This window comes from Toxorhynchites rutilus, chromosome 3 (assembly GCF_029784135.1).
Source record: "Toxorhynchites rutilus septentrionalis strain SRP chromosome 3, ASM2978413v1, whole genome shotgun sequence".
NCBI classification, from domain to species: Eukaryota; Metazoa; Arthropoda; class Insecta; order Diptera; family Culicidae; genus Toxorhynchites; species Toxorhynchites rutilus.
In genome coordinates this window covers 275873275-275945363 of record NC_073746.1, presented here as the reverse complement: position 1 = coordinate 275945363, position 72089 = coordinate 275873275, and the positions used below count along the sequence as shown (strand labels likewise).

At 37.8% G+C, this 72089-nt stretch overlaps 2 protein-coding genes across 2 annotated transcripts; both read left to right on the top strand.

Annotated features, from left to right (window-relative positions):
- Positions 1 to 13399: 13399 nt before the first annotated feature.
- LOC129777938 (neuropeptide CCHamide-2 receptor) lies at positions 13400 to 40670 on the top strand. The gene is made up of 5 exons (XM_055784547.1): positions 13400 to 13631; positions 27469 to 27688; positions 27757 to 27926; positions 28025 to 28339; positions 39689 to 40670. Exons 1-5 carry the CDS (start codon positions 13432 to 13434, stop codon positions 39921 to 39923), a joined length of 1140 nt encoding a protein of 379 aa, XP_055640522.1. The 5' UTR covers positions 13400 to 13431; the 3' UTR covers positions 39924 to 40670.
- A 21525-nt stretch (positions 40671 to 62195) lies between these two features.
- On the top strand, positions 62196 to 63086 carry LOC129777940 (uncharacterized). The gene has a single exon (XM_055784549.1). The coding sequence runs from the start codon at positions 62363 to 62365 to the stop codon at positions 62912 to 62914; it is 552 nt and encodes a 183-aa protein (XP_055640524.1). The 5' UTR covers positions 62196 to 62362; the 3' UTR covers positions 62915 to 63086.
- The last annotated feature ends 9003 nt before the right edge of the window (positions 63087 to 72089 follow it).

Below are 72089 nucleotides of genomic sequence, written 5' to 3'. Positions count from 1 at the left end.
TTGTATAAGACGAAGGAGGTTTCCTGTTATCTCCCTTTTGCAGCATTCCAGATTCAAGCTTCACACAAGGGAAGAATTCTGGCAACAACGAAAAAAACGTTTGCGTATTTTCCTATGTATATTTAAGTATATATTGGGAGTGGGAATAAGTGCTGTTTGTCGGGTTCACTGTGACATTTTGAGGATTACAGGACCGGTTCGAAAGCTTCCATATCGAAGAGCTCCAAATATGTTGTATTCGTGCAGTTATTGTTTTTCTTGAATGGTATATGTACACGTGTAATATGCTTATGATCATCGCGAGTCTCAAATATTTTCGAATAAGCTCTCTAACAGTCTTTTCAGATGATGTGTGTTAATTCCATGCTACTGATATAACCAAGAAATACGAGCCCTTATTTGTAACACCAGTATTCGTTATCTGATCCCAAAGCATTGAACAGAGTTTAAACAGAGATATAGTTCAAGTGCGGACGTAGAGCTAACTATTTCGAAATTCTATCCATTTCGATCTGAAGAAAAACTTAATTTTCTATGCTATGCATTGAATTATAGTAATTTCCTGTTCGAAGATGAAACCCTTTCCTACTCCAAATTTTGTCACGGACTCTCGTACACCTTCTTGAACACTCAGGAATCATATAAAATGATTTCAAACAAGCAGAAGTTTTTGGTGTTGGAAAGAACGTTTAAAAATATCTTGAAGAGATTGAATCAGCAAGGTATTACTTCTCTTAAAATCGCAGGCTTGCGCTTATCTGTTGCGAATCCCACCATTTCTTCGGTAACTTGGTAATAGAGCGTTGTAATCGAGTCATCAAAGTCATAAGTTTCTTCATAAAGGACATTTCATAGAATAAATCAAGGCAAGATAATAGCCCCATGTCTAAAGTTTGTGGTAGCCAGACGTGATTGTTGCGACTCCGGATATTCGATTGGTCTCGTTAGGGTGGGTTTAGACTAGTGATATATTCATGTGAAGAAATATGATCAGATTTATAGAAATCGCATCAACTGTTTACACTAGCGTGAACTTCTATAATGAATATATTCATATTTTCGGTGAATTTATTTACCTGAAGTAGAACTGCATCCAACTTTAGTGATTTCTCACCAGTGAGAAATTGACAAGCGTTTACATATGCTGAATTTATTCAAGTTATATATACCTCGAATAAGTATATCATATTTATTCTCACCCGTTTACACCTATATTCACGTGAATAAATCCATCTATAGCTATAGATCTCCCTAATGTAAACCCGCCATTAGCTACAAAACCGGACAAGTGTTTTTTTTTCTCCTTCTTTCGTTTGGGATTTTTTTTTCTCACGTCGCGCGTGGTTGTCACCGCGGAACATTGGACAGTGTACAAACCGGGAAATCATTTCAGCAGAGCTGGAAAAGTGATTGGTTTCTGCTGTATCATCGCCATTGCTGGCATTATATCGCGCGTGTACACACCAATACCAGTGTGATTGCGCATACCGTGGATAGTGTGGTGAAGTGCCGTTGGCCGACTCATAATCGCAGCTATTCTTTGCGCGTGATCATCCGATTGAGGAGGAGCCGCCATCCTCGTCGCACTTATAACTCATTCGCATACAGTGCGATTCAACGACCACCGGCGATTGTGTTCAATTGTGCCGAGCGCGATCAACCGATTGGGAAGCAAGCATCGGTTGCCAGTTTATCTGCACTGGTGTACAATTGGGTGAATTAAAATTAATATATTTAATTCTTTTTTGTTTTAATTTTTTTTATTATTATTTTTAAATACATTAGATTATACGTACAAATTGTAGAATGTCAGAAGGGGGGTCTCCAAATATGGAGATCTCTGACGATGACTCCCCAATGTTAGTAAAAAACAACAAAAAAGGAACAGCGAAAACACTTAAACGCGTTACTTTAACAAGAGATGCTTCGTCCGGGGACGAGTCAGTTAACTCCACCAAGCCCCCCTCTAAAAAGTCTGCCACTCACTCCTCTCCATCCCCTAGCACTTCCGCCCTTCCTTCGATCCCACCTTCCCTCCCTGTTGTCACCGATCCCACCCAATCCACGTCATCTCCTTCTCATGTTATCACCGATCCCACTCAATCCACGTCATCTCCTTCTCATGTTATCACCTCTCCACGTGTCAAGGTCTATCCGGAAGATGCACTTGGAACTGGTCCATGGGTTGTTTTCCTCAGGCCTAAGCCAAACAGAAAAGCGCTTAATGTTATTCAGATCATGAAAGATCTGACAAGATACTCCTCCGTGAAAGAAATTTCAAAAGTTAGACCGACCAAACTGCGTGTTGTCGTGGATAATCGGAAAGAAGCAAACGATATTGTCGTCGACCAGAGATTTACCCTAGAGTATCGTGTCTACGTGCCATCCCATGACGTAGAAATCTCGGGAGTGATAACCGAAACGGGTCTGACGAGTGAATCAATTATAGAAGGAGATGGTAGATTTAAAAAACTACCTTTGATGAAAATCAAAATCTTAGAATGCCGACAACTCGGCAAAGTCTCCCAGGAAGGGGAAAACTCTAAATTTACGCCGTCCGACTCGTTTCGAGTAACTTTTGCTGGTTCCGCTCTCCCTGACTACGTTATGGTGGACTAATTGAGGCTGCCAGTGCGACTCTTCGTGCCAAAGCCCATGACTTGTTAAAAATGCAAGTCAGTTGGTCACACTTCAGCTTATTGTGCCAACAAGGAGCGCTGTGCCACTTGCGAAGAGCAACATGTGGGTAAATCTTGCAGTGCGACTGAGCAAAAGTGTCCATATTGCAGAGGAATTCCACATGTGCTCTCGGCTTGTGAAACTTATAAGAGTCACTGGGAGAAACAGAAACGCTCTTTAAAGGAACGCGGACATTTTAAAGGGCGCTTCTCCACCGGCCGAACAACAACAAGAACAACCAATCCCCACACACAATGTCTTCTCCACGTTGCCAGTTGACGAAGTAGAAGCGGACACAGCTGAAGAGGGCACACCGTTCATTTTCCAAGGGAATCCCCGGCGCAAAAATGTGTCCACTCCCAAACTTCAACGAAAAGTTCCATCGGTGATACCCCCTGTTAGCATGCCTAAAATATCGAGTGCAGCGGACAAGCAAAATCAGGTTCCTCCTGGCTTCCGTGGGAATAGTTCACCTTCGAACGACCCAGCACTCGAGGGGACATCAAAAACCCCAACTGTCCCTGTTTCGCCGTCAAGCTCAACTTCCCAATCGGGATTTATAAAGTTGTCTGTCCTTTTGGATCAAATCTTCACGTGTTTTAATGTTTCCGACTCCATCAGAACCCTTGTCATCTCAATGCTTCCAGTATTAAAGACAATTTTACAGCAATTGATGCAAACATGGCCCCTCCTTGCAATGATTATCTCTCTTGATGTCTAATTCAAATAGAGAGGTCGGAGATATCACTGTTTTACAGTGGAATTGTCGTAGTCTTATCCCTAAATTGGATGCATTCAAATTTTTAATTCATAAGTTCAATTGTGATGTTTTTGCTCTGTCCGAAACTTGGCTTTCTTCGCGAGATGATCTCTCTTTCCACGATTTTAATATTATACGCTTGGACCGTGATGACAGATACGGAGGGGTGCTATTGGGGATCAATAAGTGCCACTCATTTTTTCGAATTGACCTTCCACCTATTGGAGGGATCGAAGCTGTTGCTTGTCATGCAAACATTAATAGCAAAGACCTCTGTATTGTCAGCTTGTATTGGCCTCCGAGAGCTGCGGTTAGCCGCAAACAACTTGATGACATGTGCTCACTCCTTCCTGAGTCACGATTGATCTTGGGAGACTTCAACTCTCACGGAACTGCCTGGGGGGAACAGTACGACGACAATCGTTCATTGTTGATATATGACCTTTGTAACAGCTTCAATATGACCGTTTTGAACACTGGGGAAACAACACGTGTACCTAAACCTCCTGCTAACCCAAGTGCTCTTGACCTCTCGCTTTGCTCGAATTCACTATCGTTAGATTGCAAGTGGAATGTAATTCAGGATCCCAACGGTAGTGATCATTTGCCAATCAAAATTTCTATCACCACTGGGTCGAGTTCTTCTGAATCTATAAACATGGCATATGACCTCACAAGACACATTGACTGGAAAAAATATGCGGACGCGATTACTCTAGCCATCAATTCCAGAGATGGTTTGCCTCCATTGGAGGAGTATAACTTCCTTTCTCGTTTGATATATGACAGCGCGGTTCGCGCTCAAACGAAACCCATCCCAGGTTCCACTATTCGTCGAAGGTCTCCCAATCCATGGTGGGATAGCCAATGTTCCAAGCTTTATCACGATAAATCAAATGCATTTAAAGCTTTTCGAAAACGTGGAACCCCTGAAAATTTTCAAACGTATTTAGTCCTTGAGAATCAGTTCAAAAATTTGATCAAAGGGAAAAAACGTGCTTATTGGCGAAATTTCGTGGGAGGTTTGTCACGAGAAACGTCAATGAAAAAATTATGGAAAGTGGCTCGAAACATGAGAAATCGCTCTTCAACGAATGAAAGCGAGGAATATTCACATCGATGGATTTTGAATTTTGCACGGAAGGTTTGTCCCGATTCCGTTCCCGTACAAAAAAATGTTCGAGATATTTCACAAGATAGGTGCGATCTTGATTCCGAGTTTTCGATGGTAGAATTCTCTCTTGCTCTCCTTTCATGTAACAATTCTGCTCCGGGATCGGATAGAATTAAGTTCAACTTGCTGAAAAACCTCCCTGATGTGGCGAAACATCGCTTGTTGAATTTATTCAATCGGTTCCTGGAGCATAATATAGTTCCAGATGATTGGAGACAAGTACGAGTTATAGCTATTCAAAAACCCGGAAAACCCGCGTCCGACTTCAATTCGTACCGCCCAATAGCAATGCTGTCTTGTATACGGAAATTGTTGGAGAAAATGATCTTGTTTCGCCTTGATCGATGGGTTGAAACGAAAAGCCTACTCTCAGATACACAATATGGGTTCCGCAGGGGCAAGGGGACGAATGATTGTCTTGGTTTACGCCGAAAAAAAAACAAATGGCTTCAGTATTCTTGGACATAAAGGGGGCCTTTGATTCTGTTTCAATAGAGGTTTTGTCAGACAAATTACACTCTCGGGGTCTGCCGCCTCTATTGAATAATATGTTATGTAACTTGCTTTGTAAGAAACATTTGAACTTTTCTCACGGAGATTCGGCAGTAAGTCGGTTCTCTTACATGGGCCTCCCCCAGGGCTCATGTTTAAGCCCCCTTTTGTACAACTTCTATGTAAGCGACATTGACAATTGCCTTACACAAAATTGCAGCCTAAGACAACTTGCAGATGATGGAGTGGTGTCTGTCGTAGGATCTAACGAATCTGACCTGCAAGGACCCTTACAAGATACTTTGAACAATTTTTCAACCTGGGCCATTGGGCTAGGGATCGAATTCTCCACGGAGAAAACAGAGATGGTGGTTTTTTCTAGGAAGCATAGACCAGCAAAACCAAAGCTTTAACTTTTGGGTAAACCGATCACTCATGCTATGTCATTCAAGTATCTTGGGGTCTGGTTCGACTCCAAATGTACTTGGGGGGCCCATATTAGGTATCTGAGTAAAAAATGCCAACAAAGAATAAACTTTCTCCGTACAATTACCGGCACCTGGTGGGGAGCCCATCCCGAAGATCTTATAATGTTGTATCGAACAACTATTCTCTCAGTGATGGAGTATGGCAGTTTCTGTTTTCAATCAGCTGCCAAAACACACCTCATTAAACTCGAGCGAATTCAGTATCTTTGTCTCCGTATCGCGTTGGGATGTATGCCCTCAACGCATACCATGAGTCTCGAGGTTTTGGCAGGCGTACTCCCACTAAAAGATCGCTTCAATTTATTATCTCTTCGGTTCCTCATCCGGTGTAAGGTTATGAACTCATTGGTGATCGGAAATTTTGAGCAGCTGATCGAGCTAAATTTTCACTCCGGATTCATGAGTTCATATCATGAATTCATCTCCATGCAGGTTGATCCTTCTTCGTATATTCCCAACCGTGTTTGTTTCCCTGACTACATCAATTCCTCTGTGCATTTTGATCTGTCCATGAAGCAAGATATCCATGGATATTCAGATTACCAACGATCGAGGATCGCTCCAACGATCTTCGATGAAAAGTATGGGGGTATCAATTGTGATAATATGTACTTTACTGATGGGTCCACTATAAACGAATCACAGGATTTGGAGTGTTCAACGAATTTTTTAGCACCTCACACAGTCTTCAGAATCCTTGCTCAGTGTATATTGCTGAATTGGCAGCAATTCATTGGGCGCTGGACAGCGTCGCCTCACGACCTGTTGAACACTATTACATTGTAACGGATAGTCTTAGCTCTGTCGAAGCTATCCGTTCAGTGAGGCCGGAAAAGCACTCGCCGTACTTCCTTGAGAGAATACGAGAAATTTTGAGTGCTTTATCCAGACGCTGTTATGTCATTACCTTTGTCTGGGTCCCTTCACATTGCTCCATTCCGGGTAATGAGAGGGCTGACTCATTAGCAAAGGTAGGTGCGATTGAGGGCGACATTTATCAGCGTCAAATCGCCTTCAATGAATTTTATTCTTTAGTCCGTAAAAATACCATCGCTAATTGGCAACGCAAATGGAATGAAGATGAATTGGGCCGGTGGTTTCACTCAATTTCCCCTAAGGTTAGCCTCAAACCGTAGTTCAAAAGTCTGGACTTGAGTCGGGACTTTATTCGCACCTTTTCCCGACTCATGTCCAATCACTGTTCGTTAGATGCGCTACTCTTTCGTTTCAATCTTGCCAGTAGCAATCTCTGTGTTTGTGGCCAAGGTTACCACGACATCGAACACGTTGTTTGGTCGTGCGAGGTGTATCTTGTTGCCAGATCGAATTTAGAAAACTTCCTTCGGACCCGAGGTAGACAGCCCAATGTGCCGGTGAGAGATGTGTTGGCTCGGTTAGACCTCGATTGTCCGTACACCCTTATCCTCTCCTTTTTTTTCCTTCGCGAGCGACTGTTTCCCTTCTGACTAACTATAGAATAAGCTGAAATGTATATACATAATAGATATAATAATAGATTTAAGAATTGAGTATGATGAGCGTGAGTGTGAATGCGAGTGTGAACATTGTACAATATCCTTATATCCCCTCCTTTTCCAAAAGAAACTATGTCACCCTTCTAATCTCGAGTCGACCGCGAGTAATCGGTTTCCTACTTTATTAACCCTAGATTTAAGGAAACATGTTGATATATACTAATAAAAGTATAGCTAAGAGTTCGGCTCCTTTAAACCTATGTAACTGAGCCTGTAAAAATAAATGACTTAAATAAAAAAAAAAAAAGATAATAGCGATCAATGAAAATTGATCAATTGCGTTCAATTGTTTATTGCGTTCACATGCGTGCCATTTTAGAAAATGAGGTTAAGCTACGGTTTGAGAAATTGTAAATCAAGTGTTGTCCCCGTACAAGATATGATATATTGTCGAGGAGAATCTGGCTAGTCACATTAATATATGACGGCAGTGCATCAACAGAAGCATAACCATTGTTCGTTTGTATCAAAGCTAGGTGTGGTTGATTAAAATCATCAATCAGAACTACAGTGCTATATCATTTTCTACTTAAAATACCTCGAATACAGAACGTTCGAACGTTCTGATAATAGATCCGTAGCGCAGGGGATATGTGGGCAGTCACTGAAAGACTCTTTCATCGACCACAATCGCAGGGCCAGGACGACATTCAGGACAGAGTAAAACGACTGGGTCGAGTGGTTCTAGGGCTTCAAATGTGCCAAACACTGTGTTCAGGCATATCCGATGCGAAACGGCGGAGATGTGCAGAATTACGTTGCGAGCAATGATTCGCGGTGTTAACAGATTAGCATCATCGATCTGAGGGCGGATTATATCAGAAAATGTTCCCAACCCCATTTCCACGACCTTCAACATCTTCTCGATATTATCCGGAAAGCTTGTTGCAGATGGTGCTTCTTGGTATTTTGAACTTTTCAACAGCGTCTCGATGAGTCATACCTTTCTCGATCGCTTTGAAACATGCTGCTAATCTGCCGTCGGTATAATTGCGTTAGGATCGCGATCCGCTTTTACGTTTATGCTTAGGAGACATCACCTTTATTAATGCAAGAAATTTATGAAGAAATCGAAATAAAAACCATTTGATAAAGCCGACTTACGATGCTGTTCAGTTCGCGAACCAAGAATTATGAAATCAGATCTGTCAACAAACCTGCGGAGTTTGATAGTAAACAAGGCGAATGTATTGGTGCTTACAGGTAGTTATTCGTGTGTTGGTGGAATCTGCACACTGAACCGATGGTTTTGATTTGGCACAAAGTCCCAATCAAGCTCAAAAATAACAACATTCGGAAAAACATTCTTGTCTGAGGGAAAAACAGCACAACTTCAAATAAGTGATCAGATTCTTTTTAATGGAGCCTCAATGCACCTTCCATTTGTCAGATTTAACCAATCTCGCCTTGATAAACCCCCAAAATTTCGTCAAGCTACCAAACCTTAATGATTTGATGCGCCAATTTTCTCAATTCGTTGAAGCAAGTAATAAACAAAGCTTGGATAACGAATGCAGGCTACTCAAGACGAATCTTATGGAGCAAAACTTGAGTGACTCGGATATAACTTGGTCGTAGATTCCAGGATGTTAAAAGGCGTGATGGGAATTTTTTTTTATCCATTGCTAAGGTGGTTTGTAAGACATATTTTGATGACATTCATCAGCATGTGTTGACCGAATATTTTTGCTTTACATTGCCAACAAAACAAAGTCCGGAAATCGGTTGGCTCCCACAGTTATGGACTCTATTTTGAAAGCGAAGAACCATGTATCGGCTGAATGAGGAGCCTCAAGGGCGAAGTGGAAGGAAAATTTGAAGGCAAAGTTTAACAAAACCATGTAAAATATCATACAATTCAGAGGCGATAAACTTTTCTATGATTTATTTTGTTGTTTGACACGACTTTAACAACCCATAAATAATAAAAATAAGTTCAAAGTAAAAATAAACGTTTATTTTAATTTTTTTCTCTCAACTTTTCTATACATATTTTTTATACAGATTTTTTGGCAAAAATAGAGGTATACAGATTTTTTTCAGAAAACATGATTAAATTTGTGCAACCCTGGATGTTATGAATTATTAAAAATATATTAAGCTTGTGCCTTAATTTTAAACAGAATTTCGGCATTCGTATGCTTCAAATATTGTTTGTGGCGTTTGTGGCAACCGATCATCGGGTAATGGATAGTTTCAACCAGGTATATAATTGTGAAGAATCTAGTTTACTATCAAAATATTAAACATTGTATTAACTCGTTCGGAGAAAAAACCTGTTGCAGTAATCATTACTGAGAAAACCAAATACGTTCATATCGTGTTCCTATTTTACTGATACTCTTAAACTGCCATTGATAATAATTGGAAGATCGAATAATCTTAGGTGTTTAAAGGATTTGTCACTTCTAGGTACTACCGAATTTCTGATGTTGCTTGGGCGAACTGGCAACTATTTTGTGAATGGATTCCAAACTCAGTTTGTTCCGAACGTTTATTAGTTTTAAACAAACAAACTACAACCTAAAACCGTTTCATTAATATGATATATAACTACACTACAATACAGTACACACCATTGAGGGGATTAATTTTTCATTCATAATAGATTAACATAAGCATTTTCTACAAATGCCGAATGCAGTATCTATTGCTCAACCAATGGAATAATAATACAGGGAAACTTCGATATAACGTCACACGATATAACGTACATTTTACCTCGATATAACGTACACATTTCCAAAGTGTAAAGGAAATTTTTTTTCAATATTTTTTTTCTGATAGAACAATGAATTATCTTTATTGTGATGCCAAAACAAGTTTTGTACCTTCAATCAATTCCGAAATACAGCTGGTTTTGTGATTCCGGATTCTAAATGAATCAAGCTTTAATCAACAGTACGAAGGGAAACATCATGAGAAAGGCCGGCTTCGTCTTCTGATTGAAGTTATTTATTATCTTTACTAAAACAGCAACACAATAATATATATATATATATATATATATATATATATATATATATATATATATATATATATATATATATATATATATATATATATATATATATATATATATATATATATATATATATATATATATATATATATATATATATATATATATATATGTATATATGCTTCGATATAACGTACAATTCAATACAACGTACAATTTTGAAAGTGAAATGTACGTTATATCGAAGTTTACCTGTACGGAATATAAAACTAATCTGCGGAGCAAAATTAGAAACGACAATCATGTTAAATTCATACACTGAATAAGGCACTAAAACATTGATTGATATTTTGATATTTTGTTTTTTTTTTCATTGATTTTCGAGTCTTGGCACCATATTTTATTAGCCCCAATCACCAAATCTTGAAAACAAATAGGTGCGGAGCAGTTAATGAAAACTCTATCAAACTTGTTTATGGTTCTGCTTCTGAGACTCGTATAGTTGTACCGGATCTCGAAGAAGAAAAAATGTGTCGCAGTGTCACATATTATCAGTACAGAGAATGGGCAATTAGAAAGGATTTTTTTAAATAATTCGTTTACTTCTTCAGGCATAAGTTTAAAGTTAACTTCAGTTACATAAGTTTCAAGAAACCGAGCTCTCAACTATATGTGTATTACTAAACTAGAAAGGATTGAAGATATTGATTTTAAGGAAGATGAAGAAGTAAGTGAACGCGAATAATTCGAGTTATGAGATTGAATGCGCAGAGCAAATCACTTGTTTAGTTCGTATACCGTTCTGAATCATATTTCGGACGCTTAAGGCATATGATGCAGAAAACAGATCTAAACTTTATGCAAGGTATTATTTGGTTGATATTCTTAATAAATTAGTTCAGTATGCTTTTAAGCTTTCTACTTTGGTACATATTTGATTAAAACATAAAAAGTCATCGAATAAAATGAAAATGCATTTCAAATGAAGCGAAAAAAAACAAACTTCGGACACTAAATCAAATATCGGACATTTTATTTTGTAATTTTTTGGACGAAAATTACATTACACTTGATTATATTTTATAGTCAACTGCGAAACACTTACCAAGCAATCACAGTAAACGATGATGAGAAATGATGAAACACGGGAGAAATTTGAATATTTATGAACGGGTAAATTCTACGTGCTCACGCTAAGGAAACGTCAAACACAAACGATAATGTAGTGTAGTGTTGTAAGATTTCTGCCGATTATGTTATAATTCGAATGTAGTTCTCATATGAAATGATAGTGAAACCACGGGATTACTCTAAAGAAGCAATTGTGATATTAATGTTATAGTTATATCATCGGTGCATTAAGCATTTCAAGATATTAGAACAATGTGTCCGAAATATGATGTGCGAAATATGATTCAGAACGATACTGTTATAAATATACGATAAATTGCTATGAGAAAAGCTTTGCAACAATAATCTCGATATGTTATGTTGCATTGTGTAATAACATGTTGTATTACAGATCATGTGATAAAAAATGTAATCAACGTTTTTTCTATATATTTTGCATGTCACAGGGAAAACAATGTTTCAGTTATACATATTGGAGATAAAACAAATATTTTTTGTTACAAAAAATAACCTGTTTCGAATATATCACGTTTCCGTTATATCGCGCGAGAATTATTTTCGAGCATGATATTATTGATACGTTACATTTTACCATAGGATCAGCCATTCTTGAGATATAACCAATAACCAATAATATAGCTTTTCCGGCTAAGTAGCTCAATATATTTTGATTCAGGCAGATTTAATGAAGAGTGGCGCATAAGTCACGCAACAAATAACGATCGCGCTGCAACTATCGAGCGTGTTGGTTATATATATATATATATATATATATATATATATATATATATATATACATATATATATATATATATATATATATATATATATATATATATATATATATATATATATATATATATATATATATATATATATATATATATATATATATATATATATATATATATATATATATATATATATATATATATATATATATATATATATATGTCAGAGGTATATTTGTGCAAATCGGTTGCGTGACTTATGAGCTACGCTGTATATGCGAAATCAATCTTTTAGTAATACTATAAAGAAATACTGAGGTGATAATAAACATATAACATAATCCAAATATGACAATTGTTATTACTCGTAAAAAAAAGAGTTGCATATTTCTGAGTAGTATGACACTTGATCCGAGTTATAAATGAGACAAACATAAAAATGACTTGAAATATATTGATCATAATCAAGCCTTGTTCATAAAGTTCATAATCAGAAGCAAATATACCAGAACATTATCCGATTTCTCATTTCTAACTGTTAAAATTTCAAACGGACAATTAGACAAGGAAAACGTTTCTCACAATTCTTTTCTCCATTTTACGTTGCTATCCGACTGTCATTCCGAACCCTCTTTGAATTGTAACATCCGAATTCTTATCTGGTTCACGGGGAAAATCGCGCGCATCATTTGAGCGAATTATTCCGTTCTAAAAGTTGCTCAGAAAAGAAATATAAGCAAAAACAAGCTCGGAAAGATCAACCTCGGCATTCGTTTGATGCCCCCATCCAAATTGAGACTGACTGTGCTTTCCGGTTGGCTCGGACCCTTTTTTCCCAGAAACATTCTACCAAAACAGCAGAGGAACATGTGCGTCACCGGAAGGCCACAGAGTGCGACTCTTCCGTTTCTTCTCCTCCACTCATGGATGGCAAGAGCAAGAGTTCGGAATAAGATTGGTATGTGCATTATGCAGAGGGTACGTACATAAAGGATGCATTTATGGAAGACCTGGACCCATAGGACAAAGGACTTCATACAATGGAAGCTCTATGTTGCGTGGAATGTTTTCCAGTAAATTGGTAAATGATGAAAAGTGATTTGTCTTCTCATTGGAACTGTAACGAAGTAACGAATAGCAAGATTGTGTGCTTCCTGAATTGCACTTTAGTTTTTTTTTAAGTACAAAAAAATGTTGATTACGGAAAGCGTATGTTGTTCCACTTTGCCGTTTCACAACTGATTCGTTTCCCGTTGGAGAAAGCAAGCAATTTGTAAATTTACAATGCCAATGTCGAGCGTAATGCTGCTAACTTGTATTTACTAACCGTTTGCAATCTTTTTCTCGTGTTTCCCTCCGCGTTCTCATCCAGGTCGTGGCCCCATCTTGCAGGAATGAAACTTCACTATCTGCTTAACGCGACCGAGAAGATTACGGTGGATGAGCACGGGCCCGAGCCGCATCCAAAAATCGGTACGGATGCTAGAGGCAACGGAAGCAACGCTGGCATTCGATGTCGCTATCGATCAGATCGACGAGTACGAACCGTACGAGGAGCGGCTGGAGACGTACGTGGTACCGGTGGTGTTCGCTATCATATTTATCGTTGGCATCCTTGGAAATGGAACCCTGGTGATTATTTTTCTGCGGCATCGGGCCATGCGAAACATTCCGAACACGTAAGTGCCACTTATGATTATTAAACATTGTTTCTTGAAACATTGGCAGGTTGAAAAAAAGTTATGCTATCTCCGATTAGCAACCCAATTATTATTATTACCGTATCTCATAAAACATTCCTGTTTTTGAAAACTTCATCACGCATTTCAAAATAAAATTAACTCAATTAACTAAATAATATAATTACATTGCTATGCGAAAAACGCTCTAGCATCTGAACAATACGAACACAAAGGTTTCAGTACGAGATTTCAATTAAGCCGTTGTGCGGTCTTACATAACAGAAACGGGTTGCCCTGGTATGTTTCATGTTGTGGAAAGGAGAAGCTCCCCGTGGATAAACATTTTATTGGCTCTCAAGAAATGATTACAACTTCTGGTGCCTGGAGGTATAATTCTGTAATTGTAATAATATAGTGCAACCCAAAGAATCGTTAAAATATTATAATATATGATAATCACTAGAAACAATAATTTTCCTGCAAATTGTTTATAGATTGCTGTTTTGTTTAACTTGAAATATGTTTGATAGTTAAAGTAACAAAATTAATTGTTTCTATTATAGTAAAGTGAATAATGATTTATATTGTAGTAAAGTTTGCAAGTCTATTCTCCAAGGACAATTACGCTCCCGAGGAATTTCCTCGGTATAACATTTCTTGCTTTTGAACTTTGATTAGAACTCAGTTGTGATTCCGTGAAATTATAACGCTGCTAGTTGCTAGCTACGGGATCTCAGTAGAACTACGTTGAGACCCCAGCTACGCAAACCCCTAAAAGCTTATTCGGATCCGCAATTCGCTTTTTCTTCTCGTCACCACGTTACAAGAATTCCGTCCATAAATTTATCGTCAACATCAAATCTACCGCCTAGTCAGTTGGATAATAGCTTCACGTTAAGCAAGAGGTTGAACGATGGAGCAGCTTGATGATTGATAACGCGCTCGAATATTGGGCCTCTCCACCAATGTGAGTAACGGTTGGCTGGCGTTTATGATTCTTTTTTGACGTAGGACTACGCCTTTTATTTCTGTGCTGGGGTGTAAATGCAAAGTTTCGAAAACGAGAGCGTTACGTTGGATGTGCTAGGTTTTGAGCGTTACTACCTGTTTTGCCGGCAGAACGAAGTGGTATGATAATCATTTCATTCGAACGATAAAATGTCTATGATTTACATTTATTGTTATTGTCCCGATAACTTGTTTTAATATTTCATAATACTACTCTTGCTCACCGCTTTCATGCTTTACAATGCAACAAGCAGTATTCTCCCATGAAATTCGAATATTCTCTGTGCTATGGTTTCTTTCTGTGATGTCAAGTAGATCGAGAGAAAAAAGAGATATGAATTGGCCGTCAAGTTTAAATACAGAATAGTTTGTATTCGGGTTTTTTCGGGTTTCATACAGAATATACAGATTTTGAAAAATAACGTTCCAATAATAGTTACGGCTTTATGTAAATAATATTATTTCCCATCTCACCTATTTAATTCATATAGCCTTCGAATCGGTTTTAAATGAGAATCATCTGTTTTCGACGTTATTGATCAGCGTCACTTATATTAATAAAACTGGAACGCCAAATGTGTTGGTAAGCGCAAAACCCGAGTATGGAATGGTTCGATTTGAGCCGGCTTTATTTTGTTGTATTCGTCTCAGCCGGTAGATCAGTGTAGATCAATGTTACAGAGTGAGTAATCGGAAAATTTTCGAAAAACTTTGAAGGATACGCTCTACAATTACTCGTGTGAAGCGTTGTTAGTCCATTCAAGGTTTTTTTTTGTACTAAATTTATTTTCAAATGGCTCAGCAACGTTAAGTAACAATGAGCCGTGTTTATGAATAGGGAAAAGCCTCTGTGAGTAGAACAATGCCAATGTTCTTTCTCAAAAAGGCTTCTTGTTGCAGAGATGATCATCTCCTTGGAACTAGCTAACTCCTTGGGACTAGTGAAGGAATGAAAATCTGCTCACTTTTCGAATTCTGAGTCTAATGAGATGTTTGCGCTAACGAAATTGATCTTTGTTCGAAAGTGGAAATGGATTTCAGGTGAAATAAAGCACTCCCATAACTTTTTACCTCTTATTTTAAACCTGAGAGAAGGAATGGTCCTATCAGCCTATTGCAATGCAATTATAAAATTTCAACCATTCCATCCCAAACCGATATAGTGGTTCTGAGATTTCCGTGAAAATTTGTTTTGTTCCTTACTGCAGAATATTAGATCTGTATTTTTTTATTTTATTATAAGAGTGCCCATTCCCATTTTAGGGTGATTTGAAAAATGTTTTTCCCCTTTTTTTCCAAAAAATGACTATTTTCAAAAAATTCATAACTTTTGAACTACTAGACCGATTTAGATAATCGTCATATGAAATTGAAGCCAATGATTCTTCTTTTAATATAATATTAAAAATATTACGCACTCGGAAAATTGGATTCTTGTCACATATACCTAGTCTAGTCGAACAGACATAGTGAACGAAAAGCTGAGGTTTTTTGCATACATATTCGAAAATCAGAGAGGTGTTTTTTTTCGTTTTTAAGTTAGTTAGTTTAAGTTAATTTTTCAAAGTTGACATGTTTTCAGTCAACTTTGAAAAATTATAACTTATAAACGAAAAAAAACCACCTCTCTGATTTTCGAATATGTTGTGCAAAAAACCTCAGCTTTCGAGAAAATATATTAGAAAATATTGCGCCCTCTGGTCTAAAGCCATGAAAACAAAAAAAAACAAATACAATCAATAATTACGATAACTAAATCCATTTTTTTGCGATTGTAATATTTTTCCTAAAAAATAGCTAATTGCCTTAATTCAATAAAGTAAAACAAGTGAGCAATTTAACGAATAAAAGAGGTATGTTTTGCGAGCGAATATAAAAATAATTCATTTGTTACGCATTCTTTTTTTAAGCTTGTTTCCCGTGAATGTTGTATGCAACACAAATTGTGTGCAATAATTTGTTCTATCAAACAAATTAGACATCTAGTCAATGTGTAAGAATAAGGGTGATGTAGATGGTGAAGTGGGTTAGTAAGATGGCTGTAATTCTATAAAAAGTCATTATTTTGGCATTACCAAGGTGATATTGTCATGACCCACAGCGTCAGTGTGTGTGACGTGAAATATAGTCTGCAAACGAACATTATTTCACCGGAGAAACTACTCCTCATGACTTAGAATTAGATTAAGAATAAAACAATGGAAAGAAATCACAATACCATAGCTATCCATTGAACATGAAGCAGATTTATGATTTCATGCGTATTTTGTCTCAAAATATAACAAAATACTCTGTTATGTGTCATTCATTAATCTTTTTCGGTTAGACAGCTAAACCTCTTACCAGAAGCTTTGGTTTCTGTTCGTTACAACCCGTTTGACGGTTATGAGTACATATAACAAACGGCTCTTTTCAGCGCCACCATTTGGAGCTTCAAAAGAGTTAAAACAATTGATTTCTGAACAATGAAAATAATTACATTAGAAAAAAAAATTGCTCCGAATAATCACAGTCCTTCGTCAAACTTACGTCCGGGTCCCTAGGCTCAGACTCTTCTACTTTTTTTAATTTCGTTTTGCTGATTGTTGAATTGAACAAAACAAACTGAAACTCCCGAAATCACTCAGATTAATTCGGAAACCATAACACTTTATTTTACTCTCAAGAGTAATACAGCAAATCTTATGTAGCAGGACCAGACTTTGAAGATTTCGGAAAACATTCGACGATATCTACGTGGGTGTTGGAGTTGCAAAAGCAGAAGCTATTAAACAATAGATTTTAGGACCATCTGCAGAGTTATCAAATGGTTGAACGACGGAAGTTTGAAGAAAAAAATTTAAATTTAAATAGAAAATTATTCGATTAATTTATTCAGAATGAAACATTCCGGTCCTATTCGTATCCCAAGCACTAACTACATAATAACTTTTTGTACCCTTTTCAAGTGTTGACAGGTCTCCAGTTATTATACAGCCCCATTATGCTACTTTTGAGTTCATTATTACCATTACATATTTGTGTGTACCTGAAATGGGTTATTTAATTAAGGTATTGCGCATTGTAAACAAGATCTGGCAACTGAACTTCCATTGCACCTCAATGAAGCATTTTATTTTCACTACAGTGTATATGCTTTCTGCTTTACGTGTATAAAGGGTGTGTCACATCATATTGCATCACGAAAAAAACGCTGTAGAAATTTAATTTTTAGGAATTATATCTTCAGCTTTCGCTTATAATCAGATAAGAGTGTATAGATCACGTTGGCCATGCTTCACTGTCAATTTTTCGTAAATTTGGAAAAATGTCGTCGAACGAAAAAGAGCGTCGTGAATTAATCTTGTGCACTCATTTCGAGAATCCGGAGTTGTCACATCGGGACATCGGTAAGATGCTGGGAATCGTCCAATCCACGGTCAGCAGAGTACTAAAACGATACATCGAGAACCTAACCATCGACCGGAAGGTGAAGAACGGCAAAAATGGATGCTCCGTCAGTGAAAAAGATCACAAGCGCGTAGTTAAGCAGTTTAGACGTGATCCGAGAAGTTCGGTCCGGGATGTCGCCAATAAGCTGAATTTGTCAAGTTCATTCGTCCAGCGGACCAAGCAGCGGGAGGGCCTGCGTACATACAAGGTTCAGAAGACTCCTAACCGCGACGAAAGGCAAAACATGGTGGGGAAGACGCGAGCCCGGAAGCTCTACCCCGAAATGCTGACGAAGCCGCATTGCCTGGTAATGGACGACGTCAAAGCGGACTTTTGTCAGCTGCCGGGCCTGTTGTTCTTCTCCGCAGAAGACAAATTCAGCGTTCCGGAGGAGATTCGCAAGCGGAAACTATCCAAGTTTGCCAAAAAGTACATGGTGTGGCAAGCGATCTGCTCTTGCGGAAAGCGGAGCGCCCCCTTCGTGATGACCGGCACGGTAAACGGGCAGGTTTACCTTGAAGAGTGCCTACAGAAGCGCTTACTACCACTATTGAAGCAGCACGAGGGACCGACCATCTTCTGGCCGGATCTCGCTTCGGGCCACTATTCAAAGGACGTGTTGGAGTGGTACGAAGCCAACGGGGTCACCTTCGTGCCAAAGGACATGAACCCGCCCAACGCGCCGGAGCTTCGCCCAATAGAGAAATATTGGGCGATTATGAAGCAGGCCCTCCGGAAGAACCCAAAAGTGGTCAAATCGGAGGCGGACTTCAAGAGAAAATGGATTTCTGTTAAAAAAAAACTACAACCTGACGTTGTACAGAACCTTATGGACGGGGTAAAGAGGAAGGTGCGAGCATACGGGCTTGGGCTCGAAGTATGAATAAAAAGAAAATGCCAAAAGTTGTTTAATAGTACTATTTTACTGTCTAAAATTTTCAAAAGGATCGGTCTACTGGGCGAATTTCTACAGCGTTTTTTCCGTAATGCAATTTGATGTGACACACCCTTTAGTAAAGTGAATAATGATTTATATTGTAGTAAAGTTCGCAAGTCTATTCTCCAAGGACAATAACGCTCCCGAGGAATTTCCTCGGTATAACATTTCTTGCTTTTGAACTTTGATTAGAACTCAGTTGTGATTCCGTGAAATTATAACGCTGCTAGTTGCTAGCTACGGGATCTCAGTAGAACTACGTTGAGACCCCAGCTACGCAAACCCCTAAAAGCTTATTCGGATCCGCAATTCGCTTTTTCTTCTCGTCACCACGTTACAAGAATTCCGTCCATAAATTTATCGTCAACATCAAATCTACCGCCTAGTCAGTTGGATAATAGCTTCACGTTAAGCAACAGGTTGAACGATGGAGCAGCTTGATGATTGATAACCCGCTCGAATATTGGGCCTCTCCACCAATGTGAGTAACGGTTGGCTGGCGTTTATGATTCTTTTTGACGTAGGACTACGCCTTTTATTTCTGTGCTGGGGTGTAAATGCAAAGTTTCGAAAACGAGAGCGTTACGTTGGATGTGCTAGGTTTTGAGCGTTACTACCTGTTTGCCGGCAGAACGAAGTGGTATGATAATCATTTCATTCGAACGATAAAATGTCTACGATTTACATTTATTGTTATTGTCCCGATAACTTGTTTTAATATTTCATAATACTACTCTTGCTCACCGCTTTCATGCTTTACAATGCAACAAGCAGCATTCTCCATGAAATTCGAATATTCTCTGTGCTATGGTTTCTTTCTGTGATGTCAAGTAGATCGAGAGAAAAAGAGATATGAATTGGCCGTCAAGTTTAAATACAGAATAGTTTGTATTCGGGTTTTTCGGGTTTCATACAGAATATACAGATTTTGAAAAATAACGTTCCAATAATAGTTACGGCTTTATGTAAATAATATTATTTCCCATCTCACCTATTTAATTCATATAGCCATCGAATCGGTTTAAATGAGAATCATCTGTTTTCGACGTTATTGATCAGCGTCACTTATATTAATAAAACTGGAACGCCAAATGTGTTGGTAAGCGCAAAACCCGAGTATGGAATGGTTCGATTTGAGCCGGCTTTATTTTGTTGTATTCGTCTCAGCCGGTAGATCAGTGTAGATCAATGTTACAGAGTGAGTAATCGGAAAATTTTCGAAAAACTTTGAAGGATACGCTCTACAATTACTCGTGTGAAGCGTTGTTAGTCCATTCAAGGTTTTTTTTGTACTAAATTTATTTTCAAATGGCTCAGCAACGTTAAGTAACAATGAGCCGTGTTTATGAATAGGGAAAAGCCTCTGTGAGTAGAACAATGCCAATGTTCTTTCTCAAAAAGGCTTCTTGTTGCAGAGATGACCATCTCCTTGGAACTAGCTAACTCCTTGGGACTAGTGAAGGAATGAAAATCTGCTCACTTTTCGAATTCTGAGTCTAATGAGATGTTTGCGCTAACGAAATTGATCTTTGTTCGAAAGTGGAAATGGATTTCAGGTGAAATAAAGCACTCCCATAACTTTTACTCTTATTTTAAACCTGAGGAAGGAATGGTCCTATCAGCCTATTGCAATGCAATTATAAGATTTCAACCATTCCATCCCAAACCGATATAGTGGTTCTGAGATTTCCGTGAAAATTTGTTTTGTTCCTTACTGCAGAATATTAGATCTGTATTTTTTTATTCTATTATAAGAGTGCCCATTTCCATTTTAGGGTGATTTGAAAAATGTTTTTTCCCCTTTTTTTTTTTTTTTTCCAAAAATGACTATTTTCAAAAATTCATAACTTTTGAACTACTAGACCGTTTTAGATAATCGTCATATGAAATTGAAGCCAATGATTCTTCTTTTAATATAATATTAAAAATATTACGCACTCGGAAAATTGGATTCTTGTCACATATACCTAGTCTAGTCGAAAAGACATAGTGAACGAAAAGCTGAGGTTTTTTGCATACATATTCGAAAATCAGAGAGGTGTTTTTTTTCGTTTTTAAGTTAGTTAGTTTAATTTAATTTTTCAAAGTTGACATGTTTTCAGTCAACTTTGAAAAATTATAACTTATAAACGAAAAAAAACCACCTCTCTGATTTTCGAATATGTTGTGCAAAAAACCTCAGCTTTCGAGAAAATATATTGGAAAATATTGCGCCCTCTGGTCTAAAGCCATGAAAACAAAAAAAAAAACAAATACAATCAATAATTACGATGACTAAATCCATTTTTTTGCGATTGTAATATTTTTCCTAAAAAATAGCTAATTGCCTTAATTCAATAAAGTAAAACAAGTGAGCAATTTAACGAATAAAAGAGGTATGTTTTGCGAGCGAATATAAAAATAATTCATTTGTTACGCATTCTTTTTTTTAAGCTTGTTTCCCGTGAATGTTGTATGCAACACAAATTGTGTGCAATAATTTGTTCTATCAAACAAATTAGACATCTAGTCAATGTGTAAGAATAAGGGTGATGTAGATGGTGAAGTGGGTTAGTAAGATGGCTGTAATTCTATAAAAAGTCATTATTTTGGCATTACCAAGGTGATATTGTCATGACCCACAGCGTCAGTGTGTGTGACGTGAAATATAGTCTGCAAACGAACATTATTTCACCGGAGAAACTACTCCTCATGACTTAGAATTAGATTAAGAATAAAACAATGGAAAGAAATCACAATACCATAGCTATCCATTGAACATGAAGCAGATTTATGATTTCATGCGTATTTTGTCTCAAAATATAACAAAATACTCTGTTATGTGTCATTCATTAATCTTTTTCGGTTAGACAGCTAAACCTCTTACCAGAAGCTTTGGTTTCTGTTCGTTACAACCCGTTTGACGGTTATGAGTACATATAACAAACGGCTCTTTTCAGCGCCACCATTTGGAGCTTCAAAAGAGTTAAAACAATAGATTTCTGAACAATGAAAATAATTACATTAGAAAAAAAAATTGCTCCGAATAATCACAGTCCTACGTCAAACTTACGTCCGGGTCCCTAGGCTCAGACTCTTCTACTTTTTTTAATTTCGTTTTGCTGATTGTTGAATTGAACAAAACAAACTGAAACTCCCGAAATCACTCAGATTAATTCGGAAACCATAACACTTTATTTTACTCTCAAGAGTAATACAGCAAATCTTATGTAGCAGGACCAGACTTTGAAGATTTCGGAAAACATTCGACGATATCTACGTGGGTGTTGGAGTTGCAAAAGCAGAAGCTATTAAACAAGAGATTTTAGGACCATCTGCAGAGTTATCAAATGGTTGAACGACGGAAGTTTGAAGAAAAAAATTGAAATTTAAATAGAAAATTATTCGATTAATTTATTCAGAATGAAACATTCCGGTCCTATTCGTATCCCAAGCACTAACTACATAATAACTTTTTGTACCCTTTTCAAGTGTTGACAGGTCTCCAGTTATTATACAGCCCCATTATGCTACTTTTGAGTTCATTATTACCATTACATATTTGTGTGTACCTGAAATGGGTTATTTAATTAGGGTATTGCGCATTGTAAACAAGATCTGGTAACTGAACTTCCATTGCACCTCAATGAAGCATTTTATTTTCACTACAGTGTATATGCTTTCTGCTTTACGTGTATAAAGGGTGTGTCACATCATATTACATCACGGAAAAAACGCTGTAGAAATTTAATTTTTAGGAATTATATCTTCAGCTTTCGCTTATAATCAGATAAGAGTGTATAGATCACGTTGGCCATGCTTCACTGTCAATTTTTCGTAAATTTGGAAAAATGTCGTCGAACGAAAAAGAGCGTCGTGAATTAATCCTGCGCACTCATTTCGAGAATCCGGAGTTGTCACATCGGGACATCGGTAAGATGCTGGGAATCGTCCAATCCACGGTCAGCAGAGTACTAAAACGATACTTCGAGAACCTAACCATCGACCGGAAGGTGAAGAACGGCAAAAATGGATGCTCCGTCAGTGAAAAAGATCACAAGCGCGTAGTTAAGCAGTTTAAACGTGATCCGAGAAGTTCGGTCCGGGATGTCGCCAATAAGCTGAATTTGTCAAGTTCATTCGTCCAGCGGACCAAGCAGCGGGAGGGCCTGCGTACATACAAGGTTCAGAAGGCTCCTAACCGCTACGAAAGGCAAAACATGGTGGGGAAGACGCGAGCCCGGAAGCTGTACACCGAAATGCTGACGAAGCCGCATTGCCTGGTAATGGACGACGAATCCTACGTCAAAGTGGACTTTTGTCAGCTGCCGGGCCTGTTGTTCTTCTCCGCAGAGGACAAATTCAGCGTTCCGGAGGAGATTCGCAAGCAGAAACTATACAAGTTTGCCAAAAAGTACATGGTGTGGCAAGCGATCTGCTCTTGCGGAAAGCGGAGCGCCCCCTTCGTGATGACCGGCACGGTAAACGGGCAGGTTTACCTTAAGGAGTGCCTACAGAAGCGCTTACTACCACTATTGAAGCAGCAGGAGGGCCCCACCATCTTCTGGCCGGATCTCGCTTCGTGCCACTATTCAAAGGACGTGTTGGAGTGGTACGAAGCCAACGGGGTCACCTTCGTGCCAAAGGAAATGAACCCGCCCAACGCGCCGGAGCTTCGCCCAATAGAGAAATATTGGGCGATTATGAAGCAGGCCCTCCGGAAGAACCCAAAAGTTGTCAAATCGGAGGCGGACTTCAAGAGAAAATGGATTTCTGTTCGAAAAAAACTACAACCTGACGTTGTACAGAACCTTATGGACGGGGTAAAGAGGAAGGTGCGAGCATACGGGCTTGGGCTCGAAGTATGAATAAAAAGAAAATGCCAAAAGTTGTTTGATAGTTTTTATTTTACTGTCTAAAATTTTCAAAAGGATCGGTCTACTGAGCGAATTTCTACAGAGTTTTTTCCGTGATGCAATTTGATGTGACACACCCTTTACCATCAAAAACTTCTAACCAATAATAACTATGCCAATAAATGATACAAATGCTGAAATTATGCTTCAAAATAGGACTTACAAATTTGATACTGATTGAAATTAAGTTTTTTTTTAAACTAAGATAAAAAGATTTTTCCAAACCAAAAACACAGATTTTATTATGGCAACCCTGATATTGGTACATAATTCAGTTCCACTCTAAACAGCGGTCAGCTAACACTATGCGTTAGCTGATTGTTAATTCGGGTTTACTGCTGTTGGGCCCATTGGTCGTGCCACTCAGTGGAAGCATTCTGTGCAATGAAATATGCGTTATGATGTACATTTGCTGCTTCTGATTTGAGACTTGAATTTGCACATGTTAAATGCATCGAGAGAAGGAGGGATTGTCCCTTTTGTGGTTTAAATTTTTACAACAAATACGATTCGGCAGTCCTCCAGCTAGTAACAGGTCGGCGGCAGTGGCAAAGACGTCCAGATGGCCTTTCTCTAGGCCGGGAGATGATAGCCGTATAGGCAGTGGCATCCAACTTAAGCACCTGTGGGAATTGGTCGGATGATAATTCCTCGAAGACTAGTGGATTCTCGGAGATGACCTATTGATCAGAAAAATATCCAGGATGGAGTGTCCTGATCTGGAAATTCTCGTTGGACTGTTCGGCATCAAGATGTTGTAATAACCAGTGTCCAAGTCTTCTGCGAGAATGATCCGGTTCCGATTTCGCCTTCGGATACCCCAAATCTCATGTCGAACATTCAGATCTCCTGCAATGATATACATTCCCCGTCGCCGAGTAATGTCCGAAAAACACCTGTAGGGCTGCTGAGGTATTTTTCCGAGCTGATCGACTCTCTATCTAAGCAACCTGTTGACGATTATCTGCTAACCGTAACCTCGAATTATCTTTGTTAGCGACTTAATGACCCGATTCTGGGCAAACTATCATTCTCATCACATTGAACATTTTTAAAATAGAAGAATAACATTGAATATTAAAGTAGTAAGGTAAACGGGTAATTGTGTAGTTTCGAGACTATTTTGACGGTGTTTCGAAGACATACGTTTAACACATTAAGGACCACTCGTTTTGGGGCAAACTTGAACGCTCCATTTGTTCGGATTGCAGGAATGAGATCATTTCCTTTGATGTGAATGAGACGAAGGCGAGCCATCGGTAGGCCTTGTTAGATTCTTGGCTAACCAAGGATTTAACTTTCAAGTGTAGAAAACACGGGTTATTTCGTGATACATCCGTAATAGACGGAACGCGAACAAAAGAAATCTCGTGAGCGATCCGCAATGCGTTAATAAAGTAATTATAACTCTGGTTGTTATTTTGAGTATGATTCCTTCATAATTTTGTACTCCCTCCGTGTCAAGTATTCGAATATTGATTTTACTTTCTTGGCAGGCCGAGCTCAAACAACAATCCATGTAGGAGAAGAATGGTAAATACGGACACCTTCAGTAAAATTTGATTTTTTTCTTGAATTTCACAAAATATATATAGCTTTCTCACGAATCGATAGTGTGGGTCTGTGAATAATGAAAGTTAATAATATAAAATGTTTCTGAGCGTGACCATAGTGCATGTCGGAGAAAATTTTTTTGACGATAAATTCCCCCGACCAGAACGGGAATCGAACACGAACCCCCGGCATGTTAGGTGTGACGCTAACCGCTCGGCCACGGGTCGCCACAGTTCGTCTGAGTTTAAAAAACCCGAGTTCGACTATAATTGAAACAGTTTAAGCAGTGTAGGATAGTTTTCTTTGAATTTCCACAGCCGATTCAATATTAATAAATTCGATTGTAACTTTGTTCCATTTATGTACACGCCCGTGTTCCACAAGCTACCTTTTATTCATAATTTTCATTGTTATTTTTTTTAATATATCTTACATTACATCCCGCTAGATTTTCCTTCGTCTGCATACGGCAGCACAATGGCGTCGAAATGAATTGATTACCTGTCGGAACATTGGCAGTAAAATATCATTTATCAATATTTACATTCCACTGGCAGCCCCCCGCTATCGCAACTGTGCCACAGATGAGCACTTCTCATCGCTGTTTATCTTGACGATTTGCTAATAATACGACGATATAAATCGTTGTTGTTTGGATAAATCCAAGCTTAAGGATGTTTGCTGGTGCTTTTGTTATCCACCGGACGGACGAATCGGGGGTGGCACAACGTAAATACATCTCCACTCAGTTGCACGGAGAATGGGGAATTGAACGCGACAGGAATCATTTTTCATGAGATCTTTTTTGTTGTCGAACACAGGAAGCGGAAAAAGGATGAATGCTGAGTATGAATAGACAGCTACCATTACACCCACGCCGCATGTATGGCTTTTGATGCGCGTTGAAGAATAAAATAATTTTGGGAATGGCTGAATAGACAATAAATTTAATCCAGACGCCAAAGCCATTTTATCAATAAGTTACTCAATTTCCGGACAATAAAATAAAATTGTTGCGCTCAATCCACTAATCGGGTATAGAAAAGACGCTACGCGCCATGAAACGCAGACGCCAGAACGGGGTGATTGTGGGTGAAAAAATCGCGGTTCACCGAAGTAATAACCATCTCATCAATCTCGAGCTAATTGGATTCCCACTGGGCTGTTGATGCTATCAGCACTCAGTTTATTGTGTGTTTTATTGCGCTGAGCATACCTTTTCAGCATCACCGTTTGCATATCGTATTTCCGGTGATCCTTTGCAGCGGCGTAGGCGAGAAGGGAAATTTACTCGCCACATTACCATGGTATTATCCTGAGCAGCGCGAGGGGAGGACTTAACTTGTGATAATTTGTTGATATACAAGTGAAACGAGACACGTTCTATTGCTGGCATAGCGGGAGTTTGCGGTATTGTGAGTTAGTGTCGGAGTGGACGTCTGTTTGGAAATGCAGGATGAGCAGATGGGGATGTTCATCTCCCCGAGGAGTCAATTACATAGTTCTGTACAGATTCCATCAGCACATGGGATTCTGGATACATCAATCTATTCACAGGACCAACTTTCACCGAAAGGATCCATACAGCGCTTTTCAAAAAGCATGTGCATACGTACTCGAGAAGATTTATAACGTATCGAAACGACCATATTTTGAAAAATTATTCAAATTTGTTGAACTTTTATTCGAAATATGTCGAATATGTTTATCATTAACAAAATCATAATTTAAAATTAACAAAAAGTTGACCCTAAGAACTTTTTCTGAGATTTCTCATACTGGAAATGGGACTAAATGTCGGTTGTGACATTATGTTTTGGACACCAAATATAAATTAAAAGCTGTTCAAAAACGTCTGCAACTTTCTCGATAACCATTGTACTAACAGTTGAGAAGGCGATATTTTCGGAGTCAAATAGTGAAATGAAAAACATAAACAGTTAATTTGTGGGTAATATTGAGTTATGTTTATTAATCATCCGTTCAATACCTTTGTTCCAATTTACAGATATATTTTCTCGCTGGCTTTGGCAGATCTTCTGGTTATTCTTGTTTGCGTCCCATCAGCTTCGCTCATCTACACTTTAGAATCCTGGCCATGGGGAGTTGCGGTTTGTCGTGTGACGGAGTGTTTCCGGGAAATCAGCATCGGCGTCTCGGTTTTCACACTAACGGCGCTGGCCGCCGATCGATATTGTGCCATTGTCAACCCACTTAGGAAGCTGCAGGTAATCAAATTCTACTATCTCTCTCTTATTGATTCCATTATTGAAACTGAATAACACTCGTTCCACAGACGCGTCCCATCACGGTGATTGTGGCGATTCTTATTTGGCTCCTGGCGATTGCATTCGCCATCCCATCAGCGGTCATATCCGATGTGGTTGTGGTGGAGATTCCGAACAAAACCATCGAATACTGCTCACCGTTTGGTCAGCGAACGAATGAATCCGTAGCATACTCAAAGTAAGTGCTATGGTGGAGCTTTCAGCGCCATTCTCTATTAGCGATTCAAAGTGCACATCTAGACTTCAAAAGACCACTAAGTAAAAAATCATTCACAGGTACAAAACCATCATCAATTCGGTCGTGTACTACTTTTTGCCGCTCTCAATCATTGGCATTCTGTACGTCTTAATGGCGTATCGGTTACATGTTAGCGCCCGCGATATGCCGGGCGAGAACGCTGGACCCCAGAGCAGATCTCAGGCCAGAGCCCGACGTCATGTTGCACGGATGGTTATCACATTCGTAGTTATGTTCATCATCTGCTTCCTGCCCTACCACGTGTTCCAGCTGTGGTATCATCTAAATCCGAACACCGAGTATGACTACGACGAATTTTGGCACATTCTGCGGATAACTGGCTTCTGCTTGAGGTAATTTAATGGGTCCGGGGAAACGGTGTGAACGGTTTTGAATTTGATACGGGGTATCCAGACGAGTGATGGTGAATGTTTGTAGGGAACGTATTTTTCTTTAAAGAAATGAAACATTCTTAAGAATCAGAACTAACTGTAAAAGATGATTATGATGTGTCGAATTAGATGTCGGCCCGAATCGTTTTTTATATGCGGGTAAAATGGTTGAAAATAGATACTCCATCGAACGATTTCGGGGTTTTGCTCAAGCCTAAAAACGTGAACTCGCAGTATGCAGTCGACTAATATTCGTCGTATTCCTATTCAAAGAAACAAGCGAGTTGATTGGAATAATTTCGTTATCCTATGGGGAATAATGCAAGCGTGTCTGAGACTCCATCTCTTATAATTTCCTGTTTTTCATTTCCTTCGATATAACATTGAACATCAAAGCGATGTAAGAACTTTAAGCTTACATTCGATTGTTCTTATTGCGGCCTATTGTTCATTTCTATTGAAAGGTAAAATATGAAAAATTATATAACGATAACATGTATATGACTATCGAAAAAAACATATAAAATCGAGAAATAACTAAAATTGGATACAAAAGCAATTATAAAACGAGGAACGCCAAAATCGACAAAATTGAAACATGAAAAAAACTCAGATCGAAACATTAGAGTTCGAAAAACGGGAAAGTTGAAAACAAGAAAACAAAACGAAAAAACCAAACAAGGAAAAAATTCAAGTAAATATGAAAATTAAAAATTGGCTCTGGATAGTAATTAAAAAAGAAATACCTAAAGCCGAATAGTGAAAGAAATCCAAAATATAGAAAATAGAAATGGAATTGCAATTAAAAATCTTGAAATAGTAAAACAATTATTTGAAACTAAGTTTAGAGAAATCGTAGATGGAAGCGAAGTGAAGATTGAAACGCAATCGTAAATAGAGTAAGAATCGAAATTTTGAAACATGGATAAAAAAAGAGACAAATGGCCAATATACTTATCGAATACAACATGTTTGAAAAAATAAGCATCACTTAACCTAATAAATTCAGTATATTACAATACGAAATGCCATACATAAAATTGAAACCAGAATGCAAAAAAAATGAAAATCGGAAAAATCATAACGTATTAAACAGATAGAAGACAGTAGCGAAATGAACTAATTAGTTCTCTGGGCTGTGGACGCTGATGAAGAATACAAACATCAACAGTGGAATGGCGAAATGGAAATTCAGAAATCGATAATCTATTAATAATTATATATAATAACGAGTTGTAAAATTTGATAATCGGAAACAAAAACAACTGATAAGAATCGCAAAAAATTAAACCAAACAAATAAAATCAAACATCAAATATTAGAATTCGAGGAAAGGAAAAACCAATACAAATAGAAACTATAAAATTCCAAAATTGATACTGAAAATAAAATATTTATAATCGAATGCTGAACAAAATATAACAAAGAATTGTGAATTGATCAGTTGAGAAAACCTATAGAAAGTAAAAAAGTATATGGGCCTGATTCTCGAATACACTACGAATACACTTCACGGTGGAAACGGAATGAAACGCATTCGCGATGACAACGGTACGGTGTCGACATCTGGATGCGAGATTAGTTTCCCACTAAATTTATCATTATAATATCAAATTATCTTCAGATGAAATTTTTGTGTGAGATTATTATATCACATGAAGAAAACAAAGTTTTCCACTCACATTGAATACCAGTTTGATACGAAGAAGTTAATTTTCATTAATGATTTTTCATTTGAAAAGGGCTCATTCTGCCTGAAAACTCATCATTATCTTCGACACTTCACTAACTCGTAAAATGTAGTTCAATGGCGTGCCGTTTATTTCGTTTCCACCGTGAAGTGTATTCGAGAATCAGGCCCTATAAGAAAATAATATACATTACACAAAAAAAAAACTAAGATGAAAGAAATGAGAGAAATAAACGCAATTTATTAAAAGCGAATCAACATTTTCAATTTATTATATCATTCAGCTCGTTTGATTTTCATTACAAATAATAGTTTTGGAATAAAAAGGAAATTATTTTATAAAATTACTTCTTTAGTGAAAATTCCTGGGGCCCTAAAAAGGGTCAATGGTTTCTGTAGATCTGTCGCTTGAGATACATCGGAAGTAAAAGTCAACCGTAGATATTCATTTCCTGAGTATAGGGAGGTTAACATGCAATTTGACGTTGTATGCGAAATGTGACATGTGACATTGTAGGAGGTTGCGAGTAACTAAAGAATTTCTATTTACCCATAGAATTGATCAACTATTGCACTCAGATTCAATTTCAATTATTCAACCAATTTTAAATTCGGTGAGGGTACCCCAGTGTAGAAATAAGAGACGTTGTCTAACGTTTATAGAAAAAAATAAGCAAATACTAATTCAAACAACAACAGTCAATGAAAATTGAGAGAAAAACAAAACAGAAAGCCAGAATAATTTGATAATAAATCAAGAGAATAATACAGTTAAGAATCGCATCATCCGTAAAAATAGAGAAAATAAATAAAACTAAAATGTAAAAATCAAATCGAATTTCGTAAAAAATGGGTAGGTTATACCTATGATATAACCGCAAGGTTAACGTGGAACTACCTTAGCTTATCAATCATTTGCTTGTATTGATTACATTTTTGATGGAATGAAACAATTCCCGAATTCAATTGAATTATATAAATATAATTGATTTGTGAGTAAAAAGATTGTATAATGTCAAGTAAGGTCAATTCATGCATTGTGATAGATAATGCTCTTCATTACAAGTAAATTTAATGACAGTCCTTTTACGTTTGGTATGATGCCTAGAACAAAATATGTGAACGGGAGAATTATCAAACGATTATTTTATTTTACATTTCCTTCTGAAGTTTGCATCTCTCAAGTGTACGTACTTCTCGAACCGCGAATTTGCTTGATTTTATGAACTTCAGGCACTCAGTTCCAATTTTGACATGTATGTCGAACGCATATTGTTTAATCAATAGGCGTTATCGCAGCAAATGGTTAACACCATTTGCCTAATCATCAAATGGTATGCGTAGAAATTCAGTGAGCGGAATATATGAAGGTATATCCTTCAATACAATAATGAATAACCGAGCCAAAGCGTTGTGTTCGTACCCGCTTTTGTAATCCGTGCTAGGAAAACACCTTGCGGAGTGCAAAAAAAATACAAAGACTTGCATGAATCAAAAACTTCAACTTCTACTTTTTATACTAAAAAGGATTTAAACTTGAAAGTTCATTCGTCTCTAGTGTCTGCACGATTTTCCCAGGTTCCTAAGTTCAGGAGACCGTGTTAAGGAAACATATTCTAGTTTGAACAAATGCAAGCGAGTACAAAAGTACACGAAGCTTGCATTTATTTGCAGAGCCGATTTTCCCAGACATTTTAGTTTAGAAGTCTGAGTTAAACCAACATTTCAGTCGGAACAAAAATGCCACTGACTTGCTTGAATTTATGATGCCAATTTCCTCAGACACCTTGAGGAAACACAATTCAGTCGGACCAAAAATGCCCCCGACATGTATTTGGAATACCAATTTCCCCACGCTCCTTGGATTTAAAGTCTGTGTTAGGGAAACACATTTCAGTCGAAACAAAAATACCCCCGACTTTCATGTATTTGCAATGCTGATTAACCCAAGGCTGCTTGGGTTTGATGGCTGTGTTAGGGAAATCGTAGATCGGGCCAATCAAAATGAGGTAGTTATGCCGTTTAGATAACGCTTAACATTTTACAGTTGTTCAATTGTTTATCTAATGAAAAATTACATTTTATTAATTGCGATAGAAGCGTAGAAATATTCCCTATCAATTGATGCAAACATCTTTCCGATCCAGTAAGAAATGTTCGAGTTATAAGCATTCGGAATCTTTCATTTTTTTCTGCATGTTCTGTGTTTAGGTCTTCATTTTACCCCCCATATACTCCGGTTAGACGTAGTCCCACGTCAAAAAAAAATCTGATCAGAAATCCAGCGTAATCCATAATGAATAAGTTTTAAATTTGAAAAAAAATTACGAACGACAAGAAAACAGAAAACAGAACAAATATCAACCATTCAACAATTTGTGATATAGAAGCTTGACCAGCAGTGCTCCCGTGGCCGAGTGGTTTTTTTTATCCCATTTAATTATTTATTAGGCTCATCAGCATTTTATCTGTATCAGAGCCGGGTTTTTATCGTGTACATGTATATATGTTAATGTTTCTATAAATTGTAAATTACACAGTAGTAGTAGTAGCCATTTAGGCGTTAGGTTTTCTGTTCCATTACATTATGGTAAATTACACTGTAGTAGCCATTTAGGCGTAAGGTTATTCTATCTGTTCTTCCATTGTTCAGCAGACCGGACAGCGGAGACAGTTGATATTGATCATTGTTGGGTTATCTATAGAACAGCAGTCCGATGTTTCTTGTACAGCAGGGCAGTTGTATGGATGAATCGATCTTATTTCGACCGTGGATCGATCTCCATCGCTGATGATGGTTGCGTGGACGTAGTTATTCTATAAAAACACAAATATGGTCAATTGAGGGCCCTGAGTTTGAACTCACGATCGATCGCTTAGTAAGCGAACGCGTAACCAAGTGGCTACGAAGACCCCCTTGGCCGAGTGGTTAGCGTCCCACATTATCATGCCGGGCGTTCGGGATCGATTCCCTGTACCACATTAATAGAAATTTTTGATTTGAAATTTAGAACACATCTTTACCTCTGGTGTTATTATAAAACTGCGTATTTCGTGAACTTGAAAATCCAAGATGGCGGCCGCTACAAAATGGCGGATTATGTACATATTTTCTCAAAATCCCATCAATATGGGTTTTCCCAAAACCCCATCAATATGGGTATCGAATGCAAGGACTTGACCAGTAGAACACAATTATTTATGAAAAATGTAAATCAAAGATGGCGACCGCAACAAAATAGCGGATTACATATTTTCTCAGAACCGCTTCAATGTGGGTATCAATTGAAGGGCTTGACTAATAGAACACAGTTATTTATGAAAAATGTAAATACAAGATGGCGGCCGCTACAAAATGGCGGATTACACATTTTCTCAGAACCCCATCAACATGTATATCAAATGAAAGGGATTGACTAGGAGAATACAGGTATTTATGAAAAATGCAGATCCAAATCGGCTGCCACCACAAAATGGCACCATATATTAGGCTGTCAAAAAAGTCCTGCGGTATTTTTTTTGAACTTTCATTTGTTCATAAAATTAGTTACAATCATCTGTTTTAAGTCAAATATGCGCCGTTTTGTTCGATGACTTGTTCCCAACGAGATGCCAACTTCATAATACCCCTGTTATAGAAGCTCGCTTTCTTATTGGCAAAAAACTCGGATAGCCAATTTTCACAGGCCTCTTTTGTGGCTAACTTCTGACTACCTAGCTCGTTCGCCATGGACAAAAACAGGTGGTAGTCACTTGGTGCAAGGTCCGGACTATACGGCGGATGCAAAAGAACCTCCCATCCGAGCTCCCGGAGCTTCTGGCGCGTCACCAAAGAAGTGTGTGGCCTGGCGTTGTCCTGATGGAAGACAATGCGGCCTCCCCAGCTCTTGGCCGATGCTACGGCTGCTACTATGCCGGTCTTTCTTGGCTAATTCAGCGATTTTGTCGCAATTTTCGACGACAGGCCTTCCGGAGCGTGGCGCCTCTTCGACGACCTCTACACCAGAACGAAAACGTTGAAACCATCGTTGTGCGGTGGAAATGGAAACTGTATCGGGTCCATAAACTGCACAAATTTTATTGGCAGCTTGAGATGCATTTTTGCCTTTGTCATAGTAGTACTGTAAAATATGTCGGATTTTCTCTTTATCTTGCTCCATATTTGCGACACTATAACTCACGAACGACTTAACCAAACAAAACACTGTCAAGGACTATATTATAGCGCGCAAAAATGCCTTTCCAACAAGCTATAGTATGACTCGATGCAATGAATACAACTAGAACTACGCGCTTACAACGACACCTCGCGGAAATACCGCAGGACTTTTTTGACAGCCTAATATTTTGTTTTCAAAACCCCATCAATATGGGTTTCAAAAGAAAGTTCTCGACTAGTAGAACATAGTAGATCATGAAAAATCCAATTTCAAGATGGCCGCAGTCCCAAAACAACTAATTATGTTTTTAAAAGATTTCATTCATCTTGACCTGTTTGTAGGGTTGTCCCACATTAATAGAAAATTGAGCCCGTTCCTGTTGACTGATTGATCTGAAAATTGGAAGACACCTTTAATTCTACTGCCAATATAAAACTCCGTATTCCATGATCTTGAAAAATTCAATTTGGCTCTCGCTAAAAATGGCTGAATGACTTGACTTGGGGAACACGAAGCATAATGAAGAACTTAAATTCAAATGGTCGCCGCCACTAAATGGTCGACTTTGTATATTTTGCAATCCCCTCAACATCGGTATCAATTGAAATTATTTGACTATAGACTACAGTACATCATGAAAATATTCCGAAGAAAATTAGGTAAGAAATAAACGTTGGATTTCTATTATCCACAGTTAGTTGTTGAATCATATACTCCACGATTTTATTTTAGTCTCCTAATTGTCCTAGATTAATGAAGGAACGGATGTGATAACTAGTAACTGCTATTTGTCTAATTATTTTTTTTAGTGCATTAAACCGTTTAACATAAAAAGTTGTTTTTACTTATTTTATTTTCTAGTTTTTAGTAAATTATCTGTATCATTAGTATACTTCTATACATTAAAACCATTCAAAAAATGATTTTTTTTTAAATTTTTATCTCTTACCTAACTTTCTTCGGAATATTTTGATGATGTACTGTATTCTATTAGTCCAATCATTTCATTTGATACCAATATTGAGGGGATTACAAAAAATACATAGTAAAAAATTTTGTGGCTGCGGTTCCATTTATTCGACTAGACAAGCCCTTTCATTTGATACTTATATTGATAGGGTTGTGAAAAAATATATATGGCACCATCTTGTGGCGGTGGCCGATTTGGATTTGCATTTTTCATAGATAACTGTGTTCAACTAGTCAAGCCCTTTCGTTTGATACCCATATTGATGGGGTTGTGAGAAAATATAAAATCCGCCATTTCATAGTGGCCGCCATCTTGGATTTGTATTTTTCATAAGTAACTGTATTCTACTAGTCAAGCCCTTTCATTTGATACCCATATTGATGGGGTTGTGAAAAAAATATATATGGCGTCATCTTGTGGTGGTGGCCATTTTGGATTTGCATTTTTCATAAATTACTGTGTTCTACTAGTCAAGCCCTTTCGTTTGATACCCATATTGATGGGGTTGTGAGAAAATATAAAATCAGCCATTTTGTAGCGGCCGCCATCTTGGATTTGTATTTTTCATAAGTAACTGTATTCTACTAGTCAAGCCCTTTCATTTGATACCCATATTAGCTATTCAATATGGAATTATTATACAAATTATTCAAAATTTCCAAAAATCAAAGATATAATATTCTGGATAATCGAATCCCGGATAATCGAGTTCGACCTGTACTACTAATAAATTCGAGCTGAAATAATTGAATATTAACAAAAAACAGGAACAATAAACACAAACAAGAACGAAGAACGTCGAACAATTAGAAAATTTGAAATAAAAAAAAAAGTAAATCTACAGAATCAAATAATCAGAAAGGGACCAAAATAATAAAAATTAAAACTGGGAAAATTGAAAAAAAACCATAAAAAATTAAACATCAAAATAATCAAAATTGAAAAAACAAAAAATTATATAAAAATAAATAAAATCAAAAACATCAGAAGAGATCAGCTGTTAGAAAAATAAAAAAATTAGAATTGAGCGGTTCAGATGGATACAATACATAAAATATAAAAAAATAGATAAAAAAATTCCATATGAAAATTTTTAAAAATTGAAATTAAAGAGAAGTATGAGTTGAAATTAGTAATTGAATTCGAGAGACCCAAAATTGAAAACAACACATGAGGAAAATAAAACTAAAATCAAAAAATTTACCATGGTAAAAAGAAGTAGAAATGCCAAATATAAATAATGAATAAAGCTATACAGCGCGGACCCGATTATATACAGTCTCCGATTTCTTTTAACTGTATAATCGTATAATCGAGTCAAAAAATTTTTTTTTCTTGTTTGTTTTTTATACATATTTTTTTCGATTATTGAAAATAAAAGAAGAATTTAATTTTTGATCCATCCTCTTGAAGTCAGAAAATACCTTTCTCACATGAAAAAAATATGTTTTTCCAGAATCTCTCAGAATGTGATAGATGATCATATTTGATGAAAAAAATCGTTCTACGCATATGTTCGAATTTGAACAATGACAGTGTTATAGAACTTTTTTTTTTGTTTCGGACTCTGTTACCTCAAACTGGTTCTACACTAAAAAGTACGCTGCGTAAACCAATTCTGTTTCCTTCATGTGAAAGATGAGAAAATTTAGTACAGGATATAGTAGTGAAATATCTAAATTAATTGATTCAAATAACTTGTTGAAAGTGAAAATTCCAAAGTTAGTAATTTTTAATGTGTAATTATTAATTTTTATCACAAAAATTCATATTGAACTTGAAAGTTTCTATCAATCAAATTGAAGTTCTCAAGCCACTTTACAAATTGTTCTTTGACACCTAACTTCTATCTCTCTTGATTTCAGTGCAATATTGATATAAATAATTCCTGGTGAAAATTCATTCAAAATCATCAAAATTCACGATTTTTACCGCACTATACATAAAATAGCCACTTAAATTCCACCTTAATGTTCAAAGGTTACATTTTTTCTTCAAACAAGTCATATTCGAAATGTAAAAAAAAAAAAAATTCAAACTACATATAATCGAGTCCAAAATTGTATATAATCGAATCACATATAATCGAGTCTGTATATAATCGAGTCCGATCTGTAGTAAAATGAGAAACCGGAAATCAATTGGTTCAATAGAATCAATCAATAATTGAAACAAAGAAAGAATTATAAAGAAGAATATGAGAAAAATAAGATATGAAAAATAAAATAATATCATTCGCATTTCTGAAATCGAAAATCGTGAAAATGAATATGAGAATCTAAAATTGAATATGAGAGTCTAAAATTCCAGACCAGAAATTTGGATTGAGACCATCTCGAATTCTGCATGAATCTTTTCACTGTTGATCGAGCATTTTCAAGCACTTTTGATGCTTGATCAAAGAAAATCCGTTCTCGATGGCCTGCGTTGCTCTTTCAAGATCCTCCTTCTTCGAACGTTGTCTGTCCATCCTTTTTTTGTATTTCAGTAACATCTGGAATCAATTAGACCAAAAAAGTCACAAACCTGTAGGACCAATTCACCCCACAGAAACGTGTCCATCTCACCCCACACAACATGCAAAAATAAAAATGCAATTAATTTCATTTATTGTTATCAAACTTACAGTTTCACTACATCAAATTGTTCCTCTTCTGTAGGCGAACAGAACTGTACTGCACGATACACGAAAAGTTTGTTTAACTGGCGGGAAAAACCTTAAAACCACTATCGGAAGACTCACATTTTTTGACGATCAAAGTGCTTGCTGTGTTTATGCTACCGTTTCCCTCTACTTGTGAAGTTTTACCAAAGTTTTTTTACTTTAGGTGCATAGGGTTCAACAATAGAAGGAAATGACATTATAAAAAATTCAAGTTGAGCCATAATTTTCGAGATAAAGGGGTGGTCCAAATCACCCCATATGACCAAATCACCCCGTGTTACCCTACTTACCTTTTTTTCGTCGTCCACCGATACCCAAAACAATCATTATTATAATTATTAGTATAATTATTGTATAATTGATAATTATACAATAATTATACAACACACATAATTGAATGACACATAATACTCACCTTTGAGGACAATACAACAATCATAACAACGCGCAATCAATCGCAATTATAGGCTATTCAGATGACTATGGGACCAATCATATAAATAGGGCACGAAATGTTAAGAACAAGTCGATCGCAATAAATCCTTCTGGCATAGTGGTAACATCCATGCCTCTCACGCTAAAGGTCACGAGTTCAATTCTCACTCCCGACATTCTTCCAAAAATGGAAATTAAAGTGACGAACCAGTCAAATGAGTTGAAAGTCACTATAACACAAAAATAAAAAAAAAATAAAAAAAAATATATATATATATTCGATCTCACCATCTCTCTACATCATCATCGGGTAGCCAGTCTGCTCTTATCGTTTCATAACTCTGGAACTCTGCTCTGATACTTATCTGACAGGTGGTGTCCAAGACACGACTGCATTGTTAAGGAAGGACCACGAAAGTATTGCACTTAATTCGTCTATTTATCATTTCCGATTTTATATTAGGAAGCAACGGAATTTAATAATTAACTCTTCAGTAGAATTTGTTGGTTGCCCTGAATCGTGATTTTATAACTTTCTGGCAACCCATAAAAAGCCGATTTGATAATTTCCACATTAAGTGTCATCCTCAACAAAAGGCGTTGACTAATTGCTGTCTAGAGTGAAAGTGAAAGAGAAATCACAGCGTGAAATAATTTATACGTCTCGATGCTACGTGACATGTGCTGAAACGACTCGCAAATCAACAAACACAAATTCGACAGCACAGTTCCTTATTTATAGCGGTTTTTGAGCTATTGAAAAGTGTAACAAGTAACAAGTATCACTCGTACTTCTTTTTATTTCGGTTGAAGTGACTATCGTTCGTTCAACCGGCGAAGAGGTATTAATACTCAAAGCCTTACACCCAAAACGTAACGCTCTCGTTTTCGAAAATTTGAACTTACATCTTATTACAGAGATGAAAGATGTAATCATACCTAACATAATGGTTTTGAAACTTATCGTAACAATCAACAACAAAAAACTTTCATACTTGGAATATTTACAAAATGAAAGCCACCATAACTGCTAACTGAAACGAAAGCAAACCGTGAAGCTGTAATTATTTTAATTAAACGAAAATTCAGAACAAACCGTAGCGTGCTGATCAACTTCCATTATCCTGATGAATAAATAATAATACTGATAACTGACCACCACTGTCCTCTCGTTCACAAGTGGTTCTTTGTTTTAGCGAAGGACAATTGGCAATGTAATTTCTGTATCATTCAAACTTTCACTGACTATTTGTTTAACGACCCAATCAGATGATAGAGAGAAAAAAGTTTTTTTTCGCATTAACTGCTTTAGTCTATAATTCTGTTAAAGCAAATTGAGTTGCAATGTATTGCCAAATAATCCCCAGTTGTATCTTTCCGTCTTCCCCAGCTTTCTGAATTCCTGCATCAACCCGGTGGCACTGTACTGCGTTTCCGGTGTCTTCCGGCAGCACTTTCACCGCTACCTGTGCTGCAGGCCGATGTCCGTTCAGCGGCGCATCGGAGCATCGTCGGCGGGCAATGCCTGCGAGACCAGCTTTGTGTCGACGATTCGACGATCACAGCGTAACCACAGCATCCGAAAATCCCTTTCGGTCCACTCAGTGCATAACTCCAAGAGGTGAGACGATGTGCGGCTGGTGGTGAAAATGGCAAAATCGGTACCGATACGATAGGCCACCAAGGATCTCTCGTGACAAGCGCGACATGGATCGAAGCGTCCGTGTGAACCAATCTGTTTGGATGTGTATACGAGGCAGAGTACATGTGTCCGCTGCCAGTTGCCGGCTGTATGTGATGTTTTTGTAATGTAGAACCAGCACTTAGCTCAATTTGGGCCCGTTCAAGTATTACGCATGGTAAATTTAGTATTTTTTTGTTTTTCAAAGTTAGATTTGATCAAATTTCCACGATAGGGACCTTCAATCCAAACATATGTGTATTAAGATAGCAAAATTGTATGGATATATGTATGAAAAGATTTATCTATATCAGCTGACTAGTCGAATTAACTTCTAATGTATGTTTACGAAGGAGCGGAAGACGTTGTTTTCGATTTGTCCATTCGAAAATTGAACACTTGATTTTGCCGCGAAAGCCTGCATGGCCATTTGCTTACGAAAGTATGTTGTACCATTTCCGAATATTTGTAACTGAGAAGACGTACTTTCAATCATCAAGCATAAGTACTCGTTTCAACCGTGGTAGCCGCGGTAAAAGACAGTTTATAGCGGAGAAAACAGTCAGAGAGAATTATTTATATTTGAAATTAAGACAAACTCAAACTATCGCTCTAGAACAAGATCTCAATTTAGCTATCGAAACAGTCGCGAATCAAAATGAATTTATGAACGTTGATATTTGAAAATGAATATCATTTTCCGAATAAATAAATACTTTTATAATGTTCTATGAACAATGTGTATACAAAATATACTTCTATTTCAATCGATATGAAAGAACATTCCAGTTTGAATCGTAACGAATTTGTGGTCGTGAACCGCAAACGGAGTACCTCCTTGGGAAGCTTTTTACGTTAGTTGTTCTTCTTCTCTTGTTTTTTCGCAAATGGGTGAATTTTGCTATATGAATGTCTACACAGAAAACTGTCCCGAACAAGCTGCGGTTTGCAGAACAGATCAAAGTGCTGCAATATATTCAAACAACGGTGAGAAGGAACCACACGATTATCACATTGCAAAATGTTTGAAAAATCAATGTGGCAGAACGAGAAGTCATCAGATATAAAATATCACATCAGATATAAAAAAAAAGAAATAGCAACTCATATCGGTGACTTTCGTTTAGCTCAACTTAACGCACAGCAAATTCGCAGGTGCCCACGAAGGTACACATGTATAACACCTGTGGCAGCAAACAACTTTACGCAATCTGTTTTCATTAATCGATATAAAGCTCTGTGCTGTTCAATCGAGCATCTTCCGTCGGGATTCATATCTCTCCGAGCTGTAGCAAACAGCAGGCATCTGTACCAATGAAACCTATGGCATCCTATCGCACGAATCAAGTGAGTGACGAATGGTTGGGGATTGCCGGGATGTCAACATATAAGTTTTTTCCCCAACGGAAATTAACCATACGACTACGTAGATTTTCGTGTCACGGTAGAGCGCTATCGAGTAATGGGATCCGTAGCACTCACGGTTGATTCACAGTTTTGATGTTGCTAGACGATTTACATACTCCCAAGTTAATCAAAAAAGGCTACATTATCCTTAAAGTAGATCGGTGTCTAGAATAGACTAAAATAAATTCGTATGGCATATAATGAAACCACTAACTGTGGATAATGGAAATCCAATGTACCCCTGCTAACTGCTACTTGCCTTATTATGTTGTAGCTTTTATTACATTATCCGTATTATTATTACGTTTAACCACAATAAAATCGTTTAATTTGAATGGTTTTTTTTAATCTATTTTATTCTTAAGGTTTTAGTACATTATCTGTATCATTAATATACAGCCATTCCATGCCAAACCGAATAGTGGTTCTCAGATTTTCGTGAAAATTGGTATGTTTGTTCCTTATAATAAAATATTGAACCCGTATTTTTATTTTTTGATAAGGGTGCCCATTTCCATTTAAGGGTGGTCCGAAAAATTAACTTTGTTTCCTTTTTCCAAAAATAACTTTTGGTGTAGAACTACGTCTTTGATTTCTATATAGGGGGGAGGGGGGCACTCTAAGAAAAACGTAACGAAAAATTAAGGTATCTCAAATGCATATTACGCAATGTTACGCAAAATTGTTATTCCTATATGTGTCATATTATATATCATTAGATAGGAGATTTATTCATACAAACACAGACAGTGAAGATAGTTTTAGATTTTACTTGCTGCTTGCGATATGGGGGAAGAGCAACAAACAACATGTTTGCAACATGTTTGCACCCAAGGTTTTTTTTTTGCGCGTTTTTACGAGGTTTTTTAACGCGGATTTTCCAATTTACGTGGATTTCCCATTTAACGCGGTACCCGCGGCAATATAACAACTCTCCCTCAGCTCACATTTCTCTCTTATACGCCCTCAGAGCATATTACGGTAATTAGTGCTTGTAACGGAGCTTAGCGCTTATGAAGGAAATTAGTGCCGCACCTTATCACGAATCTTACGTGGATTTTAGGTGTTGGGTAACGGGGAGCTCACCGGGCATTACAACGGGACGTGAACGTCGTGACGTGGACGTCCTTGTCTACTTAGCTCTAGACGGTCCAACAGTGGTTTCTAGCAACAGCAGATGACCTCATTCGTGAGGAAAACCAAACTAAAGCTACCAGTAACCAACGAAATTGCAGGAAAAAACTACGGGTTTTCGGAAGCGAGCAACACTCAATTTTTTACTTCCGTTTTACGTGAGGACTATCCTATATCACATTTGATATCTATCATTAGGTGACATGGTTTATTTACTCGGTTTTTTGAATTAACGCGATTTTTTACGCGGATTTTCCTGTTAACGCGGTTTTTGACGTAGAACTACGTCTTTCAGGAAGGGTGCCAAACCAGAAAACAGGTCACGTTTTTATGAAATAATGTTAACGTTAATAACTATTTTCACTGCGAACGAATTCTCATGATTTGCATGCCAATCGAATCGGAATCTCTCTAAGATTTGTTTGATATGCTATACATTACAATTCGCTAATCTATAAACGGTTTAAATTCATGAAAACTGGAAGAACTCCCTTTGTTCCCATACATTTGTTCTGCCGATTTGTGTGCTGACCAGTGCTTGGAAATATCTGTATCACATCAATCTTTTCAGAAGAATTTCCGACCACATTCCATCATTATACTATTGCATTCGGTATACCGAAAATGAACCAACGCCGAACTTCACAATCACAGCGAGCCCCTCACAGTTGATTCATCCAGTTTTGTTCATTCTCTTTTTCGTTCTGTTTTGCGTTCACGGAATGTGAGCAAAAGAAAATATCCCTAGTTTTGTCATTCATTGATATTAATATACCAGTTCATTCACTATCAACATCGTTCTCGGACACTCACGAAACGGAGAAATTCGTTGAGGAAAATAACGAAGTACAGAATGCTCATAAATTGTTAAATTGTTCAAGTTTGTAAGGTTTCCGTCTCAGTTAAAATGCTTCCATTTTACATAGTGAATATGCAATTCCAATTCCACAATTCCACCAATTCCGATGTAAAAAAAATACCATCTTGACTCAAATTTCCAACATTTGATTTTTGACTCAAATTCCGAGCACACGAACATGAAATGGTGGTGGCCAAGACACGACCGCAATGGGAATATTTCGAGCTTTCTTTTGCAAACGGATCAAACTGTGCTATAGGATTAGTGGATTAAATTGCCAACATCCAGCTTAGGCTGGCATGGCTACATTCGCTACTCGGATCGATTCTGGAGAATGCCTCCTCGCCGTCCAAGCCTATGCAATCCTTAGCTGTGAGTGTGCCTTGCTCTTTTGTTGGCATTTCCGCTTGCGCCACCGATTTGCGTTGCCCTTTCAGAGTAACCTCAAAAACAACTGAATAAGCAAGGCACTGACTCAATGAGAAAATCACACACATATCGGGATATTGACAATGAACAGTCACAACATTCCTGAAAATTCAATGACAATGAATAAATGTGAATGAATTCTCATGACTCGAGCTTTAAGGAAAGCTCAGATAGCACAGAATGAATATGGATGAACACAGTTGTAAATTTGTTTGCCGTCGAATGAATGACAGCAGCATCGACAAGCAAAATAAACGCGTTACACTGATAATTGCTTCATTTTCAATATTACTTCACAACCTTAATATTTCCAAGCCCTGGTGCTGACCCTTCCCGTATTTCGTATGCTTATAACTCGAACATTTCTTAACAGATCGGAAAGATGTTTGTATCAATTGATAGGAAATATTTTTACGCGTCTATCACAATTCATAAAATATTATTTTTCATGAGATGAACAATTGAATTGAACAAATGTTAAGCGTTATTTAAACGCCCTAAATGCCAAGTTTTAATTCCGCTTAAAAATTTAAATCCTCTCTGCAAATATACATGATAGATACTAGAGGTGAATGAACTTTCGCGGTTCGAGAACTACGTAAACATGAGATGTGCAATAATTTCAGAGGGAAATGTAAAATACAATGATCGTTTGACTATTCTTCCGTTGTTATATTTTGGTAGTCCTGGGCATCATATCAAACGTAAAAGGACGTTCATCAAATTTATTTGTATCGAAGAACAAAATATGAAATAATATAAAATAATATTTGAAGTGGTAAACAAGTAGATGGCATAATATAATTGCGTAGTTCTACGTCGAAAATATGCGGTTTTTAACGTTTTTTAACGAGGTACGTATCCCCCGCGTAAAACAAACCTGGGTGTACATTTCGGCCTTTGGAAACCAGATTGCGTTGGACAGAACCGGTGAATATAACGAAAACGCTTGGAGGAAACTAAAAAAGATAACGATTTTGTCATTCACAAGCAAAACGCATGTAACGCGTGGCTTGTTTTGTTAAAGTATGCTCAAAAATGTTGTCCACCCATATATCTTATCAAGAGGTACTAATGGTTTAATTTAGTACAAATTATTTATTTTACACTTCACCTTCATATCAAATTGAAGCCTTTGCTAGTTAGTCTTTGCTAGAAGCTAGTCTTCCTAAAAACAATATTATACCGTTTTGTCTCATATTCCAAAAACTCAATTTTTAAATATAAATTTACTAAACTTTTGTGTTATAAATAATTGAATAGTGAAAACACAGACATTATTTGTGGTATAGGCTTCATTTTGACATTATTTACAGGTATCAATACAACCTATAATTTATAATATTAGAGATTTGCAAAAAAGTGACAGTCAAAACCAATGATAAAATGTTTACGTTAGCAAATTCTGTAAAAAACAAGCATCTTCAATTTTTCAGTTTTTGCAGATGTTTTATCTATTGTGTTTGCTGTTTTCATCTTGAGTGCTAGAAAAGGAAATAATCTACTATACATGGATGAACAAATGAGCTTCTATGCAGAAATCATTCGTGAAATTAGCATTTAAGTAGTTTCGGAATTTGAATCAAGTTTCGACGCATGATTCGAATTTCGAACAGAAGATGTTTGAACACACTATTTTCAGGCAAATTCAACAATAGTTCACAAATTGGGGTACGAGGACAATATAATTCTGGAGCAACAATATAAACAGGCCATTTGTTAACAAATGTTTGTAAGCTCTTTTCTTGCAAAACGTAAGTCGCAGGCGCAAGCCAATAAGAGTAAAATTGATTTTCTTAGTCAGGTTTTGTGTGGAATGCCGTATGAAATCGTCAGCGGTTCCCAAAGATTTCAGTCCTGACCTTATACTGTCGTGATCTCGTGAAGTGACGCAAGCGCCAAACATGACATTTTACTTTTTATGTTATAGATCCATAAAGAATACCAAATCCTTTCGAACGACTTCAAATTTTTACAGAAATATGAAAATAGAATCCCGTTAAAGCTTGAAAACGGAATGGCGTAAGCGCCATTTTCACTATGATGTGGCGTGAGCGCCATTTTCTTTATGATGTGACGTAATTTGATTGTAATGCGATTTTTTTTATCTGTTTTGATGACATAGAATAAACGAGCAGAGACAGCAAATTTCATATAACAACATGTTCCGTAATGGACTTTTAGCATAATGAGAGTAACATGCCTTCTGTCTTGTAATAAAACATTTTCCCGAAAAGCTCGTTATGCCAAATATTTTAATCAAAAACAGTCAATCCCCGCGCAGTGCTACATTTATAACAGCAATTTTGTTTTACAACTACAAATCATGTACTTAGAAGCTCTGTTTAAAAGTCTCGTCAAATATTGAAATAATTAAAAAATATTTGTTCTCACATATTGCACATAACGTTTGTAACTAAATAATTAAAACTCATCAATTTTTTTTGTTGATTACAAGGATTTCCCAATAGTGTCCTTTATCTTCAGGAATCAAGGAACTTCAGGAATTCAGGAATCAAGGAACTCGAAACGTCCTCGCGTAGACTGTATTTGATTTACATCGGATAATTTCGGATACCATTATCTTATTTAACACGGATGTTTTCAATTTCATTTTGGATTGGAATAAATTGTGCTGTCCATAATTGTTACAATCGAGTTCTCAACTACCTTAGCCTGCTCGACGCATGCTACAAAGTCGGAAAATGTGTAGAACTTTTCTCCTTGATGCTTTCTTATGCTCCGCTCAACGGTGGCATTTTGGAGAACAGATTCGCGCATACTTTTATGGATGAACGCCAATTGGTTATGGAAATAATGATTAAATTTTGCTGTTTCCACAACAAACTGGCGTTGGTAACATAGCTCAAAAAAAATTGCATTTTTTCAAAAATCAAGCCGATAGCAATGTTTTTCAATCTATTGTACACAATTTTTACAGATCAAATTTTCGTAATGTACGCGTATGCTGATTATACATGCAATTTTGCGAAAAGTCCCGTACTTTGGCGTTTGTGTCACTTTGCGAAATTACGGCAGTATAGGGGGCGCATGGTGTCATATATGTGACCAAGGCCTCAACTTCCACGCTCTTATACTGTCACCTGGTATATGTAGACAGCCACTTTCATGGACCTTAACTTCTAAAGATACGAGGAATATATCATTTATATATATATATATATATATATATATATATATATATATATATTTGCAGGTTTGCTTTTCGAAATTTGAAACAAATGTGTTTGGAATTTCAATCAATGACACATTTCAAGTTTTTCACCATGAATATTTATTTGTAAATCAATTTTTATGTAGTCAAATGAAAACAAGGCTCTATTGCATCCAAACATCAAATTAATTTTGCGAAAGAGTACCATTTCGAGTAACGAAACACTGTTTAATGGCCAATTAAGATTAAGTGTTGACTTTTTTCAAAAATTCAAAACTTATAAACTACTGGACCAATTAGGTTAAAATATTAGAATATTAGTTGAAAAATATTAGAATTGCAGGAAGCTGGATTTCCTATGTTTCTATCTTCTGGCCAATAAGTTACCGCAACCAAAACATCTCAATTTTGGAAAATCATAACTCAAATACGAAAAAAAAAACACATCTATGATTTTTGGATATGTTATGTAAAAAACCCACAGCTCTCAAAAAAAAAAACATAAAAAATATAGCGCCCTTGGTCCCGAAACCAAATAAACTATAAGAAAATACAATCAATAATTACAAAAACAAAAAACATTTTTTTTAATATAACATTTTTCCAAAAAAGACTAGCTTCAATTTGATATAACGATTGAATGAATCAGTTCAGTAGTTTAAAGGACATGATTTTTTTTAAATGTATATTCGCTGTTCGGAATTTGAGACAAAAGTGTTCGGAATATGAGTTAGTGATAAAAATGGTGTTCGGAATATGAGACAAATGTGATTAAACATTTTTTAAGTTTTTCACCATGAATATGTATTTGTGAATCAATTTTATTGCAATCACAGATTGGTTCGACAACTCGCAAGCAGATCGGACAAGTTTTTAATCGATCCAACAAAGGTGTTTTTTTCACATCGAATAATAGTGTTCTTTTTCACCGGTTGCGCTTGCGAGTGGAGCGAAGTTTAAAGTGGTGCGCGCTGAGGATCCAAATCAGACACATTCATCACACACGCCACACAGCCGCGGCAAGTAGAAATTTATTTTTCTTTTATTTCCCTATCATTCCTTCTACCTTCTGTGCACGATTTACACCATTGTTCAACTTTGTGTTAACCAAATCGGCAAACGTTGGCATTAGGGGTGATCATTATTTCTTATATACCGTTGAACTTTTATTGGAATTTTTTTTTTCATTTTATCATTTTATTTAACATAAAATAAATTGAATTTAATATTCGCATCATAACCCTATAAAAAATATTTTTTTCACTTATTTATTTATTTTGTTTATCATTATATTCTGTTCATATCGAACAGTTGACCGATTTTTTTGATATGGCTGATGGCGGTAAGGATCCCCCATCGACGCTATTGAATATTTCCGATACCGATCCTCCTCCTGAAGAGCAGGAAGATGAAGCTGAAGTTGAGGAAGAAACTTCTGTATATGAAGTTGGAAGTTCCGAAGATGAGGACATTGACGAAAAACAGGATTTTCGTCCAAAAGAATACCATGAAGGCTCCAAAGGCCCATTCATTGTATACTTTAGACGAAAATCTAAACCTCTCAATGTCATTCGTATCTCGAAGGAACTTACTCAGAAGTTTTCTGCAGTTACCGAGATTACACGGATGGGGCCAGACAAACTACGAGTTGTCGTCTCAAGCAGGACCCAAGCGAACGAAATCACGCGCTGCGACCTCTTTGCGATTGAGTATCGCGTATACGTGCCCTGTTGCAACGTCGAAATAGACGGCGTAATAACCGAAAAGGGTTTGACTCGAAAAGAGATTATCGATGGTGTCGGTCGCTTCAAGAACTCTTCACTAAAAACTGTGAAGATTCTTGCGTGCGATCGACTGAAATCTGTGTCATAAAAAAATGACAAAAGGTTTCTCAATCGGACAAACTCTTTTCGTGTGACTTTTGAGGGTTCCGCCCTTCCAAACTACGTTGCAATAGGTGCACTTCGTTTACCTGTTCGGTTGTTTGTACCCCGAGTAATGAAATGCAACAAATGTATGCAACTCGGTCACACGGCCGCCTATTGTTGCAATAAAAAACGTTGCGCAGATTGTGGAGAGAGCCATGATGAGAATCCTTGCGCGAAAGAGCACAAGTGTCTTCATTGCGGCGGGACTCCTCATGATATTATTCAATGCCCGGTGTACAAACAACGAGGGGAAAAAATCAAGCGTTCCTTAAAGGAACGTTCCAAGCGGACTTATGCAGAAATGCTTAAGAGTTCCGTTCCAACGACTCAGGACAATCCCTACTCCATTCTGCAGAACGACGAGCCTGTTGCTGACGCTCCCAATGCAGGAAGTTCCGGTACATCGCAGGGTGCCGTCAGGAAAAGAAAAATTACTTCTTTTCCTTCACTCCCCAGAAAGACGACCGAAACTTCCCAAGTTGGAATGAAAACTCGAATTGAACGTGCTGAGAATAGACCGAAGCAAGTACCTCCTGGTTTAAGCTGTTCTTCCACGCACCAGGGGTCCTCAACACTTCCCGGAGCAGCACCCACCCGGTCTGTTCCATTTTCGCGGTCGAGGCAACAGCCACAATCTGGTTTGCTTGCGCTTTCTGACCTGGTGGACAACATTTTAAATGCTCTAAATATAAATGACCCTCTTAAAAGCATAGTATTATGTTTGCTTCCGATTGTGAGAACATTTTTGAAAGAAAAATGTGGTTTTTTAGCAGCGTTCATTTCCCTCGATGCCTGATTCAGTGCAAGAGGTCAAGGATTTGACCACTGTAATACAGTGGAATTACAGAAGCATCATCCCTAAACTAAATCAATTTAAATTTTTAGTTCATAGTTCCAACTGTGATGTATTTTCCCTCTGTGAAACATGGCTTTCTTCAGCCGACGAGCTGAATTTCCACGATTTCAACATTATTCGCCTCGATCGAAATGACTCGTTTGGTGGCGTACTATTGGGGATCAAAAAATGTCACTCCTTCTATAGAGTCACTCTCCCATCGATGATAGGCATTGAAGTTGTCGCTTGCCAGACACAAATCAATGGCAAAGACTTCTGCATTGCCTCGATATATATTCCTCCAAGAACCATGGTCGGCCGCCATCAGTTTTTTGATATCATCGCGGCATTGCCGGAGCCGCGGCTAATCTTAGGTGACCTCAACTCCCATGGAACAGCATGGGGGTCATACTATGATGACAGCCGTTCCACGTTGATTTATGATCTGTGCGACAACTTCAACATGACAGTTTTAAATACAGGGGAAGCAACTAGGATAGCCAACCCTCCTGCACGGGCAAGTATGCTAGACATATCACTTTGCTCTTCTTCATTATCCCTGGATTGCACGTGGAAGGTAATCCAAGATCCCCACGGTAGTGATCACCTGCCAATAATTTTATCGATCGCCAATGAATCAGGTTCTCGTGAGTCAGTCGATATTGCGTATGACCTCACGAAAAATATTGACTGGAGAAAATTTGCAGAAATAACATCTGAAGCACTTGTTTCAATGCATGAACTTCCTCCACTCGAAGAGTATAACTTTATATCGAGTTTGATTTACGAAAGCGCACTTCAAGCTCAAAAGAAACGTGTTCCTGCTACCACTTTCCGACGTCGTCCTCCATCACTTTGGTGGGACAAGGAGTGCTCAAAGGTCTACCTTGAAAAATCATCCGCTTTCAAAAAATTCAGGAAAACTGGATTAGTGGAATGGTTTCGAAAGTACCAAGCTCTAGAAGCCAAACTAAAAGGTCTGATTAAAGCAAAAAAGCGTGGATATTGGCGGAAGTTCGTCAATGGTTTGTCAAGGGAGACAGCTATGAGCACTCTTTGGAATACGGCTAGGAGAATGCGTGGCCGGAACCATACAAATGAAAGTGAGGAATACTCTGACCGTTGGATTTTCAAATTTGCAAGAAAGGTTTGTCCCGATTCCGTTCCTGCACAAAACGTCGTACGCGACATTCCGCTCCAAGGCGATTATGAGAATTTTTCGATGGTAGAATTCTCAATTGCACTTCTCTCATGTAACAATTCAGCTCCGGGGTCGGACAAGATTAAATTCAACTTATTGAAGAATCTTCCCGACTTGGCAAAACATCGTTTGCTGAACTTGTTCAACAAGTTTCTGGAGTTGAATATAGTCCCGCATGACTGGAGACAAGTGAGAGTGATAGCCATACGAAACCCCAATAAGCCGGCTTGCGATCACAATTCGTATAGGCCGATTGCAATGTTATCCTGTATTCGTAAATTGTTAGAGAAAATGATTCTACTTCGTTTGGACAAGTGGGTTGAAACGAACAATTTGCTGTCAAATAAGCAGTTTGGCTTCCGCCGAGGTAAAGGGACGAACGATTGTCTCGCGCTGCTATCTTCTGAAATCCAAATCGCATTTGCTCGCAAAGAACAAATGGCTTCCGTTTTTCTCGATATCAAAGGGGCATTTGATTCAGTTTCCATGGAAATTCTCTCAGAGAAACTTCATAATCGTGGACTTTCACCAATTCTGAATAATTTCCTGTACAATTTACTCTCAGAAAAGCACATGTTTTTCAATCATGGCAGCTTGAAATCTTCTCGTTACAGTTTTATGGGCCTCCCACAAGGCTCCTGCCTAAGCCCCCTCTTGTACAGTTTTTACGTCAATGATATAGATGATTGTCTAACTAGAGATTGCACGTTGAGACAACTTGCAGACGATGGAGTTATTTCCATCACGGGTACTAATCCCGCCGTTCTGCAAAATTCCTTGCAAGATACCCTGAACAACCTGTTCACGTGGGCTCTCAAGCTGGGTATCGAATTCTCTACGGAGAAAACTGAAATGGTCCTTTTTTCTAGGAAGCACGAACCCGCCCAATTCCAGCTTCACCTATCCGGCAAAACGATCAAGCACTCGATGTTTTTCAAATACCTTGGAGTATATTTTGACTCTAAATGTACCTGGGGAATACACATTGCGTATTTGAAACAGAAATGCCAGCAAAGAATCAATTTTCTCCAAACAATTACCGGAACATGGTGGGGCGCCCATCCAGGAGACCTCATTCAGTTGTACAAAACAACGATATTGTCAGTGTTAGAATATGGCAGTTTTTGCTTCCGATCAGCTGCCAGGATTCATATTCTCAAGCTGGAGAGGATACAATATCGTTGCTTGCGTATAGCCATGGGGTGTTTGCATTCGACACATGCGATGAGTCTCGAAGTTTTGGCAGGAGTACCCCCGCTTACTCTTCGGTTCACAGAATTATCCTACAGATTTCTCATCCGTTGCAAGATCATGAATCCATTGGTGATTGATAACTTCGAAAATCTACTCCAACTGACTCCTCAGTCAAGTTTTATGTCTCTATACCATGAGTACCTTACCCATGAAGTGCACCCTTCACCGGGCATCTCCAACCAAGTTTGCTTCCCATACTTTTGCAATTCCTCTGTCAATTTTGATCTGTCCATGCGACAAAAGATCCATGGAATCCCAGATCATCTACGCTCCGATTACATTCCGGAGATATTTTCGGCAGAATATGGGAAAGTTAGATCTGATAAAATGTTCTTTACTGACGGTTCATGCATAAACGGGTCCACTGGCTTCGGCATCTTCAATGAAAATTCCAGTGCCTCTTTCAAACTCAAAGATCCTTGTTCCGTGTATGTCGCTGAACTGGGTGCGATATATTACGCATTAGGGATCATTGAAACATTGCCCATCGACCACTATTTTATTTTTTCAGACAGTCTCAGCTCATTAGAGGCAATCCGCTCAATGAAAGTTGATAAACGCTCATCTTATTTCCTAACAAGAATAAGACAACTATTGAGTGTTTTGGTCGAAAAATTATTCAAGATTACCTTAGCATGGGTTCCCTCTCATTGCTCGATTCCGGGGAATGAGAAAGCGGACTCGCTAGCTAAGGTGGGCGCTTTAGAAGGCACTCTTTTTGAAAGGCAAATTGCTTATAATGAATTTTTCCACATTCCTCGTCAGTACACGCTCGTAAGTTGGCAGCGCATGTGGAGTGGAGATGAGTTCGGTCGTTGGTTACACACGATTATCCCTAAGGTTTCGACGAAAGCTTGGTTTAAGGGATTGAATGTCGGTCGTGATTTCATTCGCGTGATATCTCGGCTTATGTCCAATCACTACAACCTAAACGCGCATCTCTATCGAATTGGGCTCGCAGCAAACAATCTTTGTGATTGTGGCGATGGCTACCACGACATCGAGCATATTGTCTGGTCGTGTATCCGGTTCCATGCTGCTCGCTCTCAGCTCTCTAGAGCACTGAGAGCAAAAGGCAGACAATCGGATATCCCCGTCCGGGATATCTTAGGTAGCCGTGATCCTGATCTTCTGCTTCATCTATACCTGTTCCTCAGAAACGCCGATGTCAACGTTTAATGATGTTTCCTTCTTTGTGTCCCTGTTTCGTATCCCTCCTATCCGATCTATAAACTTTTACTTAGTCGCGGCAATACATACACACACTCTTTACAGATACACGGGCCAAAGGTTGTGCAGTCCACTGATGATTCAACAAAAGCCAAAGGTTGTACCGCTCATGACAACTCTACACGAGCTGATGATTGCGCCGGCTAGTGACCATTCTATCCTGGATTCCTCGAGAAGACGCACCACGCTAGATATGGGGTACAGACTAGGGGGGCGTTGCTGATTAATGGTCAGCTGCATCCCAATAGGAAGTATCCCGTGTCGGGCACAGGTACAGATCATTGAAGACAGCAACATCACAATTACGAAAACACTTGTAATACTAACCTCGAGCCAACCGCGAGTAATCGGTTACATATTACTAACATAGTTATAAGGCAAACATTGTCGAAATATTGAACTCCCGGCCCCGTCAGGTTGACGCCATATGAGCCTTAATAAAAATATATATTTTGGATAAAAAAAAAAAAAATGAAAAAAGAAGGCTCTATCGTATCCAAACATCAAATTAATTTCGCGAAAAAGTACCATTTTGAGTAATGAGATACTGTTTAATAGCCATCAAAGCATAAATGTTCGGAATTTGAGACAAACCGATACTCGGAAAAAATCGGATTTTGTTTTCGTAATCATTCATTGTATTCGTTTTAATAGTTTACGTTGTTTAGCGACAAAGGGCGTTATACTTTTTTATATATTTTCTTACATAACATATCCAAAAATCAGAGAGGCGTTCTTTTCGATTTTGAGTCATGATTTTCCAAAGTTATTCATGGTTCGAAAAATTATATTTTTTTCCAAAAATTTATAACTTTGGAACTCCTGGACCGATTCAAATGATCGACATATCAAATTGAAGCCAACGGGTCTTGCGCTTGTGGAAATGGATTCTATTCGCATAGGTTTGATCGATTTGGCGTGGAATTGCTGTTATGCAAAACGAAACAAACTGAGCTAGGTTCGTGGAAGTGGATCATTTAGAGTAAACCCGTGTTGATCCGTGGCAATGTATTTCTTGCAGGAGTCGAAAAGTATGTCGTTCATAAGGATTTCGAAAACATTGGAACAGGCACGAAGCGAAGTTATTCCTCTGTTGCTTTCAATGTTCTGTCGATCTCTCTTTTTAACACTAGATTTACGGACGTTTCTTATATACACACTCACACTCTACATACAACACTTAGAAAGCAATTTAATTGTATACTACAGGGAAACTTCGATATAACGTACATTTCAATTTAAAAATTGTACGTTATATTGAAGCATAAACAAATTTTAAAAATTCAGTTCATATTACTTGTTGGGAGACTGAACCGCGACTTCCTGGGGTTCCGATTTCTGGCGGATTACCTTCGATGTCCTCCTATCGTCGATCCGGCAGGCCAACACTTCGAGAAAATACAGGGCCAATTCACTCAATAATTTAAACTCGAGACGACTAGCGATTAATACAACGTTTATTCTCCAAGGTTTATAACGAATTGTACAAATTTTACTGGACTTACATCTAACTACGATTTACTGAACAAAAAGGTTGAATACATGAATTTGAATTCTATGCCCCTATTTTATGATAATTATCTGCTCCACTGACAATTGCCAATATTGTTTTCACATTCTATGCGCTACCAATACACCTATATACTAGCTCTACCTCTGTCATCATCGATGATTGTGGATGCCGAACGTGTTGCCAAATACCAGAATTATCTGCCATAATAAAAAAAAAGTTGGCAACTCTCGTACATTACTTTATTTTGTTGCTGTTTTGATAAAGTTAATAAATAATAATTATAATATCCAACTAGAATGTATATCCAACTTTTCTGATGACTTTTTTCCCTTCATATAGTTGACTGAGGGTAAACAGATAAATAATATGAATATGAATAAAACCTTGAAAGTTATTTAAATTTTTAAAATCAAAATCAACTATATTAATCTTCTTCAAGAAAATTATTCTCTCAGAATTTTTTATATAAAAGAACAATTTAAAGAAGTTATTGATTGAAAAATATAATGTTATCAAACGAGTGTTTTTCTGCCTGCAATGTTGTCCAGGATGTCTTGTTTTTGCGTCTGGAGGCCAACTTTGCTCTTCAGCGTATCTAACCAGTACATCGGCGCCATTCAAAGCAGTTTCGTAAGATATGATCAAATTTTCATCTTCAGGATCCAGTGGTGAAGAAATTTGAAGGATTTTCTCAGCATCTTAGTTCGGAGTGTAAGACTGATCATAAGCTGACGGGTTGAGAACTTTCTCAACGATTTCGCCGTCTTTCAAAATCTCAAACTCTGCTTCTTCTTTATCAATTATATTTCGTTATATATTCGTCTTCATCATCATCCGATGTCCCCACGTACAACATTTTTCAGGACTTCTGGATGGCAGACTCCCATGCTTGTGCAATCCAGAACATCGCGTCTTTGATACACTCCGTCCAACTTCTGTAGGACCACCCTGATTCTATTTCGTTGCAACACAAACGGTTAGAATTTCAACAAGATACATTCATACATGCTATATACTTGTTGAATGCTTAGAGTAAAGTATATTTAACGTCAATTTCGTTCAAAACCGTTGTTTGTTTATTCATTGTGCTTAAATATGGTAATTTCAGCTGTCCAGTTTCTATAAGACCATTTCAAAATACATAAGTATTATCAATGAAATACTCAAAACGATCGGCTGATTTACATGTCAAAAATTGGCAACCTTGCCATTTCGGCTAATAACCTAGAAAATTCTTGTTGGAATACTATTTACCAAATGCTGCTGAACGAATTTCTCGATATTTTTCCATGTTTCCGGAATTGCGACCTCGAGCTCTCCAATCGTGTTGTGCCGTTTTCCTCAGTGTAAATTCTGCGTACAAGGATCCCCTAAGATTTTCAACAGGATACAAATCTGGAGAGCGAGACGACCAGTTCAAAAAATTAAATTTTTGGTCCTTACGTTTCCTAGCTGATATGAATAGTAGCATTGTTTTGCTGGAATGTGATTTGTTTGTGACGGTGTCTACGCAAAAACGGTATTGGAGAGAATTCCAGAACATGTATGTAATCCTTGAATGATGTGAAAGCTATATTGAGCTTTCCGGTTGCACAGAATCCCGTCCGAACCATGCACGAGCCTCCACCAAAATTCTTGGTGGAAAAATACTGTTCCTCCTTCCGTAAATCACGCCAGTACCCGTTGAAACCAACAGGACCATCCAAATTGAACTTTTTTTCGTCACTGAAGATAACCTAGTAAAGTTAAAAGTAAAAAAATAATTACAGAACTTTTCGTTATGATATATAGCAAAATGTATTTTTTTGAGAACGTTCTTTGTTGTGACATACCATGTCCCATGTTGGTTCATGAGCTTTGGCAAAACTCAAACGTCTTCCGATGTAAGATGGTGTAACCTTTTACACTCTCTTTATGTGAGGATTTTTTACCACCATAACATTGTTTTCACCTGAGTAACATTTATATTAAAATATTGCTTTTTTTGAATAAACGATTTTGAGGTATTCGAAGCTGTTCTAGCTATTTACCGGTTATCCCGCTCACAGGGCTTCGATTTACGTGGAGCTCTCTCCGTTTTACCGTATCCATGAGGATTCGTAGAATAATTGAGCACAACTTGATAGGATCGTCTAATTCGACGAGAAAGTTCTCTGATACCAACATTTTCTTGGTGAAATGTATCGATTTGTCTTTCTTTTCACTGTCTCACTACCGTAAAAACATTTATTGCACCCTGAAATCTCTGCATGCCAAATTTGGTTTTATTTGCCTGACTAATTCTCGAGTAATGCAGAAATTTGTGTTTAATTTGTATGGCAGCCTCCCCCTTAGAGAGGGAGATGGGGTGTCTCACTACCATAGAATTATTTATTGCACCTTTAAACCTCCATATGCCTAATTTGGTTTCATTTACTTGATTAATTCTCGAGTAATAATCGATATAATAATCGATTAATCGTCACACTGAGAGAAATAATTAAACTTAAATTTCTCATTTGCTATAAAGCCATTTGGAATAAAAAAAACTGTTCCTCCCGCCTGAAAATCAATTATTGTCTTTTACGCTCCCTTAAACTCGTAAACGGGGTTTTAGATTCTGGACTGGTCAGCATGTTCACCAGGTCAAAACCTTATCAAGAACATATGAGGAGTGATCGTACCAATAGTAGATTCAGCTTACAAGTAGTATGAGTAATTTGAAGAGCTTAAACAGGCAGTATCCTATGCGTAGTACGAGATATACACTACAACATGGCGCAGCTTGGTCAATAGCACTCCGAATGGGTTTTTTTTAACTGATTGAGAACTAAAGATGACCTGCGAATTGGAAACTGATAGTAATTCATGTGAAATTGACGTTAATTCTGTAACGGAGTGATAGTTTTTACATCTGGTTCTATAGTTATATGAAACACTGGAATTTTAGTTTTATAAATGTTTCGCGCCAGAACACAACAGTCGAGTTCAAATTGATAGTAAAGATAGTTAATATTAGGCTGTCAAAAAAGTCCTGCGGTATTTTTTTTGAATTTTCATTTGTTCATAAAATAAGTTACAATCATCTGTTTTAAGTCAAATATGCGCCGTTTTGTTCGATGATTTGTTCCCAACGAGATGCCAACTTCATAATACCCCTGTTATAGAAGCTCGCTTCCTTATTGGCAAAAAACTCGGATAGCCAATTCTCACAGGCTTCTTTTGTGGCTAACTTCTGACTACATAGCTCGTTCGCCATGGACAAAAACAGGTGGTAGTCACTTGATGCAAGGTCCTCCCATCCGAGCTCCCGGAGCTTCTGGCGTTCAAAGCCTCTGTTTATCAAAGATGGCCTCTTCTTCATGAGTACTACCTTCAAGCGGTCCAGTTGTTGGCAGTACAGGTCCGAATTGAGCGTTTGGCCATAGGGAAGCAGCTCATAATAGATTATTCCTTGACAATCCCACCAAACACACAGCAGAACCTTCCTGGCCGTTAATGAGGGCTTGGCCACCGTCTGAGCCGCTTCAGCGGGCTTCGACCACGACCGTTTGCGCTTCACGTTGTCGTAAGTGACCCACTTTTTATCGCCAGTCACCATCCGCTTCAGAAACGGGTCGATTTTGTTGCGATTCAGCAGCGATTCACATGCGTCGATACGGTCAAAGATGTTTTTTTTGCGTCAACGTGTGTGGCACCCATAAATCGAGCTTCTTTGTGAATCCAAGCTTCTTCAAATGGTTAATAACGGTTTGATGACTTATCCCCAGCTCTTGGCCAATGCTACGGTTGCTACTATGTCGGTCTTTCTCGGCTAATTCAGCGATTTTGTCGCAATTTTCGACGACAGGCCTTCCGGAGCGTGGCGCATCTTCGACGACCTCTACACCAGAACGAAAACGTTGAAACCGTTGTGCGATGGAAATGGAAACTGTATCGGGTCCATAAACTGCACAAATTTTATTGGCAGCTTGAGATGCATTTTTACCTTTGTCATAGTAAATAATTGGCGATTATTATCTCACAACATACACACCGACACTGAGAGCCTTCGAAACATCAACTTCATAACGGTAAAATAATGAAACTTCGTTTGTTTCTATGAACGTGGGGGAGTGAAAATGGCTCATGGAAATATCACTTTTATCCGTCTTTTTCGACGTGATTTCACAAATATTACTCCACGCTTTCACATTAGTTTCATATTCAGCGGGAGCTCTACAAAAATGTACGTTTTTAATTGATAAATTACTTCCTGAACATAGCATTTTTACATGGATGCGGTGGGAAATCAAAGATAAACAAAACGACTGACGTCACTATTTGCGAAATAGTTATGGCAGAGCATGCTATGTCGCTCGAAACTCGACCATCTTCATTACCTTTTTTCCAGGACATTGTCAGTTATCTTAAGCAGGCGTCTACCATATCGCTTTATAAACTTATCGACATACTCATGACTTCCCCATTGATCCTCTCCAACCATTTGTGAATAAAACTTTTGAGCCTGCATCTCATCTCATGTCTTACAGGCTCGTTACCTTCGCGTTTTTGGAGGAACCAGGTGTGTAGGGCTTCGTCTACCTCCGAATATTGGGCCCTTTTTTAAACGTTTCCGGTTTGCTGCAAAACAATTTACGAACCTAAACTGGTTCAACTGTGATGTTATGAAAATTATAAAAAACTATGGATGGGGTATACCTATGATATAACCGCAAGGTTGACGTAGGACTGCCGTTGGCTTAGTATTCATTTGTATTTTTTCAATTAACAATAATCGCACTTCGAATGCTCTTCATTTGGTACGATATCGCCGCTGCGCAGAGCTGTTGATTGAATTATTCATTAAACTAGTGAATGAATGAAACAATTTACGAATTCAATTGCAAACAAATCCCAATTTAGTCAATTCATGCATTATGGTAATGGTTATCGCAGCAAATAGTTATCACATGCGTAGAAGTTCAGTGAGCTGGCGACATGAAGGGGCATGCAGTCTTGAATAACCGAGCCAAAGCGTTGCATTTGTACCTGATTTTGTAGACCGTGTTAGCAAAACGCATTCCGGAGTGTAGAAATGCATGGGGGTATAAAAAGTACTGCCGAGATCTACAATACCGACTTTCCCAATTTACTGGTTTCGGAATCTGTGTTGGAAAAATACATTCCGGTTTGCAAAAACTCAAGCGAGTACAGAAGTACTCGCAGCTTGCATCTCATTTGCAATGCCAATTTTTCCGGCTCCATAGTTTTGAAGTCTGTGTTAGAGAAATATTCAAATTTGCAAAAGCGCAAACGAGTACAAAAATACCAGCAGCTTGCATCTATTCTGCAATATCGATTTCTCCAGAATCCATGGTTTTGAAGTCTGTGTTAGGGAAACATTCAAATTTACAAAAGTGCGAACGAGTCCGAAAGTATTCGCTGCTTGCATCTACTTTGCAATGCCAGTTTCCTCTGGCTCCATGGTTTTGTAGTCTGTGTTAGGGAAACATTCCGATTTGCAATAGCGCAAACGAGTACCAAAGTACCAGCAGCTTGCATCTATTTTGCAATATCGATTTCCCCAGGCTCCATGGTTTTGAGGTCTGTGTTAGGGAAACACCCATTCATTCCTGCGATGATACCTCAATCGCTGTTTTATTATAACTGAGTGGATTTCCGAGCGGCGCTCGCTTATATACCGATCGGTGATTTCAATAGCCTGTTTTGAAAGCAATTTTAAGGCTATTGAAACAAGTTTTTGGATCAAAAAGTAACAAGTATATAACGCGTAGACATTTTATCTTTCGAATGAAGTGTTTATCATACCATTCCGTTCAGTTGTTTAGGAGTTATTAACGCTCAAAATCTCGGTCTACTGCGTAACGCTTTCGTTTTCGAAACTTTGATTTTACACCCGGTATAGAAATGAAAGACGTAGTCCTTCGTCAAAATATTTCCTTGCTCTTCCGCAACTTGTGACAAAATGTTTTCTTAGCACGTTTGATGGTGCTAAATGTTGAACGCGATTTTATGTTATACTGCGCATAATTGAATTAATGGACATTCTTTGATCCGCATCCTTGATAATTTACACTTCTATTCTATCTAATAGAACATTTTCTGCGAATGGTAAAAAAATCATAATCGAGAAAAGTATCTGTATTGTAGTATCGTTCTATTTTCAAGATTCCCAGCTCGAAAGGGTCAGTCCTACGCTGTCCACACAACGCGCCGGCTGTCAAGTTGTTCTTATGCTTGGAGCTACACAGCTCACCCCGTGTGTATTCCTTATGTTCTTCCCTCCTTCCCTCCTACATTGCTCGTGAACTTCCGATCCGTCCTGCGCCTGCAACCGACCGGATCGGAAATAGACATATGCTTATGCGTTCCCCCTCTGATCTTAATGCTACTCTTCACATCGTTCGGACCCCTCCGCAAATGCAGCCGTAGTTAAGCGTAGCACGCATGGCAACCGGTCTGAAATCCCTCCGCCACTTACCTCCACCCTCGTTCGCACCCTAACGGCAAAAGGGAAACGCATAAAACATAATAAAGGACGAAAATTCGAGGCCTGCTGCCTGCCACGCTTACGATGATTTTAATTGATGTGTAGAGAGACAGAGAGGCAGAGGAAACAAAATAAAACCAGCGGCAGCTGCGCACGATTCAATGCTGCCGAAATGGAAGCAGTTGTGCGCGCATAGCACCGTGTTTTTTTTTGTGTGATTGTATGCTTGCCAGGATTAGTGGGAGTAATCAAACGCTGACAATTTCAAAATCAAACCATGGAGCAGTGATTGCTCGATTATTTTCGAGTAGTTGTATAGGCTGCAGATTGCTTTTAATGCTGCAGCTTGCATACAATTAACATATTTTTTATGTTGTGCCGATAGGCCGGCAGTTGTTTTTGTTCGTTTCTCACTTTGTACGATGATTCGACGGCAGCTGCAGCTCTTTCTGTGCAGTGCTGCCGGAATTTAAAAAAACACTGGAACCTTAGAATTGCATTTGTAATAATTATAAATAAGTCCACAGAAGGCAGAGGATACACCCAATTCATTGGTAGAAATATTGATATGACAATAAAATCATGTTTCAAAAAATGATAATAGATTATTCATACCGCCAGCACTGGTCTCGAGCAGCCCTTATCCAAAGTCGCTGTGTTGCAGGGAAATGAAAGCAGCATATGCTTTTTCTCGCTTTTCTTTCTCTCATCTTTTATCACCATATCGCGGTACCTTGTTCTGATCTCTCCCGACCAGGAACACGGCTGCGAGCCACCGACCACCGATCATTTCAGGTAGTGCTTCGAGTGGAGAAACACGTGCGTTTGGCCGACCATCCTGTTTACAAAGTGTACTCTGCTTCAGGTGTTGGGGAAGTTTGAAAAATAATGAAGTGAAAAGTGAAGTTTTTCGGGAGTGAAAAAATTGCCTCTGGTGCAAAAAATCATGCCGAAAACCGTTCCAAACAGTTCTACCGATGATCTTGGCAGTAAAGGTTCCCGAACGGGTGGACCAAGACCCACAAAACGACGTAGACCAAGTGAGATAGAACCAAATAGCGGTAGGGAGTCTGCTGAATCGTCTCGCCGCAAGCGACCAAATCTAATAGAGTCCGACCAAAGAACCGTTCAACCTCAAGCTGCTGCTAGAATCGTCGTGAACCAACCGTCGTCTCCCAGTCCCATTGGGAACGGCGACGGAGTGAGATCAGATTTTCTACTGCAGGCCCTGCGACGCATCCAGGAACTGCAGGATGAGATCGACTTCCTCGAGAATGACCCCTACGCAGAGGATGCCGAATCGTCCGACGAGGAGGGACATTTGCCACCGCCGGCTGTTGTAACGGGCCAACAGGCGGAAGCGCTAGGATTCGCCGTCTGTGTCCAGGAAACGATGGCTTTTCTCGAGCGGGAAGGTGTTGCCCCAGACAGTCGGATGGTGATCAATTTACGGAACCGTCTCATTGGAATGCGCGAGCCGGATTTGTCGTATCGATAAGAACTGGAAAGCGTGCGAAGTAGGTGATTCTAGTCAGAAAGTGGAAGCGGAAGAGTATGAAATAAATATTTGCGTAAGATTTTTCGAGTCGTCGAATAAAAAAAAATCTAGTCAGAACTGTTAGCTTCGTAAGAACCAAAGTGTATGAATAATGAACCAAAAATAAAGTCTAAGAAACGTATTATCTAAAACGTGTATTGAAGTTTTTTTTTGTCTTGCACGGCCTGTTTTGAAATAATCTGATGACTAGAATAAACGACCATTGAATGTTGGATGGACCATTTTTCTCAAAAACGTATTTTTTTAAAATTCTAAAAAAATACATGAATAGTCCTTTAAATCTTCAATAAGTCATACATGCATCGAGAGATGGCCACTTTTACAGGAAAAGGTTTTCCTGGCTATACCTTTTTTTTTAAATACAACTAATCCTAATTTTGCTTAAAGTCAGGATAGCGATATTGTGTGTTCGACAATGTTTTAGATCTTGTTGAAATATGAACTTTTGTCTGAGACGTCAACTCAATATTTTATGGTATCTGGAATATATGGTATTTTTGTATGGAGACTCCTGGAAAAATAATGTTTCATTCGTAGAATTTTTGTGTGTAAATTCTCGGTTTGAGCATTTGACATGTTCTTGACATGTTTCTAATTAGAAAAAAAGTTTGCAGAATATGTTAATCGCGATAATCTATACACTAAAGTGTTTCGATTTAAACATTCGTAGTAATGTTTCAAAGAAAACATGAAATAGTTGTTGGTTAGGAAAACTTTTCCCTGTAGCAGTGCCATTTTTCGATGTATGGACGACTTGTTGAGAATTGTATGGGAAATTTATACATATTTTTCAGAATTTGTGAAAACATATTTTTGAGGAAAATGAATTTTAATTTTCAAAAAAAAAAACTCCAATAATTTTTTTTGTATATTTGATGTTTTTTTTAGTGAAACCATAAATTATTTGTAGATATGTATATTGTATTATTTAAACAACACTTTGAGTGCGAAATTTTTCGGAATTTTGAGTTTTCTTCAACTTTTTTTTTCGGAAAATGTTAACTCAAAAACTATAAGACCAAAAAAATATAGGTTGGAGAATGAAATGTAGCAAAACATTTAAGTTTTCAATCAAAAATATCAAACGAATTTAAAAAAAAAAAGAATTGAAATCATCGAAACAAAATTATTTTGAAAATCAAAATTACTTTTTCTTAAAAACGTGTTTTTTAGAAATTATGAACAAAAATTATATGAATTCCCCATACAATAACCAACAAGTCGGCCAAACATCGGAAGAAGGACACTGCTACAGGGCAAAAAGTGTTCCTAACAACATTTTTTTCATGTTTTCTTTGAAAAATTGCAATGAATGTTTAAAACGTAATATTTTAGTGTGTAGATTATCGCTATTGAGATATTCTGCAAACTTTGTTCAAAATTATATTCAGGAACACGTCGAGAACATTTCAATCGGGAGAATTTAAACACAAAAATTTTACCAGTAAAACATTATTTTTTCAAGAGTCTCCATACAAAACTGCCACGTATTTCAGTAAAAGATAGAAAATTGACGTCATTGACAAATGCTCATATTTTACTAAGATCTAAAACTTTTTTTTAAATACACTAAATACCGATATCTTGACTTTAAACAAAATTTGGATTAGTTGTATTTTTTTTCAAAGGAAACATGAAAAAATTGTTCTTACAACAACTTTTTCCCTGTAAAAATGTGACTTGTTGGAAATTGTAAGGACTATTCATAAAGATTTTTTAAAAAATTTTAAAAAAATACGTTTTTGAGAAAACCGAATTAAATTTTTAAAATATGTTTTTTTAAAGTGTGATTCAAAACAGTAAAATTTGGTGTATTTTTATGAAAAATTTAAACATTTCCTACGAGAATCTTGTAGGTATTATAGCTTTTGAGAAAGAAATATTTTTAAAAACGTGCAAATTTCAAAATGCCATAAAAACATTTTGTATTTGCCCAAAATCAAATCTCTACCAGCCTTTGAAGATAATATGGGCCTTATTGTGCTAAAAATTTTGATTTTAAAAAAAGTAGTTTTTAAGATATTAAATTTTTAAACTTTATTTTCAATTTTTTTCGGCCAAAGTTTTTTTTCAGCATGTACTTTTTCCAGAACTACAAACAACCCGTTTTTGGCGTTGTAGTTTATTTTCCGAAATGATACCATTTTTGCAAAAGCATTTTTCAAAAATTAGTGGTAATCGTATTTGAAGAACTAATAACGTTAAATGGCATCGTACCTACTGCAGAAATTAAAAAAATCTTCGAAAATACGTGTTGATTGGTGGAATGCCTCAAATACGAAATGGAATATTTCAGCATGAAAACTTCTTTCTCTTTGCGGACTATCGCCCCTGAATCGGTTTTAACCAATTAATATCATACCGGAATGACGCAGAATATTACATTGAATTCTGTTTCTTCGAAAAAAATACTCAAAACATATTTTTGGAGTGCGTTACAACCAGGGCCTAACAATTTCACTTCTATTGTCACTCAATAAAGAGCCTTTCGTCTTTGAACTCATGCTGGCTGAATTGCAGCCTACTCTCTCTTCACGCTCAATAAAGAGAATACTACTTTAACTTCGTACAGTCTTGTTTTATTTCACGTTCATTTCATTCGTTCTTTAATCGGCTCGCACACCGGAGCAACAAGTAACTAGCAAGCAGCAATACGCAATATGCAACAGGCCACATATTTCGTTGTACTTCGCATACAAAAGCAATAAAAACGCCTGACATTATGCAAATAATCTGCTTGATGAACGAAACATGCCAAATTATGGGAGATATAGTTGCTTTTCAACCGACACGTCGTGTTGCTAGCGATATATGTTGCTTTACAAAGGCGATACAAAGTATTGCGTCGGCGTGCGAGATCAACAAAAATGTAATGGAGAAACCCATCGGCGATAATACTGCTTATTGCATGTTTCTAGTTGCCAGTTGCTTATTGCTCCGGTGTGCGAGCATCAAATGAAAGTGAAAGGTTCCTCTATCGAATGAATGTGTCTTATTTCGAATGAAAATTCCCTTGGAGCTCGAACTTTATTCACTGAAACTAATGAAAATTACGTGGTGAAAGAATGTGCAGTATGCCGTAATCAGGCGTAATCAGTTGTCGGCGCTGGTTGTAAGACTAACATGTCCTCATATTTAATACCATTTTTAAAGACGGTCTGGGAAAATCCAGTTTGTAGAAATGAAATCGAATGAAACATTCAATTGTAGGCAGCGATCGTCCTTTCACATGTGAAACTGAAAGTGACATATAACCTCATCAAATGATAATAAATAGGGCATTTTCAATTGTCAAGTAAAAGCGCCAGCTTTCAAATTTAAAGGAAACGCCAGCAGAAGGAAAACGAAATTGAAGAATCGATGCTTCAATATGCGTAGTACCAATCGAAATTGAAATTGGATGAATAAAAAGAAAAAAATAAAAGTATTTCCATATCATCACGCTAACCACTCTGCTACGGGAGGAGTATTAATTGCCCACTCCTCTAGACGCTTGAAGAGTTCATATGAGTGAGTGCATTTTCATTTCACAACCCTCCATGCCGCCACCACATCCCTACAGGTGAAAATTAATTAGCTAAAAGTCAAATGAGAATACGCAAGGGAGGATTGATGTTGAGTGCCTATGATGTGGCAAAATGATGCAAATTATGTACGCGAGATATGTTTGTGGTTTCATGTTACATTGGGGAATGCTTACACCTCCCAGCTGTAAACATACAAATGTAAGCAAATTTGCAAACGCGCATTGTTTACCGAAGCTGCGTTTCATTGCAGCGTTTTGCACTACATGTGAATGCATAAATTGCTTTGATACTCGCCACATTCGTGCTATGGTATTTAATGAATGAAAATCTATCTTTCGCTAAGGATAACAAGAAAGTTCCATTCATGTTTAAACCAGATCACAAGCAGCTTTCCTTTTTCTCCGGAAACCCACATCTCACTTGTTTGGAAACTCATTCGTATTGTCTGGATGATTTATGTGCGATTAAATGTTTGTGTGCTGGTACAGCTGTCAGGCCGAGCGGCGAAAAAACCCCTCCGTAAAAATGGCTTTCTAATGGCAGAGTGGAGCTTTGCCATAGGATCACTGTTTTTTTCAAATCCGATTGATGATGGTGATAACCGGCAAGAATCCACAAATCCGTTTCACTGACTGGTAAACTTCGCTGACATCGGCTTATGCGGCTTTACCAATGTTTCCACATTTATTTGACGAGAATTTTAATAAATCGGTTGGACTGAATAATCCTTTCTGAGCGCTGGAGCGCATACCAACATCATCCCTCAGCTCAAATACTGGCAATCGAATAGCCCATTAAGAATCATTTATCGTTAATAATTAACACGTAATCTCCGTCATCTCAGTTAAACACGTTTCATTTCAAATGTTTGAAATCATTGGTTTAGCAGGAATTCATGGCATAAAAGATTCTCTCTCTTAGCTTTTAGTTATATCTATTGATGATAAAAAAAAATTTTTTTGTTACCATTGCTTCCTCGTACACCCAGCGAGGTGAAATATCCTCATGAACTACAAATTCATAATCCGAGGAAAATTTATATGCGGACCTCCAAAACTATTGAAGATAAACGAAGATATACAATGTGGAGATGTATCGTGCTTATCGCGGAAAATATTTTTTTCTGAATCATTTCACAAATTTGTCATTCGACTTGGACTTGAAATCGATTAAGCTTATAAATCAAGTGTATAATTGAAATCTCTAGAAACTGCTTCCAGTGGCAAAATCTCAAGTCTACATGAAGAATGGATACTTTCCTTGATCCTGCGACCATAATTGTTCAGAACTAATGGATGAGTTCCTGCTAGGGTGAGATGAGTAAGAATCACGCACGAAAGGAGTTAAGTTCTTCTTGTGATTCCTTCAGATTCCCGCATTGTCAGCAAAAGTTGAGTATGCTGTTGGTCTGTCCATGTGAGGTGGTTGAATTTGTTCCTCTCCTCTTGTTGTATGCGAAAAGTGCGGGGAGCGCGAAAGCGCTCTTCTTGTTCTATGTTATTATTTTTGACATAGCACCTCCTCACGAAAGGATTTCGTCTTTCGGGGACATTTTTCAACGAGGACTTCACGCGCTTTGTGCAGCAAACCTTAATTTTGAATGAAATTGTTTAAATATTATTTTTCATTATTAAAAAAAATATTTATGTATAGATAAGGGAGTTTATGTTACTAAATTTTATAAATCTCATTTTTTATGTGTTTTTTTTTCCTCTTGATACAACTTTTGTGACCTAATCAGTTATCTAAGCTCTTTAGTATTTTTTTTAAATATACCTTTGGGTATCATCCGCATTTTTGGCATATGCTAACAAAATTTGCTCCGCACTCAAACGGTTAAATACTAGGGAAAAGGTGGTAAAGACGGACACCTTTAGTAAAAGTTGATTTTTTTTTCGTGAATTTCACAAAAAATATATAGCTACTTCTTCACGAATCGATAGCCTGAGTCTCTTTTTATAATAAAAATTGTATTTGAGGCAGAAATTTTTCAAAATTTATGTGTACGGAATCTTGAAAAAATAAGATCGAGTCGGGAAAGACGGAAAGAAAGATGGACAGTAACTGAAAAGTTATATTTTGAAACTCAATAAATTTTGTAATGCGAAAGCATACAATTTTCAAATGTTATGTGAGTGTTCATAGATATTTAAATAATCATCATGTCGTTCTGCACATTTTACTTTAATTCATTGTTTATTTAAAAAAAACCTTAAAGATAAAAACAATTCATATTTCGATTTCTCAGTATATATTCCAATAAGTCATAAAACGCTGCGACAGAGTTCTTGTTAAGCCCTCTAGCATGTGCCGCAGAGATAGCTTGCAGCATACGAAATGATAGATTGGGATTACGTTTTAAAAACCTGCTTAGCCAGGCTTTTCCAGCCATCTGTGTTAATTTGTTGAACGAATGCTTCAGTCCGTTTTTTCCTGCCAAGTCGAAAAACATTTTTTGACTTCTGTCATGGTAAGTCCATAAAATCTCCTCTCTAGATCGAGGAGATGTCACGCTAGGTCTTACTCTTGTTGCTGACTAAAAACAGTCGGAAGCGGTCCTAGCTGTGGTGTCTTATTGGGATTTTTGAGGTGCCGTATTAGTGTTGTTCGTGGAATACAGTAATTCAACGCAGCAGTTTTTACGGGGGACCTTTCCATCACAGCTTTCACAGCCTCTTACATCCGCTGATTCGTCCATGACTTCCGATTGCTTTTGCGAACGTAGTGAGTGCGCATCTATTGAGAAAAAGACGGAGGAAATAATCAAATTGTTTTCAATACAACATGTTCATCTTTCCCTCCGTCTTTCTCGACTCGATTAGTATTTTTTTTAACATTAAGATTTATAAAGTAAAAATGAGAAAACTTACCGCTGATCCACAAACTTGAAGAATAGTGATGATTAAACACTCACGTAACGAAAAAGATCCGAAAAAATGATTTGTTAACAACTGGAACCTTATTTTCTGCAGACGAGAATTTAAATCGAGCTGCTCTTTGCAGATTACTTTTTTATTTTTGTTTACAATTTTAACAGAAGGTCCACTAGATGTACACAGTGAGCATCAAAAGTATTGAAACATTGCATTGCAAGTTGGTACATCAATAAAATTTAAAATAAAAATGTGATTCATCATATATACAGGAGTGTCCTTCTTACCTGCTGTGTCCGTCTTTCCCGACTTTCCCCTAAAATAAGATTGAGCTCTGAATTCTGAACAAAGAGCTAAAAATCCCGCACCGAAAATTAGTTCTCGATTAACTTTTGTGGTTGGTTCTTGATGCATCCATGCGTATCACAACTCGTTTCACAATACGCTTTCAACGAAAGAAACCGTTCCAGCATGCTGAAGTACGGGGGTCTCCGTAGCCACATTGGTTGCGCGTTCGCTTAGTAAGCGATCGATCGTGAGTTCAAAACTCAGGGCCCTCATTGACCATCTTTGTGTTGTTACAGAATAACTACGTCCACGCAACAATCATCAGCGATGGAGATCGATCCACGGTCGAAATAAGATCGATTCATCCATACAACTGCTCTGCTCTGCAAGACACATCGGGCTGCTGTTCTATACATAACTCAACAATGATCAATCAACTGTCTCCGCTGTCCGGTCTAACTGGATAATGGAAACTCTTACGCCTATATGGCAACTGTGTAAATGTGTACCATATGCAATGGTATAGAAGGGAATACTCTAACGCCGAAAACATGGCAACTGTGTAATGTGCTAATTATAGATAAAGGGTGTGTCACATCAAATTGCATCACGGAAAAAACGCTGTAGAAATTCGCCCAGTAGACCGATCCTTTTGAAAATTTTAGACAGTAAAATAAAAACTATTAAACAACTTTTGGCATTTTCTTTTTATTCATACTTCGAGCCCAAGCCCGTATGCTCGCACCTTCCTCTTTACCCTGTCCATAAGGTTCTGTACAACGTCAGGTTGTAGTTTTTTTTGCACAGAAATCCATTTTCTCTTGAAGTCCGCCTCCGATTTGACAACTTTTGGGTTCTTTCGGAGGGCCTGCTTCATAATCGCCCAATATTTCTATATTGGGCGAAGCTCCGGCGCATTGGGCGGGTTCATTTCCTTTGGCACGAAGGTGACCCCGTTGGCTTCGTACCACTCCAACACGTCCTTTGAATAGTGGCACGAAGCGAGATCCGACCAGAAGATGGTCGGGCCCTCGTGCTGCTTCAATAGTGGTAGTAAGCGTTTCTGTAGGCACTCCTTAAGGTAAACCTGCCCGTTTACCGTGCCGGTCATCACGAAGGGGGCGCTCCGCTTTCCGCAAGAGCAGATCGCTTGCCACACCATGTACTTTTTGGCAAACTTGGATAGTTTCTGCTTGCGAATCTCCTCCGGGACGCTGAATTTGTCCTCTGCGGAGAAGAACAACAGGCCCGGCAGCTGACGAAAGTCCGCTTTGACGTAGGTTTCGTCGTCCATTACCAGGCAATGCGGCTTCGTCAGCATTTCGGTGTACAGCTTCCGGGCTCGCGTCTTCCCCACCATGTTTTGCCTTTCGTCGCGGTTAGGAGCCTTCTGAACCTTGTATGTACGCAGGCCCTCCCGCTGCTTGGTCCGCTGGACGAATGAACTTGACAAAATCAGCTTATTGGCGACATCCCGGACCGAACTTCTCGGATCACGTCTAAACTGCTTAACTACGCGCTTGTGATCTTTTTCACTGACGGAGCATCCATTTTTGCGATCTTCACCTTCCGGTCGATGGTTAGGTTCTCGAAGTATCGTTTTAGTACTCTGCTGACCGTGGATTGGACGATTCACAGCATCTTACCGATGTCCCGATGTGACAACTCCGGATTCTCGAAATGAGTGCACAGGATTAATTCACGACACTCTTTTTCGTTCGACGACATTTTTCCAAATTTACGAAAAATTGACAGTGAAGCATGGCCAACGTGATCTATACACTCTTATCTGATTATAAGCGAAAGCTGAAGATATAATTCCTAAAAATTAAATTTCTACAGCGTTTTTTCCGTGATGCAATTTGATGTGACACACCCTTTATGATAAACATGTGACATGTACACGATTGAAATTCGGCTCTGTTACAGCTAAAATGCTAATGAGCCTAAAATAAACAAAAGGGATAAAAAAAAGCATGCTGAAGTGGCAGCGTCTTATTGCTCAACTTAGCTCAACTTATTGTAGTTCGAGATAGTAAGCGGTTTTTATTATGAAAATTGAAAATAGTACATTTTTCATTATTAGACAAAAGGTTGAAAAATTGAACATTTTTTTAGTGAGGAGGTAAAGTGGTCACCTGTGGAGAGCAAAGTGGTCACTCGCCAATAACACGCTATAAGAGACAGATTTATACATGTTTTCTTGACCAAATTTGTTTAAACCATTATTGAAATAGTAGGTACATGTATGAAATGAGCTATTCCTATTCCTAGAATCGTAATCCAAATTTTCTCATACGTACAAAAACGTAGTAGGAAACACATAACGTTTTTCAAAATGAGGCTTGGTTTTGGTTAGGGTGGCATATTTTTCCTGGGTCAAAACCACAAAAGGAACCCCTTTAGGAACAGAAGGTGATAAGGTGT

What these genes read in the sequence shown, in the direction of transcription:
- LOC129777938 (XM_055784547.1), top strand. Translation starts at nt 13,432, where the DNA reads ATGCTAGAGGCAACGGAAGCAACGCTGGCATTCGATGTCGCTATCGAT. An exon ending in ATGCGAAACATTCCGAACAC is followed by an intron (nt 13,632 to 27,468) that starts GTAAGTGCCACT and finishes TCCAATTTACAG; the next exon opens with ATATATTTTCTCGCTGGCTT. An exon ending in GAATCCGTAGCATACTCAAA is followed by an intron (nt 27,927 to 28,024) that starts GTAAGTGCTATG and finishes AATCATTCACAG; the next exon opens with GTACAAAACCATCATCAATT.
- LOC129777940 (XM_055784549.1), top strand. Translation starts at nt 62,363, where the DNA reads ATGCCGAAAACCGTTCCAAACAGTTCTACCGATGATCTTGGCAGTAAA.